We start from the raw sequence: 72,089 nt of genomic DNA, 5'->3' as shown, positions 1-72,089 counted from the left end.
AAAAATGAACAATTATAAATAGATAAATAGCTAATCATTTTATATATTTGTGCTTCAACTGAGCCACCATAATTGCAGTTACAGTTTTTCCCACAAAATGAACATTTCCCTGCACTACAGTCTTCCACTGTTAGCCTGGGGAGGGATAAGACTGCAATATGTCTCTTCCAATACATATGGAGTCACCAGCTGCTTATTTGTGCTGCTTATTTTTTATCTGTCACAGAGCACCTTCACAAAGACACAGAGGTTAACAAAGCATACACTACTGTGGGAAAAGGATAGCAGCATACATGGGGTTTAATGCATGGGATTCAGCATGTTTAAACACCGGTATGCTCCTTTAAAACCTCATTTTGTAGGAAACATTGGTGTAACATTTGCTTTAATGTGCTACTCACGCACTCTCAAAGGATGGTACTGACAAAGCTGATTGATAAACGACCGTTTTGTCCAACCACTGACTGGATTTTAACTTAAATTGAATTTCAAGCTCCAATGAGATGTCAGTGTTAACACACTAGAAACCCTATCAGGGAAAATGTTGCTGTCAATGCAGAAAGACATTTTGGCTTTTCCCCACTTCTTTCTTTGGCCCTTTCCCAAACATCCTCATTCATCATTCATTCAAATACACTTTGAAGGCAGGGACGTTTCCCCCACTGGTACATTCTAAAAGGATATTCAACTTATGAGATTCCTTATACTCATTATGTGGTGTTTTCTTTAATGGATTTCTGGGTTGTATGGGTCAATTAAATTGGAAATTGAATGATGTAACTATATAATATTTAATAGATTGATGCGTAACACTTTTTTTAACCAAAGTGCTGTACAATCAGAGATAACAAAAACATAGAACAGTTCTTAGTTGTAGATTATGTGTGTGTGTGTGTGTGTGTGTGTGTGTGAGACTAACATTTTACAAATGCTGAAGCCAATTTTCACCTTTGAACAATATTACCAGTTTGATGTTATTTAAATAAAAAATATTTAATACGGCAAGAAGATGGGATTAACATCCACTTATGACAGTAAGCACATCAAAGATTTTGCAGAGCATATCTCTTTACAAGCTAACACCAAAGCCCCTTTGGCCCCCCGTGTCTGTGCCCTCTCATGTAGGCTATGAATATTATTAATGAGTGTTATCAACATTGCACAGTCCAAAAATTCTAGAGTGTCTGTTTAATCAAAAGTAAAGACTATTTCATCTGATGCTAAGACCATTTTCTTTTTATTGATGTGGCTAAAATGGCTTCTCTGTTCCAGAGAGCTAAAGTTGATGATCAGTTTTAATGTTCTAAATGAGTAGCAAGGATTTTATGGATTAGTATGTTTATTTTTAGAGGTTAATGCTAGACTCCTGAAAAGCTCTACAGTAATTGATAAATGGTCGTATAGCCTAGAGATGTATTCAGGGTTACTGGGCTGCAATACGCCTGGAGCAGCTCTTACACTGAATAATAAAGACTGTTGTTTTTTGCTTAAACATGTACATTAAAAGTAACCAATATATATATATATATATATATATATATAAAATACACATTTGTATTAATTTAATTTAACTAAAGTATTTACCTGTACATTATTACTGATATTTTAGCATTTAAAGGTACAATATGTAACATTTCTGCTTTAAAATGTCTTAAAATGACCATACCTATGTTATATATTTTTATGAGTTGTGTTCTTACACTATCCCAAATGTTTCCACCAAATGTCAAACCCAGAGAAATCTGTTATTTTATTTTCAGACACGGCACGTTTCCTTTAGTCGCCCGTCAGTGGCGTCATATAACCTTTCACCCTCCAGTTACTCTAACTTCCGTCAGAACACTGGCACCAAGATGATACGTTCAGGAGTAATTGTAAATCATACAATGTCACAGTAGAGAGACTCAGTCGGGATGACAGCTGACAACAGCCCCGGGACATATAGCTAGTTAGTTACAGTCAGCTACTTTCATTACAGCAACCCCCGGCCAGAACTCATCTCCAGTGCCTGGTGCTTACGACACTAACGGCAGTTTAATTAAATGTTGGCAAACAGACTATATCAGACCCAGCACCGAGTCACAACAGCGGCCATCCATAGCGGTAGCTAGCTAGCTACATCTCCGTAGCGCTACCGTTGTATGTGCCAAAAATCTCCTCCCTGCCGAATTTCTCCCCCCTTCGCGTTTAGCTGTCTTTACGGTTAGCTAAATTAACCCGACAAAAGGTGGGTTAAGCACCAAAACGAAAAGTTAAGATTACTGAAAAGTGAAGGGGAGATCATTCCGGTCAGCTGGGAGATATTCTGCTGCTGCACAACAGGCATCGAACGTCCCGGCTTGCTGTTGCAGAGATTTCCCCTACAATCCCCACCCACACCCGTCTCTCAGACTCGTTTAGTAGCTAGCTAGCGTTACAACAAATCCCGTCTGCCCCGGTGTTGAAACCATCCAAAAGGTGACATTGATATGTGAAATATTTTGTGTTTTGGCTGCTGGCTACTGTTAGCTTGCTGGCTCACTAGCTAACTGGTCAGCTACAAATAAAAATCTAATCAAGAAAAACGTAATTATGTTGGGGAAACTGCAGCTATTTTATTACAATAACATGAATAAACGTAACGTGAATAAACTTGAATGGGTAAACTCGTCCGTGAACTGATGCATTCTAACCAGCAGCGAAGGTGTTTAACACTAAAAACTCCCATAATTCCACGCAACTTCCCAACGTCATCAAAAGTCCAGTTTTACCGTCCATTGTTTTGGTTGAGAGACCCCTAGCGGCAAAAAGTTACATATTGTACATTTAACTGGACACAGTTGTGGTTCATATGTAAACAAAATGAAAAATTCAAATCTAATTTGCTTTGATCTCCTATATGTATTTCCCCTCTGCACAAAGAACACTAAACACAGCTGGTTGTTATATAATTATTAAGTCATCTCACAAGAAGTATTTCAATTTTTAGGCAACTATGGAACTGATTCTGCATGAGTCTTTACAGATGTTCAGCATGCATCAGGAAATATAGGCTGATGTAGAAGACTGATCGACTTGGTATACACAGCTTTGTCCACCCAATATTGTATTTTTTTTAAGTGATCAACGCTTAACAATGTCTCTGAAATCACATTTTCCCTGGAAGAATGTATAGTCAACAAGAGAGGTCTGAGCGGTCTTATTTTGAGAGCATTCTTCTCAGTGTCAGATATAAGAAATGTTCATGTTCTTGCAGTGTTACAATTCTCAAAAGTAAAAAAAAAAGTGGGACACAACCTGATAACCGTTCAAAAGAAACTTATTTTTTTATCGCTGAAAAGAGACAGTTTTTAACTTTAATTTGACAGTTTCTTGATATTGTATGCCCTATATGTTGGAGTTGAGCAAGGGACTTTTGTTGCATACCATCATCCCTTATTTGCCGTTAGCTCTCTACTTAAATACTTGAAGATGGTACAAAATAGAAGGTGTTGGCTTCAGGAAGCCTGAACACTAGGTGGCTAAGCGGGAGGAACAAAAGATCGACTGACTAAAACCACTTCGTCAAAACTGCAGTTAGACTAATGGCCAATACTCCGCCTGGAGTGAGGAGGAATCATCTTTGAAATTGATTACATAAAGGGTCTGCAGTAGTACTTACTGCTTCCAGGAAATTTGCCACTGTGAATCTTACAACAGCTCCTCCTGACTTGTTGCTTTGCCACACCCACTCATGGCTTCTGTGCATTACCATGTTTAAATTCACACCACCATTGAATGTTTAAATTCACACCGCCATTGAAATAGAGGCAATACTGTACAGTTCAGCCTCGACAAACTTATGTATCTATAATGTTGACCTGCTGTGACAAATTACAACTTAATACTTTTAACTGTGTGGGTGGTGACATGTTCTTGAGGATTTTCATACAAACTCAAATGCACTGGGCTAAGAATGATTTCAACTTTACTTTATTTCCAATAAATCTATGTAAATATTTTTTATTCTCATTTTAAATACTTAAAGCACACCTGGGCAACTCTGAGGGCACACAATTGCCTTGAACATCATTGCTTTATATGGCCAGGGGTCCATTTCAGAAAGCAGGTTTAGTGAAAACTCTGAGTTTGTTAACCCTGAGACGAGGGAAAGTCTGGGTTTTCTGTTTCAGAAAGGGAGGTTAATCAAACCTGAGAAAGAGGGGTAACTCCAGCCCGTTTCAGAAAGAGAGGTAACTTAACCTCAGAGTCAGTTACTATGGTAACTGAGTCTGTGAACCTAACCTGGTCGGGAGCAGCTTTTCTTCAATAAACTTTGAGTTTCTCTCACTCTCCTCCCTCTGACACAGCTCCCTCTGATACATTCAGTCTGTATCAGGCGCATTTTAGCACAGTTTGTTATCTGCATGAATAAAAAAAACAGTTTTGGTTTATTAACCGTGTTAGGCATACTAACGAATGAAGACGCCTTTATCAAACGCATGGTGCAGCTGCACGTTCACTGGATCTGCCCTGTTCCACATCTGAGAAGATAAATTCCAGTCAAACTACCCCCAATGTATTTTGGGATAAAATAAGTGGAGTGTGATCATTCAAACATGGCATTTACTTTTGTTGACGATCCCGTTGATGAAGAAGCTGTATTACTTTGCAGGGAGTTAAACATACGTCGGGAGATGATATTGAGGCCCCGATTATAGATGCATTTTCATTTCAAGATACTAGCCTACCTATTTGAGCGGTATCGTTTTTCTTTCCAGTCTATAAGTTATATAGCCTACATAACCTTATCTGTCCTCATATCACTAACGTCACCCATCGAGGACATGCTCTACATCCCAACAGATTATTTGTGTCGCATTACGTTTTTTTGCAAACGGCAGTTTTCTTTACAACATTGGTGATGCGGAGCATATTAGAAAAGCCACTGTATAGCAAAGTGCCGTCAGAAGAGTGTGACTTTTGTAGTGTTCTCTGGACACAAACCATTGAGAGCCATTAAAAAGGAGTTCCGCAGTATTGCAGGTGAAAGATGTAAACCCTTTGAAATAAAAGTTATGAATTATAATTCTGTTAATGATGGTGCTGCAGCACAGAATGGTATTAGTAGGCCTGGTACCTTTTCGCCTGCAGGATTGCACCTAAATGAAATAGATTGTACTGTAGGTTCAATACCATTTCACCAGTAATATTATACTTATGATTAAATATGATATTAATACACTATATTGGAACCTACGCATTGACTCTAGCTCCCACGCAAATTCTCTCTCTTTTGCAGCAGCCGCTGTGTTGCTTTTTTTACAAAATACATGTTCAAACTCGCTGTATGTGCGTATGAGTATTTCCGCCGACCAGTTTGTTTGTGGTTGTTACCATGGTGAATCGTAGTATCATGGATCCATTCATGCTGCCTTTTTATAGTGGTGGTGCACGCGCTTAACTCTGAGTGAACCTACTCTGAGTTGATTGAACCAACTCAAATCAGCTGTTCTGGAACCGAAAACTCAGAATTTCCCATCTCAGGGTAAATCAACTTAGAGTTCAGGGTTAGACTCACAGGGCTAGATTTATCAAGCCGTTTGCGCCGGTTTCCAGGCGCTATTTGGTCGCAAAGACGGACGTAACCGATGCGGGCTATTTACAAACAAGGCGCACTTGGGTAAAACCGCAAGTCTGCCACATGAGCGAGAAGAGACAAGTTGCGCTTTCAATATGCGTTCGTGGGAGGGTTGTGGGGAAAGTGGGAGTTCCACCCAAAAAGGTGGGAGGATAAGCGCAAAGTGCGCCTAATTATATATTCCGTGGTATTTACAAAGACTGTCAGTAAGAGCGCGTCTCTATTCTGCGGGGGAAATTCTCCGCCTATTAAAAGCAGGTCTAAACCAGCCGCAATCGAGTTTTCTCGTAGACCTTTATGCCGCTGGTGAAATGGCAACAGTAATTTGAGCAAGACGAAGACATAGGCGAGGCTGAAAATATTTGTAACACAAGAATCACACTTTGTCAGTGAACACAACATCATTTAGCGTTACAGATCAAGCAGCCATGCAGTATTAGAGTTACTGGAAGAAATCAAAGATGACATTGAATCACCCACTCAGCGTTCACATTCCATTCCAGCAGTTGTTAAACTCCTTGCTACATTACAAATATTGGCAGCAGGATCATTTCAAACAGTCATAGCATCAGCAGCAATGGGAATATCGCAGTCTGCACTCAGCCATATCAAAGCACAAGTACCGCTTTGCTACAGCGCAATTTACGGTATAGTGGGCGGAGAAAGACGCTGATTGCCTGATGGGTGTCAGGGTTGATAAATACTACGCAAAATGTGGAAGCATAGCGTGCGCTATTACCGAACTCGCATAAACAGACGCAGCGCAAACTGCGCTAGTGTTAATAAATCTAGCCCACAGTTTGTTAAACCTCCTTCCTGAAACGGGCCCCAGGAATGCTGACGGCCTTGTGTTTTTTGAAAGGTGCACCAGAATTTAACCTGGCATTCCTATACCATAGTCAGCCTGCTAGAAGTGGGTTTGAGCTGAGCATATTATAGCGCTTTCACCTCAAAGGTAAAATCGATCTGAAGAGCACCTAGAGGGTGGAAGGGGAGTGGGAGTGTATTAGGGTAAATGTCCCTCTTGGCCCTTGACATCTTGCTGTGATGATGACCCAGGAACACTGTGACCCTCCATCCATGGGTTAAGATTTATGCCATGGCTGTGAACCTAAGGTCATGTTATCTCCCTCCAGCAGCTGCTTTCTTCCTCAACCTGCCAACTTCACAAGTTTCAATTCTCAGGAGGGAATAAAACATAGGGAAGACAAAACTATGGTCCACATATTGCATTTTTCAGTTTGCGAAATAATATCCCATATGTGATTTTAAACTGCTGCAGTCATTTATGTCATGCTAGACAAATCTGATTGCTGTTCTGTTGTTCCAGTCGTTGCATTGCAAAAATTGTAAAATACAGATTATCTTATCAACGTACCTTTATGTTATATTAGCTATAAGACTAATTAATAAAGGTTTTTGAAGGGCTAACATTAGATTTTAATTTGACATTAACACATACTGCAGGGCAGACAACTGCTGCTGCGCTGCTGTGTGAGTTGAACACCGTAAGCATTTTGTTTCATATTGTTGAAAGCAGGGCACAGCAGTTTACTGCTATAGCGTTAATTCCCTTTAAAGTGTCAGTTGAACCAAAATTCAAGAAAATGTATTTCTTCTCTTTAAATAGGTCTAATTTATGATTGCATATGCATTATTTTTACCTGGATTGCTGTATATCAATCATTAACTGTCAGTACAGCAGTGCAGTGAATCTTGTGGCACTCAAAGCACTAAACTTTACAACAACTCAACAGTCTCTTTTCACAAATGACAAAGTCAGTATGATGACCTACAAACTCTCCTGGGAACAGTTTAACTGGGAGCTACAGAGGGTCGACATCATAACTTAAACAACTATACATTATACTATAATCTGATGCAGAAGTCATGCACCAAGAAATTATAAATTTCAGTGTTTTGTGGGCATGTGTCTTTTGTCAGAAAAGTGATGATTTGAATCTATAGGGTTAAACCAACACACTGCATGTATGAACACAGCCTAAAGCTTTGTTTATACTTGACGCGCGCTACAATCATGCACGGAGACATTTATGCTCACAACGCAGTATTCGTTGCAGTATTCTCCAAAACGCCAGGAGGCGTACAAACAAATAATCTGTGAATAAGCAAGAAGTAAGAGAAAGCAGGCTGCCTGGCAACAGCAGTAAACACATTGATGGTAATCATTGACGTACAGCCAGACATTGCATTTGTGAACTCTAATTATTAACGTTAATGTTGAAATTACTGTCTGCCTCTCGATGTCGCTCTTTAGCTTTTTTAGCTTTGACAAAGCGATCTCTCTCTGTCCTCCAGCAAAATGTCTCTTCTTTTCCCAGTGTGTTGGCTCTCTCCCTGTGGTCTGTACATGAAGAATCATACAGATGGTTGTACAGGCTCGGCCAGTCTTCCCAGGTGACCATGTCGAATTGGAACACGCAACGTGTTGAGTTACAAAAATTCAGAGGTGCACGTCCATGTGCCATGACAACTTGCGGAGCCTTCGCGCTGGACACGAAAGACCTGTTGATGTTATCTGGCTAGCGCACCTTGCGCCGGGAACACCAAGGTGACCATAAACCTACTTTAAACCTGTCATACATACATTAAGCAAAGATCCTTTTTTGCACAAATATCCTGAAATCTCCCTTTAGCCTTCCTGCCAGTCGGGGGGGCTTTGGAGGCAGGCTCAGCACTTAATGAATATTCAGTGACACAACTCAAAGTTTCAGCTCAGCAGGTGGGGAAAGGGTGGAGTGGTGTATGTAAACCCTCTTTGCTGTAGCTGTAGCTTGCAAAGGAAGTCACAGATTTTAGTGAATGCACCGTTTCTCTGTGGAAGTTGCAACTGCTGTATCATTATACACAACATTACATACCGCACTATTCTGCAAGTCTGTTGACGACGCACAAGTGGGTCTTGATTATCTCATATACATTATTACCCAATTATTAGCTGATCACCTTGTGATGTTGATATCAACACTTTTTTTCTCTCAAGGTTACCTAATTATATGTTACCCAAATTTCATCTTTCACTCTAACTTCCTTTATGCAACAGTGGCCCATCTGGATTTTGGTGTTAAGCTTGTCCTTGTAGGGCACAACTGCATAAGAACGCTGCCACATGGATCCATTGTAGTTGTTGTTTATTTTGTGAAAAACACATACCACAGATAGTGCTATCCATGCATGAGTTTTATGTGCTACATTTTTATAAAGCAAGTGTTTCTTACTCTTAAATTTAATCAACATATAGCAACGTTGTACCCAATCTGAAAAAGCATATTTTTCTGTAATTGAAAATGGAAATTCTGCAATTTGTTCACAATTTGCATTCTTTATAGTGGTAGTAGTTTGTTTTATTGTATATGCTGCATGTTCTGCTTAACAATGCTACCCACCATTCACCCCAATCTAAAACAGCAGAGGAGATAAATTTACGTAGGAGTAACAAAGTTGTCTATGTCCGTTTTAATGAATTTCAACTAACTTATTCATATGGAATGGCTAAATAAATTCCTACAATGCATATAAACTACAGTACCTCTCTATGTCGATATTTATATCAAATGCTCATTAAAAACTGAATGAAATGAAAAATCTAAACACCTGCACAATGCACCACCTACCTCGTTAAAAATGAGTTTAGCTGAGCTAATAACAGGACTGTTGTATTGGATTGCATTACTGTGCACAGTGATTTTTGTTTCTTTATGGGACCAAAAAATAAAATTTCATATTATTTAAAATGTTAGGGATGTGCAAAAAAATCGATTCACATTCGTATCTTGATTCATGCTCTGCCAATTCATAGAATTCCAAAAATCTATTCATATTTTTATTTTATTTTATTTTTTCGTTTTGTAATGCCGTGTATACTATTGTACTGAAATGAGTTTAGCTCGCCATTCCCACTGATGGCGCTGCGTCGAATTCACACTGACGCCTGGGCACTCACATGGTACACCATCACTCAGAGATTAACATTAAAGACGTGGACGAACAACAACCTAAAGTACCTAACATGCCAGTGAACCAACGCACTCTCTTTCAATGCTCTAAGCTCTCACCGAACTCTGAACAAAAAGCACTTTTTATTCAACAGTTTTATTTTATACTTGAATTAAATGTATTTGAAAGCTGGCCAAAGTTTGGCACTTTGCAGTTTTTAGTTGCAAAAGTTTTTATTTTTGTATAAAGACATATAAAGTGTATATCAAACTACATTTTATTTGTTGTTTCTTTTCTTTTAAATTGTATGTCTACTGCAATCACGTGGGAAAAGTAACTAAATTTACATACTGTGAGTCGTTGCTTTTTATTTCGAGAATCGTTTTTGAATCGAATCTTGAGCCTAAAAATCAATATTGAATCGTGACATTTTCTGAATTGTGCACCTGTAGAAAATTTATATTTTTACCTCATTTTGGAAATTAGACAAAGAAGGGTGTTATTGTTGTCCAGAGTCCATTTGGCCTTTGTTATCACTGTTATACTATAACATGTTTAACTAAACTTTCTTACAATAATGAAGTGGCTTCTATCAAACGCATGTTGCAGCTTCACGTTCACTGGATCTGCCCTGTTCCACATCTGAGAAGATAAATTCCAGTCAAACTGCCCCCAATGTATTTTGGGATAAAATAAGTGGAGTGTGATTTATTTTGTGTTTAAAACTTAATAAACAAAGTCAGCTATAAGTAAACCTCACATTGCACATTATGCTGATGTTGTCTATTTTGCATCCATCTTACATACAAGATTGATGGAGATTCCACTCACATCTCTCACTTTTGGGCTAAAAATAAGATCATGAGAACCAAGCAGCATTTTTTAACACAAAAACTGACTTCAGGGATAAACTAAAATATTTCTGCATTGTTTGTCCTGTATTGATTTTGCAGAGGATGTTGGCTGCCTTTGCATTTTCGTAAGCTCGTACTTCCGAGTTTTAAAGTTGTATATGACTCACAATGAAGAGTTAATAAAGCTGACCAATAAAAACTGATAACTAGTATCCACTGCCTCTAACTATTTTCTATGACATATGAAACATTTAAGATTTTCTGTATTGAATTAAATCAGAATCTGCATGGACTACCAAACCTATGTAATGTTGGGTGTGATGGTATGAATGTGCAGTGAAATATAAATACTATTATAAAAACCTAAATGTAGTACTTGCAATGTCATAGTGTTGATGGATGTTTTTCTTTACTTTGTTTACATAGTCTTTACAAACCCCTCCCAATAGTTGATATTTCCCTATCCATATGGGACTTCATGTACATCCAAAATTAATGCTGTACCATCAGAAAATGGCCACTCCAAAAAGGGATGACCTACTTCTCACATTTAGCCCCAAAGGAACTGTCTTTGGAAAAACATGAGAGAGGGATGTTTAGCCAACAGGGCTGCTCTTATAAGCCTCAGCTGAACATGGTTTTTAATCGCATCCTGGTTCTATATCCTCTTTTTCCTCTAAGAGTCTATCCAGACAGTCAGAAGACAGGACATTTGGTCTTCTAGGTGGAGGCATTTTTAATGGAGGATCTCTAATAATATAATTTCAGACATATTGTATTAATATATTTTAATGACCAAATCCCAGCTATGGTGGGTTAAGGTAAAAAAATATGACAACATGTAAAGACATATCTTCAGTCAGTCCTTCCAGGATTTCGCTGCCTTTTTTTTAGATTGTTGCGGCCCAAATTGCCTGATGCAAGAGCTTTTGTAAAAAATTGTGATAAAAGCTGCGGGGAGAATAAAACTACTCTGGGCTGAGTTTTCCTAGTAACCTTACCAAAAAGGCTCAGGATGCTGCAAATGTTGGTGAATTGTTGCGATCGCAACATCGTGACATCCTGGAGGGACTTTTCAGTAACTAACTGCTGAAACAAATAAAAAAACTGTTATTTCCAGTTGCAAACTGAGAAATGGGTTGGATTGTTTGGAGAATATCTTTTAAACTATATCTAACAAAATTCACCGTTAGGCCTACGTGACAGTTAAGCCGAACCCGAATACCAAATCCTACTCCCATCCTCAGTCTATTAACACAGTAAACATATTAAAGGTCCCATGGCATGAAAATTTCCCTTTAGGAGGTTTTTTAGTATTAATATGAGTTCCCCCAGGCTGCCTATAGTCCCCCAGTGGCTAGAAATGGCAATAGGTGTAAACCAAGCCCTGGGTATCCTGTTCTGCCTTTGAGAAAATGAAGGCTCAGATGGGCCGATCTGGAATCTTTACCTCCCCTTTCTCTGCTTTGCCCGCCCAGAGAATTTGGCCCACCCATGAGTGAAAGACATTATCAGAATCAGAATGGGTTTTATTGCCAAGTACGTTTTTTAACACATACAAGGAATTTGTTTTGGTGTTGTTGGTGCACATCACACATTCTCTAAATGGAATATTAAACAATATAAGTATAGGTATAAACAATATAAGTATAAGTATATGTACACATTATGTATTAAATTAAATTAAAAATAAAGATAGAAATTAAAAAAATAAATAAAGAGCAAAGAGCATTACAGCAGAGAGAGAACAGTGGCATGAAGAGCCAGGTGGAGAGTCAGGGTGGTTTCCGGGCCTTGTTAAATAGGCTAGTGGTGGAGGGGAAAAAGCTGTTCATGTGATGTGAGGTTTTAGTCATGATGGACCTCAGAGGGGAGTGGCTCAAAGAGTTTGTGTCCGGGGTGGGAGGGATCGGCCACAATCTTTCCAGCACGCTTCAGAGTCCTGGTGGCGTATAGGTCCTGGAGCGGCGGCAGATTGCAGCCAATCACCTTCTCTGCAGACCGAATGACACGGTGCAGTCTGCCCTTGTCCTTGGCAGTGGCAGCAGCGTACCAGATGGTGATGGAGGATGTGAGGATGGACTCAATGATGGCTGTGTAGAAGTGCACCATCATTGTCTTTGGCAGGTTGAATTTCTTCAGCTGCCGCAGGAAGTACATCCTCTGTTGTGCTTTCTTGACGAGGGAGCTGATGTTCAGCTCCCACTTGAGGTCTTGGGAGATGGTAGTTCCCAGGAAGTGGAAAGACTCCACAGTGTCAATTGTGGAGCCACAGAGGGTGATGGGGGCAGGTGGGGCTGGGTTCTTCCTGAAGTCCACAACCATCTCCACTGTCTTTAGAGCGTTGAGATCTAGATTGTTTTGGTTGCAGCACTTCACCAGGTGCTCAGCCTCCGACCTGTAAGCGGACTCGTCTCCATCAGAGATGAGTCCGATGAGGGAGGTGTCGTCCACGAAACGAGCAAAGTGGCAGTTGGTCAAGGCCACACGGACCCTCCATCTTGCCCCTCCTCTCTCCTAGGCTGGGTACTGAACGTCGATACTTTTATGGCACTGCAAAAAATTATTTATCTTTCGGTGCCAAATTTCGGTTCCAAAAGCATCTGAGCGCGTAAGCGCAAGCTTATCTGTCATCTCTGCATACAAACACGTGTTTGTACAAATGTCCCCACTTGGCTAAAATAAAAAAAAAATCACCAGATGGTTTTAGACAGAATTTTATCATGATTTCAAGGATCTCCAACAGGGGACTTGAAAAATGTCACCTGTTGGCGAAACGTCCTCTGTTGGTGAATGTGTAACGATGCCGAAGTCCACAGTTTGATAGGTTGGTAAGAACACACACACACACACAGAGCTGTGCTGTTGACATTACACTTCCTCTTAGACAAGCAAGGCATAGTGGTTTCCTTGCCCTGATAACTGACTGACAGGCTGAGCTTACAAGGCAAGGCACTTTTAATAATGTTACTCTGAGTGAGCAGTTTTACCAGAATTTTTTAATTTTGATTGTTTTGATTCACAATTAAGTTGGAAAATAAAATCTTTGTGTTTAATGTATTTTTGTTGATGTTGAAATGGATTTTAAAACATATGGTATAGAAAAAAGTATCGTTAGGAACCGGCATCGAAACTGAGGTATCGAAATTGGCACTGGATCGAAAGATTTTGAACGATGCCCAGCCCTACGAGCAGCAGCCGGCCGTTTGTTCGCTCCGCTCCCACTGTAGGGAGACTCATTTGGCAAGAGAACAGCTGACACCCTGGGAGAGGCACTGTCTGGTTAACACAAAATTTTAGCTGTAACTGTCTACTGACTACCTGAAGTTGCTGCATTTTGGCTGCTGTCTGTAGATTCCTTCATGCACAACTCATATTCTTTTGGATGTTTCATATGCAAATGTTTTAACAGCGACAATGTTGTGTATTGTTTAGGGTCCTTGTCACCACGAGACAAATCGGCATTGCAATTTGAACATGTAGCTTGACTTGAATCGCCTTCTTTTGAATGGAAGTACTGCCAAACAACACTTTTTCTGTTCACAAGTTCCATTTTCACTTTCTCACAGCCTACTGCATTGAACGGTCCACCTACGTAAACACCTTCCCGTAATCAACGGTGGCATCAAATTCGTCGACCAGCATAGCACGTAGTGCAAGCGTAGGGTTCGGTTCGGTGAAAAAAAAATCAAAAAGCCCAATAATCGTCCTGGTTTCGGTGCATCCCTAGTTAAAACACTGGTCCCCTAATGTAGTAGGCTTACTTCCGGGACACGAACATCAGTTTCCGAGGTGAAGTCTTGTTTTATTCCCTTTAAGGTCTTCCAAAATACAAACGCTGCTCCATACGTTAAAAGTCCTGTGTTTTCCATGCTTACTAAATCCACTAAGTCCTTATGTAAACACTAAACTATGGATGGTTTCAACAGTCAAAATTAGACATATTTCTAATCATAATGACTCTCCAAGGTTCTACAAATTAATATAAACAGCACACTTGGAAGGATAACCAGTAGTTTAAAAATAAAAAGGTGTTCAATCATTCATAAATATGCTGCAGAGCTGTCTGCGGTGGACATGTAGGGTAGTTTCAAGTAGATTCCATACTGAACTTCACAATTTATCCCCTTCCAGGACATAAAGCTCACCTTAGCCTCTCCAGCTCCCCTTCTTTGCTCTTCCTCTATAAGTTACCGTGTGAACGAGGCTAAAATTCAACCTGCAGGCTATGTTTCAGCCCTAAACTCCATCTGTGCTCTTGTACTTTTGGGCACTTAGCACTTCCTTACCTGAGGCAAGATGGTCATCATTGCATTTGGCAGAAGGAACACCATCATCCACATACTATAACCCTCCCTAAATTCCATTTGTTTCTTCCAGATCTTGCTCTTCCACTGGCTGTCACATAGATGCAATGTGAAAAATTGTCTTTGCCACCTTTGGTTAACACTACCAGTTTTGTTTTTGTTTTTTTCTGACATGAATATGCTCATGATTAATATGCCAAAGTCTACAAAAGTTAGTAGTATTAAATAGAACACAAGTGCAGTGAGTTTTGTGTGAAAATATCAACTTTGACATATTGCTTGACCGATTGGAAAACTGGGTTGGTCTTTCTGGCTCACTAAAGTGGTTTGAATCCTATTTAAAGAATAGGGACTACTTTGTGTCTATAGGTAATTATACATCTGAGCATACAAATATGACGTGCGGAGTTCCCCAAGGCTCAGTTCTGGGGCCTCTTCTGTTCAACATCTACATGCTTCCACTGGCTCAGATTATGGAAAACAACAAAAAAAATTTCCATAGTTATGCGGATGACACACACATTTACATAACCTTATCGCCAGGGAACTATAGCCCAATAAAACAGTTAAATATGTGCATTGAACAGATTAATGATTGGATGTGCCAGAACTTTCTTAAATTAAATGAAGAAAAAACGGAGGTGGTTGTTTTTGGAGCAAAAGAGGAACGATTGAAAGTCAGCGCTCAGCTTCAAACGACAATGTTAAAAACAACAGACAAACCAAGAAATCTTGGTGTAGTCATGGACTCAGACCTAAATTTTAAAAGCCACATTAACATAATTAAAAAATCAGCCTATTATCACCTTAAAAATATATCAAGGGTTAAAGGGCTTATGTCTCAGCAGGATCTGGAAAAACTTGTCCATGCTTTTATCTTCAGTAGACTTGACTACTGTAACGGTGTCTTTACAGGTCTCCCTAAAAAATCAATCAGAGAGCTGCAGCTGATTCAGAACACTGCTGCTCGAGTCCTCACTAAAACCAAGAAAGTGGATCACATCACTCCAGTACTGAAGTCTCTACACTGGCTTCCAGTGCCTCAAAGAATTGATTTCAAAATACTTTTACTGGTTTATAAATCACTAAACGGTTTAGGGCCAAAATACATTTCTGATCTGCTACTACATTACGACCCACCCAGACCTTTCAGGTCGTCTTGGACAGGTCTACTTGTTGTCCCCAGAGTCAGAACTAAACAGGGGGAAGCAGCGTTCAGTTTTTATGCTCCACATATCTGGAACAAACTCCCAGAAAACTGTAGGTCCGCTGCAACTCTCAGTTCTTTTAAATCTAAGCTAAAGACCTATCTTTTTGATTTTGCTTTTCTTTAAATAATCTATTTTATTAACTTTAATTTCTTATACTGCACTGTAACTTTTATTCTTATACGGCACTATCAATTTTATTCTTGTCTTTTAATGTTTTTAATTTGTTTATTAATGTTTTTAAATTGTTTTTAATTGTCTTCTAACTGCTCTTTAATGTTTTATGTAAAGCACTTTGAATTGCCCTGTTGCTGAAATGTGCTATACAATAAAGCTGCCTTGCCTTGCCTCTAAAATTGCATGTGGCTCTAGCCTGGAAATGGTCTGGAACCGCCACTGCTGGTAAGTATCAAATTAAAATGCAAAAACTTGGTACTAATTAATCTCGTAGGAAGAATAATTCCTGTGGAAAACCCCATTGGCTAAAAACTGTGGTACAGCTCGAGACGTGTGTTAGTCATATATGTAGACATGCAGGACATATGTTAGTGATCCCCATGTGATAAAAGAACTTCAGGTGCATATGTGTGAGCCAACACTCATACAGTAGGTGTGCACACAGAGAAATAAACAAGAGATAATCACCCTGCAGTCATAAAAACATGTTTTGCTACACATGACATAAAAATAATTAATTTGTTTTGCTAGTATCTGCTGTGCACATTCATCCTGTTTTGTGAGTCTCTTTGTTTATTCCATTTCAGGGTTGCAGGGTCCTGCAGCCAATCCAGTATAACTTGGGTGGAAGCCATTGAAAACCCTGACCAGGCTGCCCATCACAAAGCTAATAGATAAACAATCATGCACACTTACATTCATACCCCTGGGAAATGTTGAGTCTCCAGTCCCCCCCTTGACTTGCATGTGTCTGGAATATGGGAACAAAACAAAACACAACAAAATACAACTCCAAAAAATGAAATAAAAAAACACAAACACAAGTGCTGTGAGGCAACAGCGCAAAAACGGAGCCACTGCCACTGCCAGGAAATTCATTACTCAGTCATGCCATGAAATTACACATGCACATCTTCAGCCGAACATTTTTCATTTTCATATGAAAATGTAAAAAAAATTATGGAATGCCTACACTGAATAAGAAACATGAGACTGAACCGAAATATATGATGCCAAATCTGAAAACCCTTTACAAGGTGAGTGATGACATGAAGAAATATGTTTAACATATATATATATAATGTATGAATACATCTGTGCACTTACCAACATGCATACATGCATAATTCTAAATGAACTCACTAATTCACTTCAGTGTGTTTGATGTGTATATTCCTGTGTGGATGAAGGTGCAGAGACTGCTACCAAATTGAAAGCAAAGGCTGCTGGAGGGAAATATTAAGGCAACTGTGATGAATGAGCTGACTGCAGTTTACAACATGTAAACATGCACTGCCCACTTGCCATATCTCCAATCCATTAGCTATCCCCCGACTCTGCGTTAAAGCTGTTTGTTTGTTTTGTTCCCCCCTCTCCCATTTTGTGCCCCTGCTTGCCTGAAACCCTCAAAGAATCACTACCTTTTCCGTTTTCCAATTTCAGCTGCTTCCTCTGGAGCGAGGTTTGATGAATGTCGCTCACATTAGGGTGACCTCCGAGATAACCCCTCCTTTCTTTCCCAAGAAAATTCATCAGGCAGAGTCGGCAGGCCCCAGGGATATGTGATTCAGCACTCAAGGTGAGTGTTTGTCACAGAGGCCTCAGATGGCCAGATATAGGTGAGGAGTGAGAAGGACAGAGATGTGCTGTTTCTGTAGCTTTTATAGCCTCACAGACTGAAAACATCAACACTAACATACAGAAACTAGAAACTAAAGGAAGCAGCACTAATCTATATATTGTATATCAAAAATGGAAAAACATGACTGCATGTATTGTAAAAGGTGTAGAAACAAATGACAGAAAATGATCATCCATCTGCAGTTCCTCCACAACTCAGGTTTTTTTTTATCATCTTTCCGCTCACTTTGTTTTCTGTTTTCTGGACTGGAATCTGGAGATCTTGAGTTTAAGCAGCCATTTTCTAGCACTGTGTGGTAGTACCCTGTTGGTAGATACATAAACAAAAAACCAATAAAGTAACAAGTGAACTGCTGTACTGAAACAGTACAAATGAATGCCAACAACATATTTCTACCAGCAGTTAGTCAAGGCCCTACACAACACATAAATCAGTGATCTGCATTTGCGACACACAACATAATGGAGACATGTTGGTCTGTAAACCAGACCAGAAAAAGTTGTTGTTTTATGAATTTAAATCCATGGTAAACCATGAAATCTAAGCACAATAAGATATGGAATTTCAGTTGTTTTTATATAACTAAAAAAAACTAATTTGGTGCATAGCACAATTTCTGCTCCAACATTGGGACTTCACATCTCACCTCTACAAGAGGGCTACTTGGAACAGTAGAACAACAGGTGGGAGCAGTGACTGGGCTAACACAGGTATTGACCTGTGTGACACACCAGCAACAGGATAAGCAACCGCCTCATCACCTTAGTGGGTCAATCCCTTCCACAATCCACTGAATCCATTGTTGAACCCAGGAAGTAATCCAATAACTCAGCTGCGAGGATGCCATTATGGTGAACCCTAAAGTCCAAATGGTGTGAAAAGTAGTAGAAAGAAAAATCTGTTTGATATTTATTCAAGATGGGGTCAGAATTTGTCACTTCATACAGTTTAGATAACGGTCTAATATCCAAATAAAATTATTATTCAAAGCAGGTGTTTGAAAAGGATTGAAAGTTCATCTAAGAAAACAATATTATTGTCATGTTTTCTTCCCTCTTTCTGTTTAGGTGGGGTAATGTATGGTCTTCCACATTTGCCTCCCCTGCGCCCACTTCTAATGGAGAAGTCGTGGAGGTAGCACCACGCTTTTACATATTTGGATTTATTCTGGTTTGTATAGTGCACTATATCAGTTTGATTGAAGCATTTGAAAATCAATGTGCACAAGTGTGCACTCAGTCACAACACTGGTGCTGATGTGGGACCAGCTGTAGCTTTATCTGTTGGATTGATGACAGCCGTCATGGTCCATGGTGCAATGTGATGAATGAACAGTATTGTTTTACACAAAACAAAAACCAAAGTTAGATACCATGACCTATGACCACAGTCATAACACTATACTGCAATATTGTTGTGTCAAAAAATTAATTTACCAAGTACAACATTTCTGATGTGTATAATCTAATAGAATGGAACCTCTCCGTGAACCATCACCTTATCGTGGTGGAGAGGTTTGTGTGTCTCTGTGAACCTGAGGGCTGTGTTGTCTGGAGCTTTGTGCTCCTGGTAGGGTCTCCCAAGGCAAAGTGGTCTCAGGTGAGGGGCCAGACAAAGAATGGTTCAAAAACCCCAATGAATAAGCAAGGCAGAGATGGAGTGACCCTGCCCGGAGGAAGCCCGGGGCCCCCGTCTGGAGCCAGGCCCAGACGGCGGGCTCGTCGGCGAGCGCCTGGTGGCCGGGTTTGCCACGGAGCCCGGCCAGGCACAGCCCGAACAAGCTACGTGGCACCCATCTCTCCAGCCCATGGGCCCACCACCTGTGGGAGGAACCGTTGGGGTCGGGTGCGATGCCACATGGGTGGCAGTGAAGGTCAGGGGCCTCGACGGACCAGACCCGGGCGGCAGACGCTGGCTCTAGGGACGTGGAACGCCTCTCTGTGGGGAAGGAGCCGGAACTGGTGCGGGAGGTGGAGCGCTACCGGTTAGATCTGGTGGGGCTTACCTCTACACACAGTCTTGGTTCTGGAACCATACTCCTGGATAGGGGTTGGACTCTTTTCTTCTCCGGAGTTGCCCAGGGTGTGAGGCGCCGGGCGGGTGTGGGGATACTCACAAGCCCCCGGCTGAGCGCCGCTGTGTTGGAGTTTACCCCGGTGGACGAGAGGGTCGCCTCCCTACGCCTGCGGGTTGTGGGGGGGAAAACTCTGACTGTTGTTTGTGCATATGCACCAAACAGGAGTTCGGAGTATTCGGCCTTCTTGGAGACCTTGACTGGAGTCCTGCATGGGGCTCCAGTGGTGAACTCCATTGTTCTGCTGGGGGACTTCAACGCACATGTGGGCAATGATGGAGACACCTGGAGAGGCGTGATTGGGAGGAACGGCCTCCCTGATCTAAACCAGAGTGGTTGTTTGTTGTTGGACTTCTGTGCTAGTCATGGATTGTCTATAACGAACACCATGTTCGAACATAGGGATGCTCATAAGTGTACCTGGTACCAGAGCACCCTAGGCCGAAGGTCAATGATCAATTTCATAATCGTTTCATCTGATCTGAGGCCGTATGTTTTGGACACTCGGGTGAAGAGAGGGGCAGAGCTGTCAACCGATCACCATCTGGTGGTGAGTTGGGTCAGGGGGGTGGGGAAGACTCTGGACAGACCTGGTAAGCCCAAACGTGTAGTGCGGGTAAATTGGGAACGTCTGGAGGAGGCCCTGTCCGACAGACTTTCAACTCACACCTCCGGGCGGAGCTTTTCGTGCATCCCTGTGGAGGCTGGGGGCATTGAACCCGAGTGGACAATGTTCAAAGTTTCCATTGCTGAAGATGCGGCGAGGAGCTGTGGTCTTAGGGTCTTAGGTGCCTCAAGGGGCGGTAACCCACAAACACCGTGGTGGACACCGGTGGTCAGGGAAGCCGTCCGACTGAAGAAGGAGTCTTTCCGGGATATGTTATCCCGGAGGACTCGGAGGCAGTTGCAGGGTACCGAAGGGCCGAAGGGCTGCAGCCTCTGCCGTGAAAGAGGCAAAGCAGCGGGTGTGGGAGAAGTTTGAGAAGACATGGAGAAGGACTTTCGGTCGGCACCAAAGTGCTTCTGGAAAACTGTTCGCCACCTCAGGAGGGGGGAAGGGGAACCATCCAAGCTGTGTACAGTAAGGATGGGACACTGTTGACCTCAACTGAGGAGGTAATAGGGCGGTGGAAGGAGCACTTTGAGGAACTCCTGAATCCGACTAATATGCCCTCTATGTTAGAGGCAGAGCTGGAGGATAACGGGGGGATTGTCGTCGATTTCCCAGGTGGAAGTCACTGATGTAGTCAAACAACTACACAGTGGCAAAGCCCCGGGGATTGATGAGATCCGTCCAGAAATGCTCAAGGCTCTGGGTGTGGAGGGGCTGTCCTGGTTGACACGCCTCTTCAACATTGCGTGGAAGTCTGGGAAGGTGCCAAAGGGGTGGCAGACTGGGGTGGTGGTTCCCCTTTTAAAAAGGGGGACCAGAGGGTGTGTGCCAATTATAGGGGTATCACACTTCTCAGCCTCCCTGGTAAAGTCTACTCCAAGGTGCTGGAAAGGAGGGTTCGGCCGATAGTCGAACCTCGGGTTGAGGAGGAACAATGCGGATTCCGTCCTGGTCGTGGAACAACGGACCAGCTCTTCACTCTCGCAAGGATCCTGGAGGGAGCCTGGGAGTATGCCCAACCGGTCTACATGTGTTTTGTGGATTTGGAGAAGGCGTATGACCGGGTCCCCCGGGAGATACTGTGGGAGGTGCTGCGGGAGTATGGGGTAAGGGGGTCTCTACTCAGGGCCATCCAATCTCTGTATGACCAAAGTGAGAGCTGTGTCCGGGTTCTCGGTAGTAAGTCGGACTCGTATCAGGTGAGGGTTGGCCTCCGCCAGGGCTGCGCTTTGTCACCAATCCTGTTTGTAATATTTATGGACAGGATATCGAGGCGTAGTCGGGGTGGGGAGGGGTTGCAGTTTGGTGGGCTGGGGATCTCATCGCTGCTCTTTGCAGATGATGTGGTCCTGATGGCATCATCGGCCTGCGACCTTCAGCAATCACTGGATCGGTTCGCAACCAAGTGTGAAGCGGTTGGGATGAGGATCAGCAACTCTAAATCTGAGGCCATGGTTCTCAGCAGGAAACCGATGGAATGCCTTCTCCAGGTAGGGAATGAGTCCTTACCCCAAGTGAAGGAGTTCAAGTACCTTGGGGTTTTTTGTTCGCGAGTGAGGGACAATGGAGCGGGAGATTGGTCGGAGAATCGGGCGCAGTGGGTGCGGTATTGCATTCAATCTATCGCACCGCCAGACGAAAAGAGAGCTGAGCCAGAAGGCAAAGCTCTCGATCTACCGGTCAGTTTTCGTTCCTACCCTCACCTATGGTCATGAAGGCTGGGTCATGACCGAAAGAACGAGATCCAGGGTACAAGCGGCCGAAATGGGTTTCCTCAGGAGGGTGGCTGGTGTCTCCCTTAGAGATAGGGTGAGAAGCTCAGTCATCCGTGAGGAGCTCGGGAGAGAGCCGCTGCTCTTTGCGTTGAAAGGAGCCAGTTGAGGTGGTTCGGGCATCTGGTAAGGATGCCCCCTGGGCGCTTTCCTAGGGAGGTGTTCCAGGCACGTCCAGCTGGGAGGAGGCCTCGGGGAAGACCCAGGACTAGGTGGAGGGATTATATCTCCAACCTGGCCTGGGAACGCCTCGGGATCCCCCAGTCGGAGCTGGTTAATGTTGCTCGGGAAAGGGAAGTTTGGGGTCCCCTGCTGGAGCTGCTCCCCCCGCGACCCGACACCGGATAAGCGGACGAAGATGGATGGATGGATGGATGGAACATTTCTGATGTGTATAATCTAATAGAATGCTGTTCTTGAAGAAGAAATGTTATTGGGATACTAATCCATGATGTTTGTAACATTGTGTGTGACATCAGGTAATATTTGAAGATTAATGCCATGAGCAGTATGATGCAGATAACTAGCATGTAATATGTAGGCTTGTTATATAACTAGAGGTCAGTTGGCTATGTTTATAAAGTCTGTATTGTATTGAATGGCTTTTTCAATGAATGATGAATATATTCATTGGTTGAAGACAAATTAATGTATCTGCTAGTGTGCTGTGGGAGTGCATCCGGCAAACATAAGGCACAACAAACTGCAAACTGTGATACTGTGAACTGTAGTAACATTTAACTGAATACATAATCAACCCCACTTCTGATTTCTCCATGCAGCCTTTGAGCAAACCTCCTATGAATGCATGTATAAGAGAGAGCGTGCGCATCCTGGTGGCATAGGGTCTCCCTTTAATCACATAGATGGTCCAAAAGAAATTAAAGTTGTGTATTTTGTGTATATTGTGTATGAGTATGATGCAAATTAATTACCCTTCTCTGGATAAATAAAGTTGTCTGGATCTGAATCTAAATTAATATATTATTATTAAAAATTAAACAAGACTCAGGGTGTTTTCACACCTATAGTTTGCTCTGGTCTGAATCAGTTGATGAGATTGTAAACTTGGGGCGTTTTCTCCTTGGTTCGGTTTCGTTTCACACAGAAAAATCCAAGTGAAGCAAAATGCATCACCACCTGTGCTTATTGGTCTGATGTGTCTAGGGCTGAAGCAAGAAAGTAATTACAGGAAGAAGGTCCTTTGTTCTAGACTAGTGCATATTTCTTGCTCATTCTATTGTTAAAATGATTTTTCCGACATTGTTTCATTGTTCTGTGAGCGATGTTACTATGTCTGTTCTGCTCACCGAGACTTTGCTCTCCTCTAGCTCCAACTTTTGCGGCGGCTGGTTTGACCACGAAAATGCGAGTGACTGCAAGTCTATTGCTGTGAGAGAAGCATTGCAAGCTGTCTTGAGCGGCTTATTAATAATCATTGATTAAGTCTATTCTCAGTTTTGTGTTCGCCGCGAGAGCCCTTGTTCTAATGCTGGTTTACTTTAATAAACCTTTAAAAATTCCAAATAAAATGTCCCTCTTGCGCACACACACAAACACACACACACACACAATCTCGTTCTTGTGTGTATCATGAAAGACTCAGTCAAAAGGAACAGACCACCTCACTGCACTCTCAGCTGCTCATATGTGGCAGCAGGTTGAGCTTATGTTTGTGGCCAGTAGTTACAGCAAATCTTTTGTCCCTGCAGCTTAGGAGTTGTTAAATATTTATTTATTTCTGAGTCACCCACATTAATAGAGGTTATTGCAGTAGACTTAAGTGTGAAGACGCTCATGCAAATAAGAAATGGGGACAAAAATCAGCTCATGTAAGAATCAAGTTACTCATTTTCAATTCATCTAAATTCAAATCACATTAATTTTTTGTAACATAATAACTTAAAGATAAGGATAAAGGGTAACATGTTATAATAACCATGCTAATAAATGTTAAATTGATAGTTAATTAAAGTTAAGTTAATAGTTAGTTAATAATAGTTAATACAACTTTGTAAAGCATCTATACAAATTATTTAGATAGCTATTATCAGTGTGCAAATACTCATCTCTTCTATGGAAGTCCAAAAAAAGATTTAATGTGGCCAAATTAATGTTACTTGACGCTTTATAAACCCCTTATTAATCATTAACTTATTAATATTATAAGCATTTGTTGCAACTTTATAATAGCCATCCAAATAATATTTCTAGATGGTTTACAAAACAATGAAACATTGACAAAGTACTATCTATCTAAATTCATAAACTTATTATTTTATATTACATTAAACTAATGATTAAATATTACAAAACATTATAAATCATAATTTCATTGTTTGTTTACAGTAAAAAAAACAATTAGCTAAAGTTTCATTAACATTAACAGTTTCATAACTATCAATTTACCATTAATTAGTGATGGTTATTATAAAGTGTTAACGGATAAAGAAAGATGATGACTTCAGACAATGTTATAGTGTTGGTAGCCACTATGATTCTATGACTGAGGAAAAAATAATTCTACCAGTCTCATATTTAATGAATGCAGGCATTTGGATGTATTTCTATTCTATCATGGAAAGTTTGACATGACTTAAAGTGCTCATATTATGCTTTTTGGCTTTTTCCCTTTCCTTTATTGTGTTATATATCTTTTTTGTGCATATTATAGGTTTACAAAGTGAAAAAGCCCAAAGTCCACCCCAAAGGGACTTACCATCTCCAACAGAAAACACTGTTCACAAACTGCTCCAAACAGCTCTATTGTAGTCCTTTACTTGCGTGAGAAATGTGCATCACTTTGTAACACATGTTATAATGCTCTTCAGCTGCTAGCGTGGCACGCCCTCATACTCTGCTTCTGACTGGCTAGTAGTCCTTACCTAGCTACTGCGCATGTGCAACTCCCAACAAAGATGGAATAGAAGTGTGATGCCTCACTCTATAGCTAAAATGGAGCGCTCAACACACAGGGTGAAAAGAGGAGCTGCAGAAATGTGCAGTACAACAAAAATATGGTGTATTTTTGAAAATTAAAACATGTAAACCTATTTTGATATAACCTCTAAATACAATTATGAACCTAAAAATGAGCATAATAGGAGCACTTTAAACTTTTTAGTTCTGAGGGTTGTATTTTAATGCTCTTCTAGTGCGCTGTGTGCTGGATAAATTCACTGTTTTTTGTATGCTTTTTTGTCCTCTGCAATATAAAACATAACTGACAATTAAACTAATTGGTCCTGATGAAGGTGACTGCCTGACCAAAGAATTAACAAATAAGGCAGAGAAAAGTATGTGGGAGAATTTAGCTACATGAACAACTAATCAATTTAAATGTATAATAAGAATTGCATATGTTTATTTGATTATTATGTCAAAATGCAGTAGTTACTACTCTTATTCAATCTCACACTCAGATTTGTACTTCATGCACAATGAATGCTGTTTTCAAAGTGTTTCTAATTATACAGATTTCATCCTGTGCTGCATAATCAAGTCAGCGACTGATATGCATGTGATGGTATGCTTGAATAGAAAGAAACTCACCCACTCACCATCCCCCAGTAGACATTGGGTCAGTCCAATTGAACATGAAAATGAATAGTCCAAGAGGTGAATAGAAATTTCATTTTCACTACAGTGTCATTTTTCACATTCAGGGCAGTTGCATTACTATAATAATTGAACTATGTGTAGATATGAATTATGCAGCCTCATAGAAGGTTGTTGATTATTAAGGAAGAACATGTATTATGCATCCATCTCTAAATGTTTCAATTTTGCTCATTTTGCCTGTGATGATTGGTGTCTCCTTCCCTTTATAAGTATGTTTGCTCTTTCATCCCCATCTCTAAAGTTCAAGTTAAAATATGTTGTTTTTCAACCCAGGCGTTGGCAGAGAGAGCACAACTAATGGAAAAAAAACAACAGATGAGACATTTAGGAAATATAGACAGTACTCCTTTCTTGCTTATCTGTATTGTCAGCCAGCAGACACTTTATTTAATGATTTAATTAACTGATGCACTGAAAACTTTTTGCCATCACCCTCTTTGTGGCACAGTTAAAAAAAATGCATCATTGACATGTATATGGGCATATTTCTAACATTCAAACACACTTTGGGCCCTATTTTAACGATCTGAAACGCAAGTATCAAACGTGAAACGCAATTAAGTAGCTTTGTGGGCGGATCTCGGGCGCTGTTGCTATTATACAGGCGGGATAAATGACTCTAGCGCCCAATGCAAATCTAAAATGGGTTGGTCTGAAGTAGGTAGTAGGTGTGGTTTGGGCGTAACGTGCCATAAACCAATCAGAGCGTCATCTCACATTCCCTTTAAGAGCAGGCACCATTGTTCCATGGCAGATTGCTATTATGACGGCGAATTTGCCTGACGCACGCCAGCGGGAGCTGTCCGGGATGCGGCAAAGTAATAAATGCTCGTCTTGATCGTGTGCATCTCCTCAAGTCTGGAGAGGATTGCTGCAGCCATGGAGCGTGGGCCTCCAAACGCATCACCTGTTCCTGTTGTGCCCCTTTCTCCTCCCCCCACTCCATCTCCATCCACTCGCTCCACCAGGAGCACATCACGCATTGACCAGATTCCACCAGAGTGTCCAATCCCGCCGTAGTTCAACATCACGTCTCCTTAAATCCTCTAATATTTCCTCATTTATGTCATCAACACATCCATGATTCATGGAAATGTTGTGTAAAACACAACAAGCCACAAAGAATGCTGCAACTTTTTGAGGACTGTAGCCTACTGTAAAGTGCCTCCTGACTAGGGTGACCACCTGCTAATAAGCCCAAGGGGGGACAAGGGGTATGTTTCTGAGGGACAATGTGGGACACTGCCACGGGCAGTAAAATGACTTAATGTGTTTTTACACCAAATGGGCTCTTTTTCCAGTATTAATGTGTAAGGTAGGGTTGATAAGTTATTCAAACAAAGAGAAATACTTCACAATTCACTTACTTTATTATTATTTTTTTTAACCTTTTATAGGCTAATGTTAACAGGCAGGCAATGGATTTCACCCTTGGAAAATGTATGAAATTGAACATGTTTGAAAATATTGGTTGGCAAATATGTAAACATCTTTTTAAACAAGAAAATTATGTTGATTTAAGAGAATCAGAAACCACTATTATAGCCTTTTTAACAGTGATTGGCTGGCCCAGTTTGTTAATAGCCAGTGTACGGTATGTTCATTTTAGCTTCCAGTTTGTTAGATGGCACCAACATTTGGTCTAATAATAACTGGCCTGGCAACTCAAAGGCCAAGGTTTTGCTTCCAGATTTGTTTGGTGACTTATGATGTGGGCGTTTGGGGGTCCTCCCCCAGAATTTTTGTAGCATTAAACACTTCATTTTCTGCATTTTGGTGAATTTTTATTCACCTATTTCTACCTTTATCTTTATTTAAAGGGAAACATTAGGCTACAATCCAAATATAACAACATAATGGAAAATATTGCAGTAAGGCTGTCAGGAATTCTGTATTGCTTTCATCTATTTATTCTCCTTTAGATTTGTCTTTTCTAATTATATCTGAGTCAGCACACATGTAGCTTAGGCATAATTTATTCTTCCATTTTTTGCATCTTTTGTTGGGGAAGTAACCTCCGTAAATGTGCATATGACAATTATTTACCTCAGTGATATATTATTCATTTAATTTATTAATAAACCTCTTGATTGTAATGTTTCAGATGATTGAGCAAGATTTCTGCCAAAACTTTGTGCACATTCAAAATATAACTCATCCCATCTGTGCTCTCTGAGATTTGAAGGAGTCGTGATATTTTGTGAAAAAATAAAGTTATAATATAGGCTATTACGAGAATAAAGTCACTATATTTTAGAAAATAATCTATAGGCTACCTGCACCGTAGTCTGCTGTGCATTACGTGATTGGCCTGCTGATACAGTAGATCTCAGACCTCCTGAAAGACACAGAGCCCCGTTTGAAACTCAGAGACCCATTTGAGACGTTTAGGGAAGTGGCTGAATGCTGCTCTACATCGGAGGTGGAAACCCGAAACTTATGGCAGAAATACACGGAGCTACATACAATACATGTCGACAGCAGAGCGCATCCATAAACCTGAAGCTGCGCAGCTTTTTACAGCGAGAGTGGACACGATGCAACGTCCGGTTTCATATTTGTCAGTCAACTTTTCAAAATACATTTGGGGTTACACTCAAAACATTCGGGGCTGAACCCCCGGCAAAATGTTTGATGCTGAAGATAGACGGAGCTGAGCTCCGGCAGGGTGTGTTGTGGACCTGAGGAGGGGGAGCCGCGCTCCGGTGCGCTCCGGCCCAATTTAACCTCTGCCCTCAACACCTTTCAGCCACAAACATTCTTGTACCCACACCTTCTCTTTTTAATTGATGGCGGTGCCTCAGAGTCAGACTCAGTCTCTTTCTCCATTTTTCGAATTGGAAAGCGCGCATCTAAAAGTTCCTTCCCAGTGTGTCTGGTATGCACGTGCGTGGCTTCGTGCGCTGTCATGACAACAACAAAAAAGTTGACAACAACCTAGTCAGCAGTTCAACTGAGGGGTGGGTGTGGCGACAGCAGCATGCTGAACTGTCAAGGAATGTTCGTTTGGCTGCCTGGGGCTCGAGGATATAGAGCGACCAACTTTTTTTTTGAGCAAGTATTGATTATGCGTGACACGGTCTCAATTTGCGGGAAGTATGAATTGGGCTTCAAACGCTGTGCGCTCACACTCTACGCGGGACGGGTGGTCACCCTACTCCTGACCTATCCAAACATCTAAAGCGCATTTTCAGTAATATTTTTCTTTGTAATTATGTATGGTTTGCAAAAATGGGAACTGCTGCGTCCGTGTAGATAAGAGAAGTGTATGCGCGTTGTGCACATGCTACATTATGGCCAAGCATGCGCCCCTAAAATAGCCTCTGAATGACGCGCCACTGACTTTAGACTAGCGCCACTGACTTTAGACCAGGTTTTTCCTGGTCAGTGGCGGAATTGTTTTCTGAAACTGCAAAATAGCACTAGGGAACATTTGCGCCGGAACACGCCTCCTCTTTTCGCTGAACCGCCCCCGGGAGCGCAAATACATTCCCTATTTTACCGACGTGCGTCTGTGGAGGGAAAAGTCCGCTGTGCGTTGGGTGCAAAATAGGAATGATACATGCGTCGGTGTACAAAGACAACTGCGCTGAGTGCAAGATAGGGCCCTTTGTGTCATGATTGTGAGTTTCTGTTATGTTCTGTTTCCTGTTTTATTTTGAAATCTGGTTTTTCCCTTGTCTTATGTGTTTCACCTGTTTGCCCAGCCTAGTGTCACCTGTCCATTGTTAGTCCTCGTTACCTGGTCTATTTAGTCTCTGTTCTGTCTTTGTCTCTTGTCGGTTCATTGTATTCTGTTGCTGTGTATTCTGTTGGTGTGCATGGAGTCAACCTTTTGTCTTGGAGTTCCAGTTTTGAGATCCTGTTCTGGACTTAGTTTTTGCCTATTACTTTCTGGACTCTTTTGGTATGTACTTCATTTTTGTTGGTGAAATAAATCCTCAAGCAACAAACTTCCTCCTGCTCTCTGCATTTGGGTCCTCCATTCCCTGCAAATTGTGACACTTTGCTTTGGAAAAGAACCATTTAACAGCTATTACTGTTGGATGGAATGTATATCTCAGTGCTGTGCTAGGGAATTTCATATTAACACGGTGGTTAGGTGCAGTGTCTAAATCTTTAGTACTTTATTTATTAGTTAAACTAAGTCATAACAGTGAGAAGTTCTACACAAACAAACAACATTGTCTTTCTTTTTTTCCCAGAGCCTTATTCTTTTGTCTAAATGTAAATAAGTATTATATATATATATATATATATATATATATATATATATATATAATAAAGATATACATTTATAAATAAGGAGCAGCAGTAAAAAAGAAATACAAATGTAAAACAATATTAACTACCATAAAAGTTCTTTTTAAAAAAAAGAAGAAAAAGCATGTCAATGATTACAAACAATTAAAATTGATATGACTATACATGACAGTGAGTATTTTACTGATTTCATAAAATTGCATAATAATTGCATTATTGAAAACTTTTGAATTAAAGATAATCTCACTGACCTAGATACGTCACAATTATAACAAAGCAAAGAGACACTTTTGAAAGTTTACCCACATAAACCATCTTATGGCTCCGCTTCAAGTGCTGCTATCACACATTTTGGGATATTTGCACTTACTTAATGTCTGTGCTCTTACTTGCTCCTGGATTATCCCATGTCAAGGGAGGTTTAAAAAAGTGTGCATCAATTTCACTAAGCTGTAGAAACCATATTGTGTGCGTCTGACTTCCTGTCAGCAGTGTTTTTGTCATTGCAGTCAGGAAAAGCTTGTTTCGTGTGTCATTCACCTCAGTTGTGCAATGCTGTGCTGTGAATATGTAAAGTTAGAGACCGTTACTTCTAATTGTGCTGAGAGAAAAGTCTTGGTGGGTCTAGGTAGCCACTTAAACATGCGCAGCATTATTGAAAGTTATTGAAAACACAACATATTCAGAATAAAAAGGAGGTAAGGTAGTTGATAATTTAATGATGCAAGATGCATAAACAGCTTCCCTATCATATGACTAATGAGGCTAGGTTGCCTTAATGCAGACAGAGGTGGTCTCCTCATTAACACCTTTGTTTCTGGTGGAAAAAACAAGTGCCCAAAAGATATTTATCTAAATAAAAATCAGTCTGTAAACAAACCAATGCTGTTTAACAGTTTGTAATACCAAAGAATACAGATCTACCAAACTGCACAGCTACATAAACACCATACAGATAAACACTGAAATGTGATTTAGATTTGGTAATTGTCTGTTTCATAGCTCTCATTCAATATAATTACTTTAATATTTACAAACGCAGGTTTGGTTGGATTACCACTGAGATTAAGTGAAGGAATATCAAGATTACTTTTACCCAAATGTATGTTGCATGAACTAGGTTTGTTTTAATTATGTGTTGTTTTGCCACAGCACAATACAATTGCGATGCAGGAGATGCTGTCAACAATTGTATTCATACATTATTTATTATGAGGCATATGTGTTACTTTTAACTACAGTTATTTATTTATTCATACCCTTCTTAAAAAGCCAATGATAGAAGGGCATTATATTTGACATCCAGGCCAAGCGCAACAACTCTTTAAATTGCTTGTCTGTAAAACATGTCAGAGAATTACCACATTTTTAAAGTGTAAGTTTGCCATAGTTAACGTAACTTACTTAGCGTTTGATAATTCTTTTATTTTAAAGTGAGTAAAGAATCAGCAGATTAATCAATAATGAAAATTCTCATTAGTTGCAGCCCTTCTTCATAATTTAGAATATTTCCAACCACAAGTGCAATTTTTTGACATTGCAAAAAGTTATTTTTGAACAATAGGAAGCAGAGTCACCCCAAAACAAACACAGAAACACAACCCTAATATATTACAGCAGTTTAAAAACTTGATTTTGCTGACCACCAGTTGTGTAATGTCTCACCTTGCCACATTGATGAAGATGTGTGCTCTAGTGTTTGTCAGTACACTTTTTCAAGCAGAGACAGCAATGAAAAACTGCTTTTCAGTCTGCTGTTAAGTTACAGTTTAAGATCATATTGCTAAAATGTTAGCAAACAACCACTTTCTAACTAAACACTAATTAATTAAGTGGGAAAGTAGAAGTTTGACATAACGCAATGTGGGTATCACCTTATGACTAATTGTTGCTGGCATGTGACTGATAGTTTATACATATATTATTGTATCTATTTTTAGCTAAATGTAACAGCGGACTCAAAGATCATCATATATTTTGAAAGTTTCTTCTCAGCTGCTTTGGCAGTGTTATCGTCCCTACATGTCAGGGTGTCCATTTGGGTGAGGTTACTGGTATTACAAAAATGGAGCTATGCATTTTCCTTATGATAACATCTCTGTGCACTAGCAAGACAACAATATACCCGACCGGTAAGACAGGTATTTATCTCACTAGTGCATTCTACCATAAGATATCCTCCCCGTCACAGCAACTGTTATAGAGGTCTGCAGTGCCCGTTTAGGCCAATTAGTGCCAAACATGCAAATGTTATAACACATAATGGATAAGATCGTCCAATCACATCCATTTCCAAAAATCCCATATAGTTCTGTATTGCGAATGGCATCACATTATGTCTGATCCATTGTCCTTTCCTTGACTTCATTACGGCAAGAAACAATATGGCTGTCATGATTGACATGGCTTCAAGCGAATATGGATAAATACTGGCAGCTTGAACTCAAAGTTGTGCATGTGCTTGTCTGTGTGTCTGTGTGTGCCGAGGTTTGCGGGTGGGCGGGCACACGCAGAGAAGTCACGTTTTCATCTGTCGGTATGGGTACATGCTAGTGTGAATACATACAGTATATTGTCTCCATCTGTGTATTCCTTCTGAAAAAAGGCTCATTAGGTCTCCATCTGGTGGATCCAGTAAATGCTACAACCCAAGCTGCTGCAAGGCCAATTGAGCAGTAAAATTATGGAGGCTTTTGGGGAATTCATTATCAACAGATTTCCTCTAAATCAGCCCCTCATCCTCATTTCTGTTTATTCAATTCCCTTATAGTCATCATCATTTTCAGACATAAAGCAGATATAGAATGCAAATATACACATTAAAGTATACACTTTTTAAAATCTACAAGACACAGCTTCAACAATACAGATTAGAGGAGACACAAAAGAGGCCCCCTCTCACGGGTACACTCTCATTTCGTGTTACAGATTGCCATCCACAGGATACGGTGAAGCTTGAAAAGGTACAGCATTCAGTACTGTACCATGATACCGTGCTTAAATAAAACTGGTGATTCAAGATAGTGAAACATAAATACATCAGGGCGCATGGGGCATAGCCACCCGGCGCTCTCAACTGTGAATGAGCCTGGACATCCCTTACAATGATACACACAGTTTCTCATTACAAGGTTTAGTAAAAGACCAGATGGGAGGGTGAAAGTGTAATCCATGGTTAATACTAAACAAAGGCAGGCTGTCTGGGGGACATTTTCACATCTGAGTAGAAGCTTAAATGCTAATGTAATGCTAATTTAAACAAGGCTTAATTACAGTATTATTAATTGTTATGTTTGGGATACGAAGGGCAGAGAGACACAAACTGTACATGCACTGTTGATACTGTAAAGAAAAGTCTATGAGTTGTCCTTCTAGCCATTGCAATCAAAATGCATTGAGCAGAAAGCCCAACTCTAGCTTTGGTTACCTGTGCTCCATTCTATCCATCCATTTTGTCTGGGTCTGAGTGGGGGTGTCTGTGGGTTAAACAAGGAAACTCAGATACTCCTCTCCCCAACATCATCTAGATCATCTAAGATGATCCTTGGCCATATGAGATATGTAAGCCCTCCAGTGTCCTGATCTAGGATTGCCCCAGGCTCCCCTTGCTGTTGGACTTCCCCGGACATCCAGGAGGTATCCTTAAGGCTTTGACACACCAACCCAACGGCCGACCGTCGGCAGAAAAGGCAGTTGGACTGATCAGTCGGCTCCCTTCTCTCAAAAAAGTGCCTCGGAACACAACGAAGCGTCACTGACTTTAGCGTACGTTCTGCACGTACGCAAGACGTAATACATCTCCATAACAGCAGGCAGCGCTAATCTGTATTGTTGACCTAGTGACCTAGTTGACCGCTGTTGTCAGTCATTGTTTTCATCAGAGAGTGTTGATAGTAGTCAAGAAGGATTGTTGTTGTCATTACTCGCTGAACAGAAGAAAATACGATGGCTAGTAATAAGAAGATACTGGCGTTGTCAGCTCTCGGGCTTCTTCTTGTGGAAGAAGCACTGATTTGGTGGTCAAGGACTAGCACTCCACCAATCAGATTGGTCATTGAGTCCGACTGCCCACTGGCCGATTCAACAAGTCAAATCGGCCAAAATGGATGCTGACGGCTCCTCCGACTGACGACGGCATGGAACACACCGAACAGACTCGAGTCACCAACCTCGCCAGACTGTCCGACGGCCGATAATAGGGTTGGTGTGTCAGAGCCTTTAGATGCCCAAACTACCTCAAGTGACTCCTCTTGATGTAAAGAAGCAATAGTTCCAAGCTCCTCCTGGATGCCTGATCTCCTCACCAATTATTTCAGGGTAAATCCAGCTACCCTACCAAGCAAACTCATTTCAGCCACTTGTAGCTGGAATTATTGGTAAATGCAAGAATCAGAAAGACATAAGTTTTCAAACTTATTCTAAATTGTTTCAAACCTGTGTGTGCCCTATACTTGATTATATTGTGGGTGTTAGAGGATTTAGGAATATATCTAATTGTGAATTTTTGCAAAATAGTGCCATAAGATATTTTCTGGGTGTGCATAAATATACCCCTACATTGGCGATAGTGGGAGACATGGGATGGGAATCATGTGAGGCTCACTGGAAGATATGTATGGCCCAGTTATGGAATCGCCTATTAGATATGGACGCAAATAGGTTGACAAGGAAAATATTTAAACACATTCTTGGTCTTTGGTCTAACGACATATGCAAATTGTTTTGTAATTATGGTTTTGGGGATTTGTTTCTTAATAATGAAAAGCTGAATATTGGTTTGTTTAAAGAATCTGTGTTTGCTAAAGACAAAAAGCAGTGGGCCGACGATATATGGGCTAAGCCAAAATTGCATATTTTTGTAATGATAAAACCAGAATATGGCATTGAGAATTATGTTGTATATAATTTGTCAAAAAGGCAAAGATCCTTATGTGCTCAAGTGAGATCTGGTGTTTTGCCTTTGACTATTGAAACAGGACGATATGTTAATGTAGAAGAGGAAAAACTGATCTGTCCTATGTGTTGTTTGAATGATATAGAAAATGAGTTCCATTTTGTTTTCTATTGTCCTTTTTATTGTGAACAGCGTGATTTTTTTGTTTTGTAGGATAAAAGCAGAGATTGATTTGGTAAATATGGATGATGGTCAAAGACTGAGATGGCTGTTCACATATGAAACATATAAATTAGCCAAATATCTAGATAAAGCTTGGGAGAAGAGGAAAAAATCTCTTTATCGAGATAAATTGTAGATGAGAATTTGTTGTTTGTGTGTGGTATGTGTGTACGTGTATGTGTATATGTGTGTATATGTATATATTTGTATTCATGTATATCTCCGAATGATTTGGACATGCGACAGGAAGATGTTTGTTAAATAAGTAAATTTGTGGTGTCTTGTAATCCCATGTGGGATGGGCCAACATGTTTGGCATGACACAGAAATAAAACATAACTAACTGTAGTCACAATGTCATTTTCTTGAAGGCAAGCCAAAGCCTAGAGATACTGTCCACCCAAGAAGAACGACAGCATTAGGCATTTAAGTGAGTTACCCAAAAAGTTATGTTTATGTTGACAAAGCCCTCTAGTAGCCGTGGGAATTTTGACCAGCAAAATTATGGACTTTAATGCAGTTCATTTGTTTCCAACTGTGATTCACCTTTGTTTCAAGTAACCATGACTAAGATCATTCCATAACTTTAACATTATGTTTATTATTATGACCGTGATAACAAAGGTGCTCTAAAGTTAGGAACCCCTTGAAAACGAGATGCTACATCTCAAAGAGTAAGTTAAAGATGCATCGTTTCATTTCAAGTGTTGCATACAGTAACTTAGCTTGGATGTATCATAAGCTAAACCGGGTAACGTTATTGCTGTCAATGTCGCACAAGCCGAAGCATTAAGAATTTGTTGTAGCAACCAACATAATAATAACTTAGATTAATTTAGTGCATTTCATGAAACACAAGGATGCTTTACACAAGTACAGGGGGCAAAGGGAAAAGAAAATAGTAGGCCAACACAAACACGGACTGAAAAGGGATAAAAACCGGGCGGTAAATGGAAGGTGGATGTAATTTATGTATTGACGTCACATCGCACATTGTAAAGTTATTTAATGAATCACTTACAATCCCATAATTGTCACCATCTGTTGAAAGCCCGTCGTCGTCTGTCACTTTCCCTTTTAGCTTTTAGTTTTTCTTCGTTTAATTTCCTTTTTTTACTGTGTTGGCCCTGCCCCAGTAGCAGCCATAACTACAGCAGATAACTTCTAAAATAAAATAAAAATACAATAGGCCAATATAAAGAAATCTCCTGCTACCTTTTACCTAGCTACACTAGTGGATACACTAACACAGGCTTTTCCGGTTGTAATAACGCTACTCTCGTGACATGGTGTTGTACCAAAATCTGAGACCCGTCAGAATGTGTTACTGTAGAGCCGGTTTGCCTGCCGTAAATCATTTTGTGACCTTGTGGGAAAAATCAGACCTGGGAAAAGGCATTAATAAAAAATATACAAAAATAGCATTCTTTTTACTGTAAGTCTAGTTTGCTATTAAAGGTCATTTATGATCATCAGATGAAAAATGACAAACATTAAAAAGTTACATTTAGTAACTTTAAGAACTGTCTTCCAATGAAGTGAGACACCCACCATTTTCTGGCAATAACAAATGGCTGTAAAACAATTTACAGCCATTTGTGTGAAAAGACACCTACAGTCTCAAATACTCCATTTACTGTATAGGTGGTTTGAAGTTATAGTTAGTTAGGTCAAAGACATTTCAAGTGTCTAGTGTCTTAGTGGGAAAAGGCTATGGCTGTTAAATTGACCTTGTCAAATAGGATAATGTCCCATCCTTCTTTTTGGGATTAATACTACTGAGGACCACAGCATGGAACCCCACTGCACTACCAAGTGACCTAAAAGAAACGGGTATTAGATCCCTAAAAGAAACAGGTATTAGATCCCTAAAAGAAACAGGTATTAGATCCCTAAAAGAAACAAGTATTAGAGCTCTGTACCCCATGGTTTATTATGACAACTGAGGTTTTTGAAGGTGTTGTAACTGACAAAACAACAAAAGTGACTGCTGAGTGTACATACAAATATTGGAGATGAAATGCACAAAGGAAATAACAGTTTCTTCGGGTTGTAGATATACCTGTAGACTAGCCTTAATGCCTCTTTAGAAACTTCCATTTAAAATGAGAAATTAAAACATAATGCATCTTACATTGTCTTTAGTTAGGCTGCTGCTGCTTCTTATGTTTCTGCCTTAGATGTATTTTGTGAAGAATAGCTCATGCACAGCATGTTAGTACTCTGAAACCTAGGGGGGACAAACATTATCTGCTGTACTAAACAGATGCTCAGAGGACATGTATTCTTAATTCACTCCCAGCTGTGTATCAGCAGAGCAGAGGAGCAAAACTGCTGGGATAAAAAAGTGAAAAATAGGCCCTAGGAATGCTAAATTAGTGATCAAAATAATTAGTCTATTCCCTTTGCAAGCAAAATGAATGTCTCTCTGTGTATTGCAGCCCACTGTGTGACAGGCAATAACAACACTAGTGCGCTGAGTGAGAAACAGACACAAAAAAAGGGCAGTCAAGTCATTTACAACAATACAGATAAGAATAAAAATAATTTCAGAGGAATACATATACATAAATATTCGTTACACATGTTTTGTGATCATTATAGACCTACATGTTTCCTCATATGAAAATTGTCTCATGACATCTGCACATTTTAGGGGTAAATGGCACAGTTGGTGAGTGCATTATTTTAAAAATAAAAACTGCACAGCTATGAGGCTGCATTTTCAGGTTCTATATCCATTTGTACAGCTTATAGCTGGTTGAGAATTTAAGCCAGTCCTCAGACTCAATTTCCTTTTAAATCATCCCTTGCCTTAGTATTCATACTCAATTATCTTTTTATATGTGTGTTCATCCCTTGATGTCACTCAATATTTTCTTAATTACACTTTCCTCAACAAGTCCTCCAAACCATATGACGATTTAGGTTATTTATTATTATTATTATTATACCATCTAATATGACCCATAGGAGTGTTTCATAAATTAGCGCCCCTAGCGGTGGTAGGACATATGACCCACAGCCCCATACAATATTAAAGGGGTGATAGAATGCAAAACTGATTTTACCCTGTCATAGTTGAAAAATGACAGTTTGGTGGGTAAATAGGACATACATAGAAGCTCAAATTCCCATTGACACCTCTTTCCTCTGCAAATCTCACAATTTGAAACTGCTGCTGAAAACGGGCGAATCTGAACAAAGCTAAAAGTTGACGTCAACTTCTCAATTCCTCCTCATTTGGCACTACCTTCTATCTTTGTAACGCCCCAAAATTTACATAGGCCACTAACTGATCTGAGGTCAGTTAGTCTTCTAAATCTAGGTCGTGCAGATCTCTGCTATTCCATTACAAAATTCACTTCTGAGACATTTTTTATTTGAGAAATCAACTATGTAAAGCTCAAATATGGGCCGTTTTATGAAAGTGTATGGCTAATTGCAAATTTGGTAAGACAGTGTCGGACTTTAAAAGCTCCACAATCTGCCGGGACAGGTGGCGGCTGCTGGCCGGGTTTGCTGCCTTCCCGGTCGGCCTCTCCCCCTTCACAGACCCGCTGAGCTGGAGCTCTCTCACACGAGCTGCGAAGTGTACTTTAGAAAAGAAGAAAGTTTGGAGGTTTTGCAAGGATATTGAAAATGAACCACAGTCGTAAATGTAGTGTTCCAGACTGTACAATGGAATAACAGAGAAAAGTGTTTAGAACGAGTATATCGGACGAGAGGGAGTTGTTGGTCTAACGCAGCGCTGCAGAGGCACTGGCAGAGGACAGGCTTGCAGGGGTTCACTCTCCTCTCCCCGCGCTTACTAGCTACAAGGTGAGTTGTGATTCTTTGGTGGAGATTTTTTTATGTCTCAAGAGTAACGTTAGAACAACACTAGTTATAATGAAAGTGTCGAAACTTTTTTATTTTGTCTCGGCTGTTTTAGCCACTGCGGCTCGCGCCTGGGCATGTCTGGGCATGTAACAGCCAGTATGTCTGTGTTTGTGTGTGTGCTGTGCAGTGGTGTGTGTGTGTGTGTCTGTGTTTGCGTGTGTGTCTGAAATATGAGACCTGCTGTATCGTCTCCAATGTATTGTGTATGTAGTTCCTCAACCAGTCAGCGTGCAGCTCATCTAAATATTCATGAGCATACCATATTTGGAAGAAAAGCTGTCGTTCCAATTAGAGCCATTACACAGGGATGCATAAGGGCCAAAAAAAATAGCACCTGGGCCATTTTCAGCCCAACCAATGTTAAATACCCTATTAGGAGACCTTAAGGAACAGTGTGAAATACCCTATATAATCATTCTATCATCCCTTTAAATGAAGTTACTTGATCATACAATACAGTAACGTGAGCTATTTAAATTAGCTGAATAAATGGTTAAACGTAATTTGCTCTTACAAGTGTATCGCCGTGTGTACTTCATCCATAGCAATTCTGACAATTGGTCCCAAAACGTCCAAGTTAGATAGTAAATGCCATAAACATATTCCTTGTAAATCTTTACAATTATTCCCCGAAAGAAGCAGGCCTGCCTTATTGCAGGATCTTAATTTTCTCTTCAAAAAGCAAAGGGATTATAAACGTAAATATGCATCATAATTGCTGTTTGAACAAATGACTTATGGTGGCGTTTTTCAGGGAAGGACTGTTTCACTTTTCTCTATCAGGTTTGCACTGTAGTTAAGTCTACCAAAGGTTCCTATTGATTTGGCTCTTTTGATTTGGCTCTTTTAACAGTTTTGTGTACATTGTACAATACGATACAATTTATTATCAGTTTACACTGAATTTAATTTTGCGTTCCTGAGCAGCTCTGCTAAAAAAGAAAAGAAAAGTACACACAAAGTTAGACAACAATTACACATATAGTACAAAAGATGAAAACACATCAACAGCCATGGGCGTGGCATCTGTGGGTTCAGATGTCTTTGTAAACATAACTATTACCATTAGACTACTATGCCCCACTGCACAAGAGTTAGCTGTGGTTAGTTTGGCCCAGCTGTGAGTTAAATCAACTTTTTAAGAAGACTTGCTGGTCAAATGTGTTTTTTTGACTAGTGTGATAGATTTAGAGGTTTTTTTCTAGTTCTTCATTAAATATACAGTTGTGCACTGTTACTTGAAAAGTCAAATGCAAACAACAAGATTTAAAATTCAAATTTAAATCCTTAAGTGGCTATTGACCTTTTCAGCATGGAGGACTGAAATAAACAAGTTATCAAAAGCTTCTAGATAGAAACAAGAGTTTAATAGTAGCCACTTTTACTGTGTTTCTAGGGGCTAAAAAATCACTTGTTGAGCTTTAACAAATATTGTACCGCTGGTAATTGATTAATGGTGGAACCACCTTGTCTTGAAAAATATGCATGGGAGTTATATTTGCTACTGTATGATGTGGATTATTGCAAATCCCACCATGGTTTTCTACTGCTTTTACCTTTACGTGGGTGGTGGTTCATACTGACAAGTTAATAGAGCCTGTCATGAGGAATAGAAAAATAAGAAGTAAGAAAAACTAATGCTAGAGTAGTAACGCATTGCCCAGTCTCTACCTCTTCTAGACCTTCCTCCAAAGCGCTGCGGAGGAGGGTCTGGTGAGTCCACAATGCATTCCGGGATGGGAGAAAAACATGCTCTGGTCTTTTGGCATTTCTTTAAACCAATTACAATTGTCTTGAGCGGTGCTAAGTGCCGTACGAAGCAACGTTGTTTTGTTGGAACATGTATGTTCAAAGGTTGTTTTAGTCCTGCTCAGATTGGACAGATTGTCGGGAGCGTGCCTATGTTCCCACAGCCCTATGTTCCCGCATAAGATTTTTTTCTAAAATTAGGCCCTATATTCCAGCATTTCCTTTTTCATGAATTTGTATCAGATTTTATCCCCCTAACCCCTAACCCTAAAAATTGCTGTGGGAGGATAAGGCTTAAATTGAAGGGAAATGTCCCAGAAATGTGGGAACATATGGCTGTGGGAACATTAGTCCTAATTTTAAGAAAATTCTTAGAAATGTAGGAACACAGGGCTGTGGGACCATTGGGCTGTGGGAACATAGGGCTGACCCCCAGATAGTCTAGCTAGCTGTCTGAATTTACCCTGCATAAATCTGAGGAGCAGTTAACCATAGTCGACCAGAGTCTAGAATGCCAACACAAAGAAAGTCCAAGGCAACGGATATCCAGCCTAAATGAGGATGGAATTTCCGTCGGCAACGGAGCAATCCTGGAAGTGGAACGTCGTGGATATAGATTACGCTTTGGCAGACCATCCACACGCACAGAGCCCCTGCAAAATAGTCATGTGAGAGAAAACAAGAGATTGGACAAATAGTTTAGCTAGCTGTCTCAATTTACCATGCAGAGATCTGAGGAGAAGTCAACAATAGTCCTCATAAATCCACCTAATTTAAAATTCCAACACAAAGAAAGCGGAAGGAAACATAGATGCATCTGGCAGAATTTCCTACGGCAACCCCGGAAGTGGAACATCAAGGATATAGACTAGGCTACACCCTACATACATTCTAAGGTAGGAGCATACAACGTTCTGGGTTGTTTGCATTTCTTTAAACCAATCACATTTGTCTTGGACGGTGCTAAGCTCTGGACGCAGCTACAGTATATGTGAGAAGAGGAGAGACTACAGGGGGACAAATATTTTCTTCTACTGAGAATCTTCAATTTAATGACACACAAATTGTCTTTGTGTTATGCTTCTTTCCTGAACTACATCTGCCAATCTGCCGTCATCCTTCTCCTCCACGTCTCCGGCCTCTCACATGTGTGCCACTGCCTAGTCAGCAGTGATGCAGAGCATAGCCATCATGGTGATGAGTGCACAGCACTTTGATGGAAAGAAGTGAATGCCTTAACTGGACTTATGTCAGTGACATCCTGTACTTTAATTTTATCCTTATTTGTCAGCGTGCCCTTGAATCCAGTAAATAAGATTTTTTTATTATATATATGTTTTTGCCTTTCTCTAATATTAATCTTTTTTTTTTCGTTTGTATATTTACTTCTTTTTGTGCTACGGTCAGTTTTTTCTTTTTCCTTTGACAGATAATGCCCAATTGCAACAGAGATCTTATACTTTAATGTTTATTTGTTGACACAGAAGCAAAATGCATGAATGGATGCCATTTCTATTCTGGAAAGAAATTATTTTACATATAATTGTGCTTTACTTTCTGATTGAATGATCAAACAGATGATGATGCTTTACAGTTGTTTGCAAAGTTTTAGTGATGTGTTTGGTATGGTAAAAAACATAACAAAATGTGTGTGACATATTGTTAAAAATATAAAAAAATGAACACCTCTGATTATAGTTGGTTTAATGATTTCACAACTGGACTTCAGGAAAACTATCCTGGAAATCCAGAGTTCTTGCGAGAGCACAATTAGAATTTGCTCAGCGAGTCACTCTGGCATTCAGTAATGATGCTCATTAACTATGCCCTTGTAGCCGAGCTGCACCAATCACATCGGTGTATCTGATATAGGCGGGCCAGAGGCGAGCTAAACAGATGACGACAGTGCTGCAACGTCAAAGTCATTAGTAAACATTGCAAGATGGCTACGGATGAACACCAGTTGTTTGAAACGGCTTTGGCTGCTAACGAGTTAGACTTGGCTTTTTTTATCTAAAAGAGGAACAGAAGACGGTGCTCGAATCGTTCCTTTACAAGAAGGACGTTTTTTCTTTTTAGATGTTTTGCTGACCGGATACAGCAAGAGTTTAATCTACCAGTTAGCTCCTCTGGTAGCTAAGCGTATGGATACATCACCCTGTGTATTGTTGTGATTAGTCATAATGTTATCCAATTGCGTGCTGTGAGATTTTCAAATGCATGCTCGAGTTGGGCCATTTTCATTACTCATTGCCAGACCCTTAATCTTTCAGATTTGGGTCTGGATTTCCAGGCTACAGGAAAACTACATTTTAAGTACCCTCTTATGTTTTACCAATAGGCCAACAATAGCTAAATGTTCAACTAAAATGTAAAAAAAAAACTAGATCTTGCATAACAGTTTGTCAGTTTGCAGTTGTTCATCTGTTGCTTTGACAGTTAAGGAGAAACAGTAGCTGTTGGGAGTAAAGGCTCCCTCAAATTACTTAAACAATATAGTACACCATTTTCCAGTTCGCAACAATTGCAACAGGTTTTGTTTTCTTGTAATTAATCTTTTCGTACTGGCCCTGGAGAGATCTGTTCCTAAATCAATTTCAATGTAACTGCACTTAAATGGCACTGTTCACAGGTGTTGGGCTCTAAAATGATTAAAATTGACTTCATCATTCACAGGGAATATTTACTATTTTGTTTTATTGGGCTTAGCAAAAGTTCCTACCTGATTTCTTCTATTATCCTATCATTTTGAAATAAACTCTTACCTGGTTTAAATTCATCCAATCAAGCTTTAAACTTTCACTCCTCACTTACCCACATGGGAGCCAATTAGAATTATAAGTTTGTATTTGACAATTTAGTAATTAGTAATTCATACACCACTCTTTTCATCTTATTAATCATTCTGTGTGTGGTAATTTTTCAGTGGCAATGTCCCTATTATTAAAAATGTTCTATCTCAAAAGCCATCCCTTAACTTGGTTCTATGAGGTGGCATTTGTGATCCATTCAGTATTTAAAATCCTAGCGCAGTGCCCGTTTCAAGCACGTGCCTGTTGGAACGGGCCAATTGCGTGGTTCTCAGTATGTTGTATTTTTTTTGCTGCTAAAATCATGTTTTGCAACATAACCGCAACATCATGACCAAATCATCAAACACAAGTTAAAGACAAGAGCTGTGCTGTGAGTTTGGCTGTATTTATTTGTAAAATGATCAGACAGAGAGAAAGTTAGAAGCGATAAAATGTCTTTCTGATTTTTTCTACAGCACAGTGCACAGACCCTATCTGCAGTACTACACGCCCACCACATGACGCACCCGCCATCTCGCTGCTGCACCTCAGTCAGTGACAGAGAGCGGCCGCAAGGGAGAAAGACCTTGCTCTCTTCAGACAATACTGGCGTCTCTCTTCTACAGAAAGTCACTAGATTTGTTGCTAGGCGCGTTTTTGAACCCGCCCACGCTGCTGTACAGAGGCTCTCCATTTGTAGCAGAATGGTGAACATTGAGCCATGAACTCCTGTGCTGTACGCACGCACAGACATTCATTGATTTATAGTTAGATAGACAACAGGACCAATCAGGTTATTTTTTTCTGTCAATTTATGAAATAGTTAGAATGCAATATCATCTTTTTAGTAACATTTAATTATTTAATATTTGTTTTCCTAATATGATGTTTTTTTTGTTATTATTTATACACTTTTACCTTATGCTTTACAGTAAGGTATTTTAACATACTGTATAAAAACAGGAGTGGAAGATTATGAGGAGGTCAATTACAGATAACACTTGAAAGACCGTAAATTATTATTTTTTTCCATAACACTGTAATCTGAAGTTGAAAGAGGTAGATGGTCTACCATGTGAATCTACTATTCTAAATTTTAGTTGATCCCTCTTTGACCTTTGGATTTGCAATTATTTCTGTGCTCATATCCGCCATGCACACACCTGGTAATGTACATGGGATGGCCTTGGAACCTCAGGGAGAATGACTCAATATAGCTTTCTAATGATACTGCTCTCTGTAAAACCATAAAATTGTAATCATCGTTATTGTATTCTTTAAGGGTAAATTATTTCATTGCTGATCATTTAAACAACATAATGAAGCAAATGTGTTCTTACTGCATGTAACTTTATATTTTGCATCCAACACAGTCACATATACTCTCAAATGTCGACTATGTTTCACTGTTTAAAGGAACACGCCGACTTATTGGGAATTTAGCTTATTCACCGTAACCCCCAGAGTAAGACAAGTCAATACATATCCTTCTCATCTCCGTGCGTGCTGTAAGGCTGCCTGACGGTTCCAGCATTAGCTTAGCCCAGCACAGATCCTGCAGGTAACTGGTTCCAACTAGCCTACTGCTCCAAATTGTGACAAAAGTGACAAAATAACGGCAACATGTTTCTATTTACATGTTGTGATTTGTATAGTCACAGCGTGTACAAAAAACAACGTAACATGAGACACAGCCATCTTCTAACAGTAAACAAACCGGGAACTATATTCTCAGACAGGCTTGCTGCGAGCATATCACTCCGCCCAAGTACTATATTCTTCCGCCTGAGAATATAGTTCCCGGTTTGTTTACAGTTAGAAGACGGCTGTGTCTCATGTTACGTTGTTTTTTGTACACGCTGTGACTCTATAAATCACAACATGTAAATAGGAACATGTTGGCGTTATTTTGTCACTTATTCGGAGCAGTAGGATTACTGGAACCATTCGCCTGATGTTCTGTGCTGGCCTGATGCCGCTGGAGCCGTCAGACAGCATTACAGCACGCACGGAGATGAGAAGGGTATGTATCAACTTGTCTAACTCTGGGGGTTACGGTGAATAAGCTAAATTCCCAATAAGTCGGCGTGTTCCTTTAAATAAAAGACACTTGGGGCAACATTACAGTAATATTGAAGTGCTTGTAGATTGCAGTCACAGGACAAAGACAGCTGCAGTGGAGAACTGCAAATAAGGGTATTCTCTCCAATAAATGCTTCTAGATCAATATATTCCATGTCACCTTATAAATAGTGTTCACATTTTGCTACTCAAACTTGCACATCTCATCCTCAAGTTGACAGCAGCTAATCTCAAAGCGTTGTTTTTCAGAGTGATCCACTGCTTATTTGAGGTGGCTGTGTATTGAATCTATCAACCTTTAAAAGTTAACAAGTTGTCTGGGGAAATGCCATTTGTACCAGTTCAATAGGAAATGTCAGACTCTGATAAAATGGTGAAGCCTTATACGTACTTTGGGATCTGCACAGAAGTAAGAGTGAATTGGAAAGCTTTGTGCCTTTGTGACATAAATGTTAAGAACTGCTCTTCTTCATTTGCCGGTCTTTCAGCAACAAAAATGAAGGGGGAAAATAACACTTTGAAAAAGAAAAACCACCGGAAATAATCTTATGTAGCTCCTAATATGTCATCGTAATGCTTATCTAAAGCTTTCCTGTTCCTGGCATGACTGACTGACTCTTTGTCCCAAACACTCAGGATGCTTCGATGCTGCCTGAAGTGAAACTATCACTGCTAATGAGAAAGACATTGTTGTGAGCTTAGTATTTTCTCAATGATTGGTCTTGTCATTCAACGATTCAAGGCCCCAGATCCCATTTGTTGTCTGTAAGGAAAGTGAGCAGCAAAAACAGCAACACAGCTTTCCTGTGAACAACACAACAAGCAGTTGTTTGCTACAAAGGAACAACATGCAAAAACAGGACCATGGTGTGTTGCTCCACAATTGGAAAATGTGTTGATTTCATCAAATACTATATGTTGAGGTTACTATCCATACAGTCCTTTCTACAAATTGTAGAATATTATGTGCAAATGTAAGTTCAATTGAGTTCACTTGCACCTTGAAACAATAATGCCCCATGTTAACTGAGAAGTTCTGATGTTCATTTGTATTCAGTTGAAGAGACATGACACACAAGATAGATGTTCTTGATCCGCCACAGTACAAAGTAAACAGTTTGTTTTTTACTAGTGAATGCTATGCAATATTTATTTACAATAATGATACAAGCGATACCTAAAGAAAGAAGGTTATTGTTTTCTCTCCTTTTTCAGGCACTATTAGCAAACATAGAGAAACACCATTATGATGATGAGCACCTGTTATAGTAGTGTTACAAAAACAAGTGAAAGGCTGTGATAAAATATCCATAGGGACTATCTTTCTGTTGTAAATTTGGAAACAGCTGTGAATTCCATATGAATATATTGTATGTGCTCATGATATAAATTATTGGACAAATCATTGTTAAGATCGGTTTCACTTCCGATTTGTGTCTTTATATCAACCTAGTCACAACCAAAGATCTGGACATGAGTGTTACTGACAGAACTGCATTAATGTCAAAACAGTGACTTTTATAAGCTCATTGTATTGTGACTCATGCTTGAATAAATTATTGCAAACAATACATGCATGCATGCTCTCTTAATTTTGAGTTTGAAGATATGACATACTGAAAATCAGCATGGTAAAACCATAAAGCTCATATTTGTACAGTAGCTGAGATGTTGGCAAATTCTAAAAAACTTCTAAAAATAAAAAACAGTGTGTAAAATATAAAAATAAATAATAATAATGATAATAAGACTTGGGAATTACCTTGCAGGGTTTTGTCTGTCAGTCACACACACACACACACACACACACACACACACACACACACACACACACACACACTCCTCCTATTTCTTTTCCTGGCTTCTCTTGACCTTGATCCATTGACTCTGCAGGTCACCTATCCCACAGGTCACCATGACTGAATCCCTGATGAGCAGATTTATTACCATTCTGCGGTCGGATCACCGTTGTCCAATGGGATCTGGTTTGGAAGTTGATATGCAACTGGGAGTATTCAGGATCTCTGGCTCCAAGCCATGTCCCTGATTTACCTTTCCTTTTCTCTTCACACACATAAGACTTGTGTTTTCTCTTCTCTAACAATATTTTTCTCATTTTACTTTATTGCCCCACCAAAGACCCTATTGTTTGTTATTTTTCACTGTATGCAATATCCAAATAAGTAAACAAAACCAAAAAATGAAGTCAAAACCAAAGCCAAATTTTTGCTCCCCACTATAATCTTCTTACTGTAATGGAAACACAAAGAATTTAGGAACAAAATGTCAGTTATTTTTTGAAGCTACTATTTAATATTACAGATAAGCTTTATAACGTTAGAGAATATTATGAAACTGAACATTTTTAATGTGAGTTGTAAAGGCGGAATCCTTTAGCCTTTAATACTCCCATAAACCAAAAAAGACTAACACAAATGAAGAATGTCAGTCTCTATCCTCTGCAGGAGAGACATGTTCATTTACATAAGTTTATAAGAGGCTTATTTTGTGGGCTCTGAAAAACTTTATTCAGAACATTAATTATGTCCCTGTTGTTCACATTTCATTGAGATATGCCTATCTAGATAATTCTTTAACGTTTTTTCATAGTTTTATCATTTCAGCGTCTTGATAATTTATTCTGAAGTGTCAATATTTTTTAAGCATTGACAAACAGCTAATATAAATCACCGTTGGCGTGCCATTATGCCTCTGACATCTGATATCTGCCTCTAACAGTCAGTGGCAAAAACTATATGATTTTACTTTGCAAGACACAGCTTAAAAAAAATATATTATGAGCCTCATTGGCATTAACTCTGATGTGAAAGCATTGCATTGCCAAACCTAAGATCCTTTGTTCTAATGCCAGTAAGTAAGTTAAGCAAAGACATTTTTCAAAGCACACTGGCAGGCCTAGTTCATAAAAAAGCCAAATTGGTGTCTGTCTCAAAGAAAGTAGTAGATGGTAGGTCAAACAGTAAATTGGACCTGGAAATGGAATATTTAGGATTGTGTCATGTTGGCTTATTGTTTAAGATGCCACTGTACAACCTACAGTATCTCCTGCATAAAGAATCGGCTGCTGTACTGCATCTCATTAATCACTTGCAGCTTAACTTAATTGTGAAACCATATTTGGTCACTGAGATGAATGTATAAATGACAAATTGTCTTGTCTTTTACATTTTTTATGAGAGCATTATATCTCGTGTTTAACTGCAAAGTACCATTTGATTGAATTTATCATAAAGAACTATATTTGAATCAGGGCAAGACAGCGCTGACTTGGAAAATAAATTATCCTTAATTGACGAATTACATTGCCTCAATTAGTCTCCTCCTGAATGTGTCTTTGTAATATGTAGCTTTCTACATATAAATGTTCTTGTCTCTGCTATTTTCAGCCCTATTTCAGCTCTGTCTTGGAATATGAACATTTTAATATTCGTGTGTTAATAGGGGGCATTACAACTCAAATGAATTATAACAGGTCAACATAATTCAGATCAAAGTAGATCAGACACTGTGCTGTCAGATAACTTAAGTGTGAACTTAAGAGTGCTTTGCATTTCTCAGGCCCATTTATTTTCCAAGATATTATTCCTACTTAAGATTCCTCTAGGTTTTGTGCTATAAATCAATATACAAATGTATAGGATGCCCATGCCTAAATTACTTATGTCAAGTACTTTTTGCATAGATATACCGTATACATTATGTACTGTACTTTAGGGCCAACAAACATTTGGCCCCAGTCTTAGGCAATATTTTACTTATTTGCCTTATTGGGCACATCAAAACATAGGTACATTTAAGAAATGTAGACATGGCATGACCCCACCCATTTAATAATCAATACCCCCTCATAGAGAGCAAACCAATGATGTTCCTTCTTCACAGTAATGTGTGAGGCTACCTAATGATAAGTCATACTATGTGCCTGGTGCTGAAATACAAGTTATATAAACTAACCAGATGTATAACCGATGAAAAATAAAACCACTTAATTTTAATCAAACAGTAGGCTTACCACATGTCTTTAATTTAACCACAGATACTCAGTGAGAGATGTATGTCTCACTTAATGATGATGAGATTAACAGGAACAGTTTCTTTGGAAACATGATAAACAGGGTTAAAAAAAGAAAGAAGAGAAAGAAATAAAACATGATTCTCTCTGCATTATTCTTTAAAACTTCTGTTTTCATTATTCCACCAGTCTTGTGGCTTTTATCTGGAGGGAAAGTGTTCACTTTGACTGAAGCCTTTCCTAGCAGAGTCCTAATTAATAGATCAAACAAATGATTCCACATCAGTCATAACTCAGGAGTTCAGGAGCTGGAGCTCTATGCATGGTTGCTGCATAGCCCATAACTTGAACTAAAGCTATGGCAAGAAGAAATCAAAAATCTGCCAAACTTTTAAAACAAGCTATAGTTAAGGTAACACTTCACATTATTCTCATTTCTTACTTCACATTTCTTATGTTCTTTACTTTGTGTTTACAAATTTTGATTGTGCATGTAAGAAATATGTGGATTGTTTGAAATTATTTTATGCCACAACCGCTCAGTGCTAAGGCCCGAGAGAGCTGTCAATCACGGAAAACATACCCTTCTGTAAGCCAGAATATTATCTTAATGGAATATTCATTTTCAAAATTGTCACCATGACATACATTTGGGGTAATAAAATCTGCTTTTAAGATTTAGAATTAGTTTTATTGACTTTCAATTTTAAGAGAGAAGTGCAAACAGCATCTAGCTCCCTAACATTGCATGTTTTTTAATACATAACATATCACATGCATTTTTGTAACTGAATAGTCCTTAAATGTCCATGCTAAAACAATACAACCTTTATAAAGCTTTGAATGACCTTGCCAAGACTGTGTCAGCGAGATGTCATTTATGTCAGTGGTAATGGTTTTGTTTGTGGCGACTTTAAATTGATCTGAGGTGAAAGATTTGATGACTTTTATGTTTGCTTTTGCAACTTTTCTTCATAAAAGTGACATATCTAGCAACTATTTATAGCAGCCAAATACAATTTTCCTGATCTTGCAGCAGCATTCCAGCTCACACAACAGCTGCTCAATATGCAAGTTAAAAACCCGGGTAAAGTGTCTAAAACATGAAGGGCCCTATTTTAACGATCTGAAACGCAAGTATGAAACACAAAACGCAAGTAGCTTTGTGGGCGGATCTCGGGTGCTGTTGCTATTATACCGGCGGGATAAATGACTCTTGCGCCTGACGCAAATCTAAAATGGGTTGGTCTGAAGTAGCTAGGTGTGGTTTGGGCGTAACGTGCAATAAACCAATGAGAGCGTCATCTCCAGGGCTGGACTGGGACAAAAAATGGGCCCTGGCATTTTTGGCCCAGGCGGCCCACACCCACCGTGATTGGTCAGACACATTCCCTGCAGACAGTCCTCTTAAAATATGCGTGCATTCTATGATATGAGTTGCCTAGTGTTCAGCGTTCATGTGATAGTTTTGGATCCTTCAAGACTTATCTGTTGATTTAACACTTAAATAATTCATTCATTCTAAGAGTTATGATTTGTGATATGATTGTATAGTATTTTTATTATTTTTTATTATTGATATTTGATACTAGCCTCGTGAGACCGTCCTGATCTCGCGAGCTCCAGTTTTCCACTCGCAGATCAGTCTGGCGTCATGAGGCAGAGAAAATTTGGAGCCGTTAACCAAACGACCGGGCCAATCAGCGTTGGTTTTGAGGTTGGTTAGGTGGTGATAGACAGATGGTTTATCCAATCAGCTAACCAGTATTTTCAGACAGCGGTAGCCGCTCGCTAATGCTTTTTTCTCTTGGATCCTTCTTTTGGAATATGGTCCGGGAACCTGAAATGGTGCCTTTTATTCCTAAATTCTCGTTACACAAACGGCAAATATCCTTTACTGACATGTTTGCATGCTGAGCTAACGAGCTATGCTTTGCCTGCAGCAGCAGGGGCGGGCTTGTGGTTGTATTTTCATACGTTTCGTGGATCTGATTGGTTAATTTGGCCCGTCTATCACCAACATAGGTGATAGACAGATGGTTCATCCAATCAGCTAACCAGTATTTTCGCCCCTTCCCAAAAGTTCTCCAACGGAAAGTTCCCAGATGGATATGCCGAGCAAATGCAAAGCAATCCATCTGGCGGAGTCAGGTTAATTTGATACTGTATTGCCATCATTGTTATTACTATTTTGCTTAATAATGGCTTAGCAACTTTAAAAACGGTTTACTGTTAATTTTAAATATTGTAAGATTCATATTTTGTTGCTTTGGACACAAGTGTCTTCTAAATACAATAACCATAACCATAACCCTTCCCAAAAGCTACAATAAAGCTGAGAGTAGTATATGCCCTGGAAAAGAGCACCAATACAAGAGAAGCTAATTAAGCCATTCAAGGAACACTGATGCTTGTATCAACACTGATTTTATAGATCACACACACTTTTCAGCTACCCAACAAGCTAACCGCTAGCATTTTCAATGTAAGCTTAAACGGATAGGTTACTTGACAGCCACTAACTTTAATGTTACAGTCAAACTGCTTGTTATCGTTACGACGTGACACACATGCACGCGCGCTCTCCTCCTCCTCCTCATCCTCCTCCTCTACTTCAGGTAATGCTGATGTTGAGCTGAGCAGCTACTACAGCCCCAAACATATCAGACATTTTGGCACATTTTGAGGAATCCGCCTGTAGATTCTTAATCTTTTTCTCCTGTAATTTAGGTGCACCTCCCTTGCGCTTTAGTGGTCGTTTGTCCATTTTAACGTGAATGCTAAACTTCCAGCATAACTATTACAGCTCGTGTCTCTGGGCCGCGAGGTGTGGCCATAGTGGGATTTGTAATTTTGCGGCCCGGAGTGGGGAAAGGGGTTCCTGGCTTTGATTGGGGCCAGTGCCAATTAAGAAAATTAACCAATGGGTCGCTGTAAGTTCTTTATGGGCCGGCCTGGCCAAAAAAAAAAAAAAAAAAAAAAAGGCCTATTTATATCGGAGATTCGGCCCAAAAGTGCGTTGGCCCACCGGGAAAATGCCCGGTATGCCAGATGGCCAGTCCAGCCCTGGTCATCTCACATTCCCCTTAAGAGCAGGCGCGCTTGTTCCATGGCAGATTGCTATTATGACGGCGGATTTGCCTGACGCACGCCAACGGGAGCTGTCCGGGATGCGGCAAAGTAATAAATGCTCGTCTTGATCGTGTGGCGATGTTGCTGCGGCCTATCGGGCGCATCTCCTCAAGTCTGGAGAGGATTGCTGCAGCCATGGAGCGTGGGCCTCCAAACGCACCACCTGCTCCTGTTGTGCCCCTTCCTCCTCCCCCTACTCCATCTCCGTCCATCCGCTCCACCATGAGCACATCGCGCATTACTCCCAGACCAGATCCCGCCGGAGTGTCCAATCCCGACATAGTTCAACATCACGTCTCCTTAAGTCCTCTAATATTTCCTCATTTATGTCATCAACACATCCATGATTCATGGAAATGTTGTGTAAATCACAACAAGCCACAAAGAATGCTGCGACTTTTTGAGGACTGTACTGTAAAGTGCCTCCTGACCTATCCAAACACCTGAAGCGCATTTTCAGTAATATTTTTCTTTGTAATTATGTATGGTTTGCAAAAATGGGAACTGCTGCATCCGTTTAGATGAGAGAAGTGTATGCGCACGCTACATTATGGCCAAGCATCTGAATAACGCGCTACTGACTTTAGACTAGCGCCACTGACTTTAGACCAGGTTTTTCCTGGTCAGTGGCGGAATTGTTTTCTGAAACTGCAAAATAGCACCAGGGAACATTTGCGCCGGAACATGCCTCCTCTTTTCGCTGAACCGCCCCCGGGAGCGCAAATACATTCCCTATTTTACCGACGTGCGTCTGTGGAGGGAAAAGTCCGCTGTGCGTCGGGTGCAAAATAGAAATGATACATGCGTCAGTGTACAAAGACAATTGCGCTCAGTGCAAGATAGGGCCCGAAGATGTCTGTTACAACCACTACCTGCTCCATGCAATATATTATTACATTCTTTTTTGTGTGTTATTCTTTTTTCTTCCTAAAGTTGGCAAGCCGTTTTCAGTAATGTTTCTCTCTTTATTACATTACAATATGTAAATAGTTATAATTTTACAAGAAGTTAGCCTACGTGCTGTAATTATTTCTTGCAACCACACAGTGATGACAAGTAAGACTCAAGGCTCTAACTTCATATTAAATGTACAGACATTACAATGGTATCGCTCTTCTCATCTAATTCTCAGCAAGATAATAAATAAGTGTATCTCTTCTAAATTCAGAGAGAAATGCACTTTGAATGGAGCATTATTTGTATTGGATATAGAAACACTAAAACATTTGCATCACTTAAACACAATGTGTGCAAGTAGTAATCAAGTTAACAAGCACATTTCTGATGCTGCTGTTTATTGGAATACTTTATAGCTTCCATTCAGGTCAGTGGTTATGCAGGCTAGTTTAAGTCATAGTTTGCACCATTGCTCTGCACTCTGATGGATGTCATGTCATATTATAAACTGTTCTCAGTACAGCTGTTCTCAGTACAGCAAATGTGGAAGAATGTTTTCTTTCCCAGTGGTGAACATTGCCAGTATTGGGTTCTTTTTCTCATTTCTCACAGTAGTGCAGCATTCCCCAGAAACAAAAGTGGAGGGATTGAAAAACAGCATCAACAAATTATTTGTCTGCAGACATAACATATTAGCCTGTATGATGTTAAAATTTAATGAATGTAAAATGAATTTATCCAAGAAGCCAGAAATGGCACAGGACACAGCATGCTGTAAATATTGCATGAAGGATTATTGTTGTTTTAGTATTTTTTTTCTGTAAAAGGAGAGCTGCTTTACACAGAATGCACCTACCCAGCATACATACACATGCAGAATAAACATGAGCTTGTTCTTTTACCAATTAGAATACAAATGTATGAAGGTAAATGAACAGTTTCCATGTTCAGATTCAGGGCCAATGTGAACAGTCCATTTATATCCAATAGCCATTTGTGCTGGTTACAATAGATCAAAATGAGATGTGTCACCATGGCATGTTAAAATAAAGTTAATAATGACACTGGGACGGAATTTGCAGAGCCATATATCTTATTTCTGATATCTGTTTGAATGTAAAACACAAATCAACCAATTAAACCTCAAAGCTCAAATCTTACGATGAGCCGTTTTTTTTTATTTGACAAGCTCTTGAATATATGAATAGACATTCTTGCATTTTAGCAGGCAACGGCTTGTTCTAATTAAATGTACACATTTCTTGAAGGTTTTCGCAGCAGAGAACATTGTGACTTGATTACCCTATTGTTCTTAACAATGCACAATTAAGGTGTGAACAATCATAAAAAAACTGATGGAGCTTTTGTATCCATGTTTGATTGTAAGATGTATTGCACTTTCTTTCAGAATAGACTTATCAAGACTGAAGCTTGCTACTCTGACAGCTGTTGTACACTATTCATACATATTCATAATACAGTCTTCATAAAACTCACATGCATGGTTGCATGAAATTACAAACATATTATACCTAAAAAGGGGTCATTTGTGTAACAACGTCATGCACAGGAAAAGGGTACTTCAAAGGACATAGAGAACGTAGCAGAAAATGTGTGAAATGGTCCATTGAGTTATACTTGCATTTGATACAAACACATTCCTGTATTAAAATGCCCCTACTGCTCAAAAGGAAGTAGATCCTTTTTAAGTGGAAATATGTGTTCCTTTTTAACTGCAGATTTTCATAAAGGAGTAAGAGGTAAAAGCCGAGCCAAAGTGATAATTATTCCTCTCCACCCTATGGTCATTAGGTCACAGTGTTTGAAATGGCATTCTTTTCTAAGTGGCAGATCACGGAGGGTTTACAGTTTGTTGCTCAGTGGTTTAACTTCAACTGAATAATTACAAGATCCTCTGTGTGGCAAAAAGCTTCTATACCTCCCTCTGGCTGATGAAACGTCTTTCATCTTTCAAAGTTACACAAGCTTGTATTTTCAAGATACTTTCATCCTTACTTCAAGCACAGACATACGATACAATAAGAAAGTAATTCTCATAATCAACCAGATAAATGATTTTACCTACCTTTGTAGGCCACATGTTTTAAGGCTATTAATGTTATGTTGCTTTTAGACTAGCATAGTAAATTAATACTTTTGTATGGTGCAAACATGTTAGTAGTTGTTTATCAAGGGGCAACTCCATCATATCAAAGGACCCCCTGTAGGATCTTGACCCAAAGGTTAGGAAAGCCTTAGCTAGGGATTAAAATGGCATTGCAGATTTCCATAGACAAACTAAGCAGTTCTTGTAGATATGAATGCACCCTCTGTCCTCTGAATGTGGAAGAGGTAGCGCAGAACAGCTGAGATTCGAAGATGGTACAATTGCCTACAGCAAGTAACTGCATCAACTCTCCCTTCAAAACTTGAAAGGCCTGCTGGTCCTCTCTCATGTCTCCTGTCATCACTGCAGTCCACACTGGCAGGGGGTCCCCTCTACATCCATGTCATTAGCTCAGCCCTCAGCATGATGCTTCTCTACTCTCGTCTTTCCTTTCTCTCTGGCCAGCAGTACATAGAGAAAGAGAGGAGGGGGGTTGAAAGACAGTTTCTATTCCCATATCTTTATTTTTGTATAAAGAACTTAAACTTAAACAATGAAAGGTCATACATACTGTCAAATCTATGTTAGGGGGCCTTTAATAGAAATATGACTTTTATCAGTATACTAGCCTAATTGGAACTGTACATTTTTACCCATATTCTCTGTTGTACTGCACACCAGAAGAAATGTAACTAATAGCAGACACTGTACTTTCATAGACTGGTCACTCCAATGCACCACTGAATTATCCATTTTATTTTCTAGCGTTATGTTAAGGAATATAATTCAAATACCATATACTGTAAAATGTAATGTTTCTTATTTATAACATTCATGTTTTTTTCTAAAATAACTGTGACATTGTATATTACTACTGTAATGTGTACAGTATGTGGTAGGAACTGTGCTTTTTCATGTAACAATTAAGTATTGCTTCCATTAACAATCTTCAGATGTATTTATTTTTTTATTTTTTATTGTTTTTGTTTTTTCTGTGCACTCAATTCAAACCAGACACTGCAAAAAGCACATGATATTTTTTAAACAAACTCATGATGCAGTATGTAAACTAGACATAATTGACAAAGTATGTTTTCTCAATTGCTGTAAGATCAGACTGATTGACCTACTATATATATATATATATATATATATATATATATATATATATATATATATATATATATATATATATATATATATATATTTATGTTGTTAGTTTACAGATTAGAAAACATGCAAGCAGCCTGGTTTTGCAAGACACTTATAACTCTAACTTTACCACTAATCTCTTATGGATGATTTAAAAAAAAAGTTACAATTAGTGAAAATGATTTCCAAACGTTAATGACATGTACTAAAATTATACTTTTAATTAAACCTGCATTCGAAATAGAGTTCACTCTACATCCGGCATAATGAGTGTTGTGATTTTTTCATCAATTCTGATTAATTTGCCATTATAGCAGTAAGGAAATAAAGACAATTAAATAAAATATACTTATAATTTCAAGCAAATCTTTGGTTGAGGTGGATGTCAACACAAATCTCGTACAAATCAGGAAAAAACAGTAGTCTTTGAGATACAGAGCTTGCCAGTGCCAGAATTGACTTACTGTAAATGAGCTTACTGTGTCCACTTTACATTTGAGGTTGCTGTATTACAAAAACATCATGTATTAACACATTGACGTCATTATTAGAGTACATCCAAAATGATTTGAGGATCAGGGTAAATAGCTGTAATAGTGGCAACATTTAGACATTTCCTCATGTCAACTTAGTATTTTCCCAATCACAATCCACTTTGAGAAAAGTGATGTACACATTGTTATACTTACAGTACATGTCTGTTTTTTTCAGATCTCAATATTTTCTTACTTCTATCAACGCTTTTACAAAACAATCATGGAAATAGGCAAATAGGTAAGAAAAGTTATATAATGTCGTATCACACAAGGATTTGTCTCAGTTGACTGAGGACAAGACTCACTGTTCTTTCTTTCAACATTAGCATAATCTTCTGAGATCCATCTGACCCAATGCAGTGCCCTTTCATCCATAGAACAGTTCTGAGAAATGACTGTGCTTTGATGGTTCAGATTATCAAGTGTGTAAATTGGTATTTTTCTCACTCTAATGTATGGTAGATGGTGCTTAAAATAAATGTGTTTCATACCTGACGACATTGGAGACATTCACACCAAGCCCATTAATATACCCTCTAACTCCCCCCCTCTCTCTCCCTCTCTGTGATTGTGAAACAAAAATGTCAAAATTTAGAAAATATTTGACCTCATTTACATATGGTGTACCTTGATGCGAGACAAAGACTGTCTTCCCAGCATTTACATTTCTTAAGTGTACTGGATGGCACCAGACCTCTGCAAGCTGCTTTGTCTTTCCCACCATATGGCATCTTGACAGTGTTTTCCTCACTAATTAGTCTTTAACACATATGCCAAGTCCAAATGACTATAATGTCAGGGCTGCACTGAGGATCCTGGTTGCAATGGAAATGAGTTACCATGTATTAACAAAGGACATTATTTAGCTTTAAATGCAGGCATTGCACAAATATTGGCTAATTTTACATTTATATTTGAATCCATATATATTATAGGCAACTCAAATTGAATCCCAAAAATTTGTGAAAGCTGTTTGTGATGGATGTAAGCCAGCACCTTCAAATATCCGTGCTAAGTGCCAAAGATCCTTTAAGAAAGATGTTTGGCAGACCACATAACTCAGTCTCTCTGCAGGGATACGCAGTGCATGCTTTAGTTGATTTCACTTATTCCAAGAACACACACAATGTACTTAAAGTAATAATCGTGAAAATTTTCATTTAAAGAAATGCCTGAAAAGTCACTTTCTATTGCCGAATGATGTAACACAATAGTGACTGAGCATATGGCCCACTGATTAGAGCTCTTTCATTTGCAGTATTTTGAACTGGGTGTCTGTGGGGACATTCCCAGGGAAAGTAACAAGGAAGAGCTAATGCAACAGACTCCCTCGCTTTTCTGGGAAGTAAGATCCAAAACCACACCTGCAATTACCGATCATCGCTTAGGTGCTGCCAAAGAGAACGAAATGGAGATCTTCGAGATTGTAACTTTAAACAAGTCCTTCAAACGTTAACAACAAAATATGTTGTTTCTGATCTGATGCCCTTTTTGGCTAGACTCAGGAGGTACAACAGGCATTCTATTGGTGGTTTGATCACCGGCTCCTCCTGTTCACATGTTGAAATACTCATAATGTGATGTAATTGTTCCCAATGGCCAGGCCAGCACCTTGCATGTAAATTTGCGAATGAGAGAACATGAATGAGCGCTTTGTCCGCTTAGGTAGACAAGTGCAGTACATTGTCCATTTACCATTTCCTGGCAACGTTTTCTAAATGTTTCAAATTAGTTTCCAGTGTTGTAGTCAAGACCACCTAAACTGAGACCAAGTCATTACCAAGACCAGAGTGTATGGGGACTGAGACGAGACATAGACTATGAGGGGTTGAGACTGAGTCAAATCCAAGACCAAGACCAGACCAAACAACTGAAACTATATCAATCAATCAGTCAATACACAATTTCTGAAGAGTTTTGGTACAGAGGCAGATTGATAACGTTAGCTAGCGTCACTTACATTTAGCTTACCTTTCTGCTTCCTTATGAAGTGCCGATACAAATTTGGTTGACATCTCCCAGACAGCCAGAGCTTCTTCTTCTTTCCCCTACATTCACTTTGGGAGTGCGTTTTAAGGGGGGAGAGAACGGGGGTTAACAGTAACACATTTCAAACTATAAATGAGTCAAGTTATTGGTTGAATTTGAAGCAGGAAGTTTTATATCCAATCAAAGTAATGATGTTAACACATAAATCAGACGATACACAGGCAATTTAGTGATATACCTGCAGTTGTGGTCTTGATAAAATCCAGAGTCCTCTATATCCAAGATCGAGACAAGACCAATTAAAATTCCAAGACAAGTCCGAAACCTTCCAAAAGTGGTCTTGAGACCAAGACCAATCTCGAGTACTACAACACTGCTACTTTAAAAAAAATGAGCAATCTGCCACTATGATGCTTAAGGTTTGGTTATATTTATGCACAAAACTGTTTGGTTAAGGTTAGAAAACAATAGAGTTTATGGTTAAAGGGAAACCAAAATTGATTGAACTGTTGGTAGGAAATAGAATACAGTCTCCTTTTTTTTTGTAAAATGTTTTTTTCAGGTAATATACTGTACATTTAAACTTTTCGAATATTCTGGCTATTAAGTTACTTAAACACAGAGTCCAATAGAAAACCACTACGCAACACTTATGACTAGTGTCATAAGTGTTGTATATTGTAAGGAAACAGCGTTTTACATAATGTAGCCTTGTTATTGCTGTAATGATAACAGTTGTGGATTTTTACTTTGTTTGTGTGATGCAATGTTAAAACTGCAAGTGAACTGTTCTTGGAAAATCCATGGACTCTGTATTTCCTTTCAGTTTGTGGAAGCATGAATAGCTGCATGCAATAGACACACTGACATTAGAGGACTTTAAAAGAGAAAAACAAGATAGTTGGACTCTATCCTTGACCAGGGTGCTAATGTGAGTTAAAAGCAAGGGAACGTACTGGCAAATTCAGCTTTTCCCTTAAAAGAAATTCACAGAATGGTGCTTGGATTTCATCTCATTTTTAGTCTAATTTTCTCTGCACCACATTGTGCTGCTTTGTCTTATTGTTCTCTGTGTTACACTTTCCAGTACTTGAACATTGTCTAAGGACTCAAATACTCAGCAACAAATTGCTGAAATGAAGATCTCTTTCCTGTCAAAAGTAGTCACCACCAAATCCTTTAGAATAAAATTAACATAATGGTCATGTTAGGGAAGAGCACAGGCTTACCAGACTCATGTCACAGTCACAAAATACCCTGTGTTGAGTGATTGGGTGTTAAGGGTGTCTAGGTGTAGTTTTCTCAGCCTAAAATAAGTGAAGATATGTTGCATGCTGACTGACCTGTATGAGGCAGCTTTCAGTTCAGATATTTCACTCTTGGCACTGGCAATAGATTGTAACTAACTATTAACCCCAAGCAAATCATGCTGAATCCAAGCTTATCATTTAGGTTTTTAGACCAAATGAATAATTGTGGATACTCCTAGCTTTGTCTTCGATACTAAAGTTAAATAAATGAATTGATAAAAGTGAAACTAATGAAATCTTGATGCCAATGTTCTATTTAACTATATAATCATATAAATAATAAATATAAATATAAACATATAAATAAATGTGACATATGATCATTATCCAGTTAAAACAAGAACATCTCATCACTGTGCAGTGCTGATACAGAGCAAAATGGTCTTCATGTCTCGTGGCCATTGGTTGAATATTTACAAATTAAACAAATTAACCTGATCTTAGCTAAACCCTAACAGTAACCCTCAAACAGATCCATAAACTCAAATCTACACTAACTACTTCTAAAAAATCTGTACTCATTTTAGTGACACACGCAAATACAGTATACTGCATGCACTTTGTTTGTACTATATACAGTACTGTAAGTTATACAGCCAAAATACTGCAAAATGGGTTCCCATTTTTAGTTAGTTTCATAAAGAAAAATATGAAATCATTCAATTCTGAATAAAAAATGCCACTATTTGAAAAGTATGTTATGTGTCTTAAAAGAAATCTATGTGTATGTGTGAGGGTGTGTTCATGTGAGTTTTAGAGAGAGAAATGCTGTGTGGACAGTCTTCTTAATTCTCTCGCATTTGCCTCTATCATTCCATAGTGTTCTGCTTAGTACTTTACAAAGCTAAATGCTCAACTCAAATTGTAATCCATACATAAAGAACCTGTGAAGCATTTAATGCATGTGGATACTAATAAAACATCCAGTGGCTGGGATTAGATGCTAATATTGCAGTTTTACAATTACAGTATGTTTTAAGTTAATTAGTGTATTAGGGTGGGTTAATTATTTAAACCCTGGGCTATTTTTACCTGTTAATCATTCCCTTTATTTTTAGACTTTATTTCTTGACTTACGTCCAACTCACTTCAAAATATGTGAGCTATTAGTTTGTTTCATTTTAATTTATTTTTTGTATTCCAGGGAACCTTTGGCTGCTGAGAAACAAGACATTATATGGCATAATATGGTGCCAAGAAGTGTCAGACCCACATAAACATAAACTCTCCAACTCACCTGCATCTAAAATGTTCTTGTATTATAAATAAATTGATAAAATTCCATCTTGGCCTAGCAGTTGAAGTCTTGACTGCTGGAGGAGAACAAATGCTGATTAGAATGAGCATTTATGGTTTATAAATATTGTACAGAGAGATTATGATTTATTTGGGAGTAGCCTCAGGAAAAGATTGAAACAAACAGATCTGTTAAATCATTTGGAAGTAATAATAGGTTTGTGTGATGATGTGGCCTTCATGGATGAACTTCTGCTTTAAAGCTTCATTACTGTTGGCTACTGAGCAGATCAATTAAAAAGGGCACATGGTGTACACGATGTGTCTGTGCACCATATGACTCTGGAACAACAGACCATCATTTCTTGACCTGCCTAGATGAATCGTTTTGACAACAGCACAGTCTCATCTTTTCTTTTGTTAAGTTGCTTTGATATCAGGTATCTTTGAATGAACTGAACAAGGAAAAGAAAGGAGGAACCTACAATCCATGCTGATAATATAGTCAAGACCTATTTAAGAATGCAAACAAATAGCCTGGTTCCTTTTTTGTTTGACCAAGCATACTATCACCTAAAATAAAAGAGGAGGTACGAAAAGTACACAAATGGACCACCCAGATGCTGTTGTTTTTGATCGTAACACATGCAGAAGGGAAGGGTCTTACAGACTTAAAAAACAGGGAACAGTCAGTGGAAAAAAAGTAAAAGAAAAAACATAGAAGAAACACAAACATGGCTGCCACAGTTCGGCTTTACACATGCCCTATCTGTAACAACACTGTGAGTAATCAAAATCTCACTTTGAAGAGAGGCAGGTGGAAGGGTGAGGAAGGGAGTGTGAGACAGACATGACAGACAAACCAAAAAGACCAGGAGAGTCCAAATAAGAAATTGTGTATTGTGAAAAGACACCTTTATGTTACTGTAAGGCCCATGAAGTGAAATACATTCTAAAAAAACAAAACTCAGCTACATTTTTTTTTTTAAAGCCAGTGTTGGTTACATGCTAGTAAAGTAAGTAAAAAAAATGACTTTTCAGTTTGAGGCTTGTCAGACATGTTCAGAGATTCTGCTCAGTCACCATGTCTCCTCTCTAGACTTTGAATCAATGTAAACATCTTTGTACAAAGCACAGGGTACGAATCTATACATAAGACTTTCTAATATCAGTCTTGAAAATAAAGTCTGAAGCCAAATTGTGTGACCTTTCTTACAGGAAAGGTTGGCTGCTAATATGTACTTGTAGCTAAAATTAGAATTGATTAACCTTTGTATAGATTAAAAAATAAGCAAAATGTGTATGCCAATCAAAATTGCGACATTCCATAAAAACAAAAGCAAAACAATGGAAGACATGTTCAGAATGACAAAATAATGAGGACCCCTTCTATTAACAGCGTGACCCACAGCTTATCAAAATTATGTAATAACATAATAAGGACCAACTAAATGGCATGCCAGCATACAGTCAAGCAACAAGATTTGCAATACCACTCCTTGTTTACTGTATGTGGGCTCGCAGGTTCAAGAATCAAATTAGCCCATCATAACTAAAATGATTATTCTGTTGCATTACAACTTGGATTTTATTTTCAATATGGGTACAAGTCATCATTGTTACAATGAACTCTCAGGTAAGAGGAATGAGATGATCAGACAGATTGTAATCAAGCCAAGAGTTTAGCCAGGAAATTCGCTAATGTTAGTTCTGTAAGTTAAAGTTAAACAATGAAGTTGAACTGTAAACTGTGATTGATGACAAAGTTTTCAACAACAAAAAAATGACAGTGTTTCTACACGGGGCAAAATACTGTACAGATGAGGCCTTACTTACACTTGAGCGCAACCTTTAGTATATGGCCATCCTGAATCTGTAATTTGTCCCCTAACACTTCTGGCAAGGTTGCATCCATGTGGTCAGGTGCGCAGGGGCTTGACCGGTCGATGTTGAGCTTCCTTGCACACTAAGGAGTCTGGCACTCAGGTCAGTGGTAATGGCCATAGCCAGATGGTACCCATCCACTGGGGACGAAGGACACAGACATGCTGGTCACAGTTTAACTTTGGAGGTTGCATATTCTAGCATTATTTAATGCTTGATTACATGCATCATTTATCACAATTATGTCTTGATAAAAGTTTGATGCAAAACACAACAGAGGCATGCTGAATATTCAAACTTTGCCCTCTCCTGTCTAATCAAACCCAAAGAGCGAAACAAGGGAGAGGGAAGAGAAAGACAGAAACAGAGACTTTAACAGCAGCGAATAACACTTTGATGAAATGAAAACATTTTGTTTTTCAAAGTAGAGCAAGATACAAGCACACACTGAAAACGGAGCAAGCCATAAGGTTAAGAGAAAAAAGATTTCAAGAAGATGAATATCTTAATGAAGCTCAGTGATGATGCATTTCTAACAAAAAGTATTTTACATTTTTCAGTTGTAGGTCAATGGCACTGCTCTGCAAGTACGTTGTACATTGTTCTACATTCAGAAATAAGCTGCTACCAAATGGTATTGTGGCCCAAACATTTGCATTTCTTTCCTAATCTCATGTTTGAATTTACAGTAAAATATATTATCAGGGATGTGTTTTATTATTTTTGTGGCCTTTTGCCTTTATCGGACAATTTTGACAGAGTGACAGTAAACATGAGGACAGAGACAGAGGGAGGAGATGACATGTGAAAGAGGTCTCCAGTTGCACTGAAACAGGAAATGTTGGGATTTTAATGGTATGCTTTTGAGATCGTTGGAATCCCAGGAATACATTTTCAGACTGACAGTGAATTAGAGATCCTGACACAAAAGTGACAACTTAGGAGAAGTAATACATTAAAGGTTGACACTAACGGTCAAGTTTACTAAGCCTTCTGCGCCTAATTTCAGCGCGAGATATGCATGCTATTTATCAAACAGACACACCAGCTTGGGTGATTACTTTGCCTGCCCTGTATAGGGCTTTGTTTGTATCATCAGTAAAGTGCTCTTTAGATTTATCTTGAAAGTGATCTTGCTTGTTAAAAGCAGGTATAAATTAGCACCATTGCATTAAAAGCCTGTTGAGATAGTCTGAAGAGAAAATGTCTGAATTCTATCAAACAAAGGGTGTGCTAGGAAGCATCAAAACAAAAAAAATACAGCTTCTACTGAAGAAAAAGGGTGATGTAGCCAAATATAAATGGACAAAACATCAGACCATTTAAAACATCAAACAAAGAGGGGGCATTTAATGAACTGCTAATGCATCACGTTGATTACATTCTTTAGATAAAATATTTACACCTGTGCATTAGATTGAAATTATTTTAGGATTTTAGTCAGCTGTCTGAATTCCAACTACATTGTCTGCAGTGTCTGTTCTGTTATGAGCTGGATTGGTTGCTCTCTCTGGGTTGACTCTTCTGCAGCAGCTGCCATCAGTTTTAGTGGTTTGTATTTGAATATGGCTATGCCCCCTCATATCACCAGGAATTTGTTTCATGACACCTAAAATCTCTTTGATGAAAATTATTCCTGTTCTACTTTTTATAGTTGGACTTGCATCCCTCCAAACTGTCTGTGTGCTGGTCAGACAATTTTCAGAACCACGATATTTTGCTTACACTTTAATTCCTGAGCTTGTTTATGGCTCCAAGCTGCAAAACTTGTGGCCTTGAATTGAATTGTTTAAGCTCTCCTTTGCAAAGTGTGGTTAGTAAGCGGTGCCTGTCCCTGACAGTTAAATTAGCCTAGCATTAGCCTGGGATGTTAAATTGTTTGCATATTCTAACGCAAACAGTATGAAACATACAATGCAAGCTGCAGGCACCTTTCATGTGCTGTAAGGCAATTATGGTCATGAGTTTCTCAGAGTGAAGTCTACTTAATGACAGCAGTGCTTTAGCCCAGGGGTCTTCAACGTTTTTTTAAACCATCGACCCCTTAACTGTGAGAGATGGAGCAGGGACCCCCTACATATACTGTATAAAATTAAGTTGCAGTTATTAAACTGGGCCTACAATAATGTAGGGCAGCCTAAAGCCTTTATACATACCCTTTTTTTCCATGTAATATTAAGCTATTAAAATAGCCTTATAATTGTTGGCATGATTTTATAAATCCTATTTTAATGTTCAAACATACATGCGGCCCAGTGAATCCTTAGGATGAACTGTATCTGTGGATGGCTACCTTAGTGACTACCTTACCTATAGGTCAGTAAGCTTATACATCACTTTGTAGCTCAACGGGAGAGGACGCTGGCGCTGGTTATTTGCCGCTTCTCCATCTGCTATTCTCTTGTGTTTGTTTGTGTTCGCTGTACCCCCTACCTCTGGACAGCCTCTGTACCTCTGGACAGTCTCTCAGCTGGTTCCCGAAGCTGCCTCGGCTCCTTGAACGGACTCTTGCCTCGTCGGTTAGCCGCTAGCTGGCTGCCCCCATTTACCAAACGCGTGGCGGCTAATCCTAGCTGCTACAGCGGCTAACCCGATTGCTGACCTCCTTCTCACAGGCAATCTCCACCAGATGCGAGCCGCAACCAAGACTAGACATTCCTCTCCTCCTGTCATGCCGTGGATCATTCTGGCACTCACCTCATTCATCCACCTCTGTGCTCCTAGCCCACGGCTAACCGCTATCACGGAGCTCTCAGTCCCTCCGCTCGGGATCATGTTAAAATATTCAACTGTGCAACAGGTCAAACTCGTCAACTACTCCATTCCATCCTGCATCTCTGTCATCTGACAGCTCGGACTTCTACGTCGACCCCGTTACATCCACAGAAGCTCTCGCCGCAAGTTTGTTTTCTTCCATCACGGACAATCCATTCCATCCATCTGGTCACCTGCACACTGTCGCACCTGTCCCACGTCATCAGAATGCTTCACCCACTGGTTCACATAGGGCTGAATGCACCGTCAGGCTACACAGAAAACCCGGACCGGACTGCAGTGCTTTCCCCACTTCACATACACTTAATCATAATCTCCAATCATTTGCTAATCGGCTCACTGTCCCCCCTCAACTGCAATACCCCCACACCCCACTGACCACACGCACTGCTAACCGGGACAACCTCAGATCTCTCCTGCCTGCCCCCATCCCACCACCCTCTCACCATGCCAACTTTGCCCTCCTTAACACCCGATCGCTCAACAATAAAGCCCCTGCCCTCCATGAACTAATCCTCGACAACACTCTGGACTTCCTTCTGCTCACCGAAACCTGGCAACAACCCAACGACTTCTTCTCCCTCAACCAAGCATCCCCCCCTGGCTACAACTACATCGGCAAACCCCGCCCCTCCCGCCGTGGAGGTGGCCTCGCCGTCATTTTCAATCAGAACTTCCGGATCACAGAACTCACCCTCCCCTCACCCATCATTTGAATATCTCGCCTTCAAAGCGCTTTCCTCCATGGCAGTCATCCTCATTTACCGGCCACCTAAACCAAATCCCTCCTTCCTCTCTGATTTTACTGAACTCCTCACACTAGCCTCATCTCTCTTTCCACGTCTGCTGCTACTCGGTGACTTAAACATCCACATGGACTCCCCCACCTGCAAGCTCTCACCGGAATTCAACATTTTACTGGATAACTTCTCTCTCACCCAACATGTCACATTCCCCACCCATGAAAAAGGACACATCCTCGACCTGGTCTGCTCCACCAACCAACCAGTGCTCGACCTCCATCCATGCCTCTTTCCCCTCTCTGATCACAAACTCATACGGTTCACCATCCCTTATCCAACCCCACGCCCCCGCCTCCTCAGAGAAATCACCTTCCGCAACCTCAAATCTATCAATCCCCACCATCTCTCTGACCTGCTCTCCACCACTCTCCACCTGGACTCAACCCTCACCTCACCTGATGACCTCCCAGACCACCTCAACTCCACCTTGTCTACCTCCCTCAACACCCTGGCCCCCCTCAAAACAGAAACCGTCACTTTTAACACCTCTTCACCCTGGTACACACCAGCACTCCGGAAAATGAAACAAACTGACCGCCAACTTGAACGTCTGACAAAGAAATCATCCCTCACAGTCCTTCATGAAGCCTATAAATCCCATCTCACTGCCTACAAAGATACCCTCATTGCTGCCAAATCTGCCTACCTCTCCACCATCCTCACCGACCCCTGCCAAAACCCCAGAACCCTCTTCTCCACAATGAACAACCTCATCAAGCCTCGGACCAACAGCCTCCTTACCTCTACTCCGGATCTCTGCAACTCATTCCTCCACTTTTTCACTGACAAAATCAATCTCATTTACAAATCTCTATCCCCTGTATCTGACCTCCCAGGATCTACTCCAGCACCTACCTTGGACCCTCCTCTCCCCATCCCTCCAGACCTCCCGACCCCTCCACACTGCCTCCTCTCCTAGTTTGACCCAGTCACTCCTCTTGAAATCTCCAAACTCATCAGCTCTTCCAAACCCACTACCTACTCCCTTGACCCCCTCCCTACTCCACTCCTGAAGTCCTGCCTCCCGGTCCTATGCCCCTACCTCACTAACCTCTTCAACTCCTCACTGTCCCTTGGAACTGTCCCCTCTGCTTTCAAAACTGCTGCTGTCACCCCAATCCTTAAAAAACCTGGTCTGCATCCCTCCTCTCTCAACAACTACCGCCCAATATCCAACCTCCCCTTCCTATCTAAAACCCTGGAACGCATAGTCGCCTCACAGCTACAAACCAATCTTCATGCCAATAACCTATTCAAACCTCTCCAATCTGGTTTTCGCCCCCTCCACAGCACAGAAACCGCTCTCCTCAAAGTCCTCAACGACCTCCTCACCTCTGCTGACGCCGGTTCCCTCAACATCCTCATCGACCTGAGTGCAGCCTTCGATACTGTGAGCCATAACATCCTGCTCACCAGACTCAAAGACCTCAGTATCGAAGATACTGCACTCAGCTGGCTCCACTCCTACCTAGCCAACAGATTCCATTTCATCTCTCTCCACAACCACACCTCTGCCACAGCCACAGTCACTCAAGGTGTTCCCCAAGGCTCCGTACTTGGCCCCCTCCTCTTTATCAACTACATCCTCCCTCTTGGTCAGATACTCCGCCACTTCAACCTGGACTTCCACTGCTATGCTGATGACACCCAGATCTACCTCAGCACCAAATCCCCCCACAATCCTCCCCTCTCCCACATCAACTCCTGTCTGTCAGTTATTAAAACTTGGATGCAACACAACTTCCTCAAACTCAACAGCGACAAAACAGAATTCCTTCTGATCGGCTCCAAATCCACACTTAGCAAAACCAATAACCCCACTCTCACCATCGACGGCACCATCGACGGCACCATCGACGGCACCATCGACGGCACCATTGTCTCCCCATCTCCCCAGGCCCGCAACCTTGGTGTTATCTTTGATTCCACCCTCTCCCTTGAGCCTCACATCTGTCAAGTCATTAAAACCTCCTTCTTTCACCTCTGCAACATTGCCAAAATTAGACCCTCTCTCACACCCCCCGCTGCTGAAAGACTCATTCACGCCTTCATCTCCTCCCGACTGGACTATTGCAACTCACTTCTCCTTGGCATCAGCTCTACCAACATCAACCGACCCCAACTGGTCCAGAACTCAGCCGCCCGCCTCATTACTCGCTCCAAATCCTGGCACCACATCACTCCAGTCCTAAAACAACTCCACTGGCTTCCTATTTCCCACCGGATCACCTACAAAATCCTGGTCCTCACCTACAAAGCCCTCCACCATCTGGCCCCCTCATACCTCACTGACCTCCTCTCCCCCTACCAACCCTCACGGTCCCTCAGATCCACCTCAGCCGGTCTCCTCTCCTTCCAAAAGTCCAAACTCCGCAGTTTTGGGAACAGAGCCTTCTCCAGAGCAGCTCCCAGGCTCTGGAACTCCCTCCCCCAAGAGATCCGCACCTCTGAGTCCCTCACCATCTTCCAGTCCCGCCTCAAGACCCATCTCTTCAACTCTGCCTACCCATAGCCCCCCTGCCCCCCCTCCCTTTTTCATCAGAATCTTGTTTTGTTCTACTTGTTTTGTTTTGTTTTGTTCGTTTTGTTTTGTTATGTTTTTATAATCTATCCTGCCCTGTAAAGCGACTTTGAGTCCAGGAAAAGCGCTATATAAATTCAATTTATTATTATTATTATTATTATTATTATCAGTAATGATATATATTTGCTAATCATATGTTAGATTCATGTTAAGGCTTTTGAATTTTGGAAAAAACTTTAAAAAATTAACAATAATTTGGAGCGCCCCCTGCATTGATTCTGAGGACCCCCTAGGGGTCTCGGACCCCCTGTTGAAGATCCCTGCTTTAGCCTATACTACACCTTGACCTTCCACCTCTTGAACTGAACTGAAAACAATAAATCCTCTAAAGGTGAGCAGCCTTCCTAAAAGGTAAATGTAAGCATGATGATATACTTTAGATACATGCAGAGTGAACTCTCTCCTACTTCTCTTTTAATATATAGTGCAGGATATAAGATAATAAAACCAATGGATGTCAAACTGTAAGAATACCAGGCTCGGCTTTGCAAGCACCAGGGGACTGATCTGTTTGAGGATGCGTCCACATTTTTGATTGGATTATGTAAAATAAAAATTGAATTCTAAATCCATTTGACTGAGACTCTGTGAAGGCTGTCCAGGGACGGCGACATCATTATGAATATTAATTGTTAATAATTATCCTTCTCCTCAGGGTAACTCTTATTTCAGGACAGTGGAAGTTGATTCAGAGAAAAAAAAAGAGAATGATGGAGATGAAGGGGAAGATGGAGAATGCAGAAAAGACGCAAGAGGCACCATATATCAGTATCTTTACTGACACCCACAGATTTTCTTTCACTTGTCATGAAAACTCTCTGTTGTATACATTGCTTAGTGACTTGAGGCATTACCAAGAAATCCAGATTAGCGTCAGAGCATCTGCTTTTGAGTATTTGTATGCACTCAGAGGATTTCATTTAATACCAACACTGTAAAGAGAAGTGTCATTTTGTAAGCATGGCTGTCTATATTAAAACTCTAAGGACAGTTTACTTCTTAACACCATTCATTTCAGTTTTTATGCAGTTAATGATTGAATAAACCTTGACTTTGAGACTGTTGTCTCTGGATACATGTGCACATCTCTGTGTGGCAGCCAGTTACAAGAATTCAGAATTTACAGTTGTATTTTTTTTAAATTTAGTTTACATTCATTTGTTAAATTATACCAAAAAAAAAGTGAATTCTGAGATTAAACAGTGAAAGTCAAATACATATGTAGTCAGAACATAAAACTCATCTTATTAAGCGACTTTGAGTTTGTGAAAAGCACTATATAAATTTATTATTATTATTATTATTATCTCTGTGTAAATTTGCTGACATACTATAACGTAAGCCAAATCAAATATTATATAAAATAAAACAAAACAAAAACAGTCACCATAGCTCTAACTGTATGCTCAACAACTCAAAGAATAGTTAGGTTTGCCTCAGTTTGAATTTTCATGCAATTACTTTCAAGTAAGAATCACAATGTTGTAATAGTGTGGAAACTTCAACAATCAACCTCATTTCCTGTCAAACATCACTGTAAAAGGCTCAATAATGCCAAACCGACGGCCTAACAAGACCACAGTCTTCTGCAAGTCAAATGATCTTCCTTGACTGTTTCCAGGAAATTGTTTCCTGCATCGTCTTCATTCTCCAGTGTGCAGAGCAGATGAACATTATTGAGGAATGAACTGACAGGCATTTATCTCCACTGAATAGCAGCTCTCTGAGATCTCACTGTGGACTACAAAACACGCTTGAGAAATCAATCTGAACAATACTTATGCCTTACTGGTCAGAGTTTCTGGGATGACACTTCATGATTTCCTGAATCAGTTGACAACTTTTGAAAATTATTTTAGCATCACTATTATCTGCCATGAATCTATTTGTTTTTGAACAAACTTGTATTGAAATATATAAAACACATTTACACGTTAATCAAA

Source organism: Perca flavescens, chromosome 1 (genome assembly GCF_004354835.1).
Source record: "Perca flavescens isolate YP-PL-M2 chromosome 1, PFLA_1.0, whole genome shotgun sequence".
Lineage (NCBI taxonomy): Eukaryota > Metazoa > Chordata > Actinopteri > Perciformes > Percidae > Perca > Perca flavescens.
This window is presented reverse-complemented; position numbering follows the sequence as displayed.